This window comes from Bos javanicus, chromosome 8, assembly GCF_032452875.1.
Source record: "Bos javanicus breed banteng chromosome 8, ARS-OSU_banteng_1.0, whole genome shotgun sequence".
Taxonomy (NCBI): Eukaryota; Metazoa; Chordata; class Mammalia; order Artiodactyla; family Bovidae; genus Bos; species Bos javanicus.
In genome coordinates, this window is record NC_083875.1 from 81728954 (window position 1) to 81801042 (window position 72089).

Here is a 72089-nt window from a genome sequence, read left to right on the forward strand (position 1 = left end):
ACCCAGCTCAGTTGCTTGTTGGCTAGAGACCTTGGGCAGATGACTTCATCTATCGGTCCTCTGGGCTTCCCTGATAGCTCAGTTGGTAAAGAATCCACCTGCAATGCAGGAGACAGCAGTTTGATTCCTGGGTCGGGAAGATCTGCTGGAGAAGGGATAGGCTACCCACTCCAGTTTTCTTAGGCTTCCCTTGTGGCTCAGCTGGTAAAGAATCCACCTGCAATGTAGGAGACCTGGGTCAATCCCTGGATTGGGACGATCCCCTGGAGACAGGAAAGGCTACCCACTCCAGTATTCTGACCTGGAGATTTCCACGGACTGTATAGTCCATGGGGTCACAAAGAGTCAGACATGACTGAGCAACTTTCACTTCACTTTACTCAGTCCTCTATCTCGTAATCTGTGAAATGGGTTATTCATAGTACCTAGTTCATAAAGTCATTGTGAAGATTAAATGAGTTATCTAATGTTATAGGCATTAGCTATTATTATTACTATTATTTGGCACAAAACAATGAAGACTTTTTTTTTTTAAGAAAAAGGACAAATATGTTCATTTCTTCTCTATCCACTCAGAATATATCTTGACCCTGTAGCATTATTGATTTAGCATTTTGGTTAGGTAGTGCATTACAGAGCATTTGATGGTGAAAACAGCCATACTTTTTATTTCTATGACTAGGAATGTATGGTGAACAGTTGGAATGTGGTAACACTATGTGATATAAAAGGTCCAGATAAAAGGCAATTCCATTTGGTGTGGGCTGGGCCCACTCTTCATTTGGCAGCATGCTTCTTGTATATCTCCAGGAACTCAGTCACATCTTCAGGAGACCCCAAGATGATGGGCGACTTCTGATGGATGTCAGTGGGAACAATGTCCAGCACAGTTTCCTTCCCGGTGGTAGCCATTCCTCCTGCCTTCTCTATGACATAGGCCATGGGGTTACATTCATACAGTAGTCTCAGCTGGAAAACAAGCACAGCATGCTCACACCAGAACATATTACACAGAAAAGAGATTTGTTCCATAGCAAAGTAGTGCAGAGCCGATCCAAGGTAACTGATACTTTCCTTTACCTTCCGTGAGGTTGTAAAAGCTCCCCCATGAGGTTGTGTCTAAGACTGAATGGTTAATTTAATCATTTGGTTAAGTTAAGCCATCCATCAAGAGCCAGCAACAGACTGCCTGATGCATGTGAGGCAGACCACCTGGATTCAGGACTGAATGACATTTTGGCAGAACCGATGGTTCCCTTCTCTTTATAGCCCGGAGAATGGACCTAATGAGTGATTCTGTGTGTGTTTTGGATGGACCTTTGCCTATTCTAAAAGCATTTAAAGTCCATGGCAGTGTCTGGCTGCAGACATCTGGAAAGCAGACAGGCTCCTCCAAACAGTATAATATTGTTTGCAACTCTGTACACATTGCTTTTACAATTCTCCTAAGGCTCGAGGGTTGGGATTTAGTATGCTATACATCTTGGCATTTACTTTAAAATATTAACTTTTTTATTGTATGCATTTTCATGCAGTCTGCCTACTGAGTAGACAGCTTTTCGCAGGTGTTTCCTGACTCTATTTCCATACAGGTGTCAGGGTCAGATCTGCAAAGCTGAAAATAAAAAGGGGGGGAGGAACCTCAATATTTACATTAAGGAACAATTTTTTGAGGCATTAGAGAAAAGTGCTATAAAGCAGGCTAATCACATAGGTTGGGATGTCAGAGGGGGCTATGACAAGAGTGGTGTTTTAAGTAAGTAAGAACATCCTTAGTGAACTGGATGCCACATGCCATAAACAGAGATCTGATCATATCTGAAATACATCAATTTATAACTATCTTATGGGGATCGTTGTTCCTTCTCTCATATTAAAAAAAGGGGGGGGGTGGTCAAAAGGACACTACTAGAGAAGCAAACACACTGACCCTCTGTGTAGGAGAAAAGTGAGACACCCTTTCACTAGCATGAGCAAGCACAGCCCATCCCGTGGCTTCCAGGAAGCCTGTGGCCATGAGACCAATGCATCAGTAACAGCTCACCTGAAAGCTCTAGGTGTCCCCAGAGATTCTTTCCTTCTATAGAAAGGTATCATTTTCCGAGCAGCATTAACTTATTTCAATTTTCTGCCTTTTGAAAAAGCAATCAAAGAAAACCTCTGTGTGGGATACATATGTGATTTTCTGCCTTGGTAATGAGGTTGGACTGTTTCATTTCACTTTATGAATGGAATTCATTTTGTCCAAGCCAAACCACGTACCCACTGGAAGCACTAAGCACTTTCAGTCCCCTCTGACCATAACATCTTTACTTATCTTTAGCAACAGAAGGGCTCTCGAGAGATCATTTTTACCTGATATCACCTGACATTAACCAGGACAGCCTTTAATCTAGAAAAGAATATGCCATAGACATCCTTTGCTTCCTCCTGCAGAGCATAACAGCTTCCGTGACCCTTCTTTCTTCCTCAGTCAAACCCCCTGGGCTGCAAATGAAATCTACTGCTGCTTCACCACTCATAGGGGATTTATTTACCTTTCCACTGGGGCTTTTCTTGTTAGCTGGATACATAAAGATCCCTCCATAGACTAGGGTGCGGTGTACATCGGCTACCATGGAGCCCACGTACCTGGCGCCATAGGGGGCTGAGTTGTCCTATAACATGAAGACCAGCAATAATTAGGGTTATAGAAAAGAGAGATTTCTTTCTGTCCTCTATGCTTATTCGATTCAGCAATCAAACAGAGCACCTTTTTTGAGATGTGTATTTAGTGATGAAAATCTGTTCCCAAGAAGCAGAAAATGGGAATAATGGAGACAGCCTCTCACATCTCATAGTAGCTCAGCTTACCCAAGGAGGCCCCGAGGAGAATGGGGCAGATTCGGGCTCTGGGGTGGGGCAGGCATTTAGCAAGATCTGGCGGGAAGAAGGATTCTGTGGAGCTGAGAAGCAGGGACAAGGGTGAGGTTTGCATCTCATAGGAGCAGGAACTGCTCAGGCAAAGGAGAAGCTGTCTGCCTTGGGCCCGGGGAGGAGCCTGGTGCCGCTGGGGCAGAGGGCATTTCTAGGGAGAGGTGGAAGGAGAGATGATAAAGCTGGGGACAGAGCCTGGGAGTCGGCTCCGAGGGCCCCAAGTGCCATACTAATAGCATGTGGGCTTTGTCCTTAGAACACAGCAGCCTCTAGTGGTGTCAAGCTAGAATAGGACAAAATTGGATTTTCCCACATAGGACCAGCCATTTCTTCTCTTCGTTTTCAGTGACTTGTAACCTCTTTAGAGAGCTACCACAATGGATGCTAAATCTAGAGACGACACAGAAATCCATCCAGTGCCACGGGACTGGGGCCTGGGGCACAAGAATCACGTTTGTACCAACTGAGATCACGGACCCCAGAAGTGAACATGTTTTATTGCCATGATGTCTTTCACCTGGCTGACATGATCGTCCTGATTTTCTTCGGTCAAGAGAAAGTGACAAAGGGGTGATGTCCCAGGACAGGGTTTCCAGTCCCCAGTACCTGATTGGGAACTTAACCATAGGGGTCAGTGCACAGTGGAGTCCACTTACTTCCACCCCACCCCCCACCTTTCCTCTCCAGGGTAAATCATGAGTCAACACATTTCTGCAAGCTCAGGGGCCATCCCCACCGCCACCACCCCCAGCCCTCACTTACTGGGGGGAACTTCTTCCTCTGGACATACTCGGTGAGGGCAGGATCAAAGTCCTTCGCATAGCCCTCATTGAGGCTGTAGATGCTCCCTTTCTTTTTGATCTTCACATCCCTGTCCACCAAAATGAACTCTCCAATGGCCTGTGAAACAGAAAGGAAAGTGGAAAGGTGAGGACGTCTCCTCTAGGCCTACAGGAGAGGGTCACAGATCGGGTTGGGGATAAGGGGGGGCTCGAGGCCTGAGGTCACACCTGTGCTTCAGTATATGCTTCAGTACAAAGAGCTTGGATTTTGTGTTTTCAATTGAGGTGTAATTGACATAACATTATGTTAGTCTCAGGTATACAACATAATGCTTCCATATTTGTGTATGTTGTGAAATGATTACCAGCAAGGGAAATCCTTGGCCTGAGACAGGTGTGCCTTTGGGAAAAAAAAAAAAAAAGATGAGACTGGAGCTAGGATATCAGGAGAAGGTGTTCATGGTTGCTCTTATCTTAGCTTTCCTGTTTTTGTTTCTGTCTTGATGTCATTTTCCCCGAGTACCCTGAGTTTACTGCATGTATAACTTCCCATGCCTTTGCTCACTGATCTGAAGACTGTTTCTCAGAACTCAAGCTTCCGCAAAGTCCCAGCACTAAGCTGATGCTTTCAGGGCTTAGATTCTTCAATGTTAATGTTAAGTCGCTTCCATCACGTCTGACTCTTTGAGACTCTATGGACTGTAGCCTGCCAGGCTCCTCTGTCCGTAGGATTCTCCAAGCAAGAATACTGGAGTGGGTTGCCATTTTGGATATTTAAACTTGGGAAAACAGTGTCACATCACTACTGGAGCTCTGGACTGTTTGGGGCTTCTCCATGTCCCTGATAAGAGAGTGATTGAGGCTCTACCCATCTGAGAAGGAAGTTGCTCCAGAGACAGGTGAGTTAAGAAGGGAGGCCCTCCCATGGACACATCTCTCCCCAGCCACTTATTCCCATAGCAAAGCTTGGTTCCTGCCAATATGGAGCACATTGGAACTAGAGAGGAAGGGAGGGAGGGAGAGAGGAGTGTAGGGAGAGAAAACAGATGAGAATTAACAGTGGTCACTGAAAGGTACCATTGTGAGTGATTCTTTTTTTTTTCCTTTATGATTTTTTTGGTGAAAGTCTAGAAAATGAAGCCATTGCACAAGTGCTCATGAAGCCATGCTTCACAGACACCTCACCCTGGTACCTGGCCAAAGCATCCTACCCATGGAGGGGGTGAGTCTCTTGTACATGAAGAAAAGAGACTGAAAAGCCTTTCGTACTTTAAAGCTTGCTAGAGAAGCACATAAAGCTGTTGCAGTCTTTTGAGCAGAAACTGTCAGCCAAAATGAAATGAAAGCTGTATCCTGATCAGAAGCTCGCCACCCCCACCCCAACCCCTACTCCACAGGCATGGGGAGCAGAGGCTTTGTCAGCAATGGGGAGGGCAGCCAGCAAGAAGGAGGGCAGCCAGCCTGCATGGTTCTTCCAAACACTGAGTGCCCATTAGGCGTGAGGACAGCAAGAGACTATGAAACACACAGAAACTTACTCCCGGACATAACATCTGCAATCTTGAAACAAGAAGAGATTTAATGTTTCCATCAGTTCAAAGGTAATAGAGAAGTCACCAGAAGAATGTCTGGAGAAGAGGTAAACACCCAGCAAGAGGATAAATTCACAGACATCAGTGATTTGGGAAATCAATCCCTGGGGTCAGTGTGAACTTTGCTCTGGGTCTGCCACTGTTTTCCCTGAAATAATGGCCTTTGGAGGCTTGAACTAGTGCATTTCCTTACCCTTGTTTATTTGTTAAGTACCAGTATGCCAAGGAGCCAAAGTCCAGTTGTGCAACAGTGCAGGGACAAAGGCAGCCTGCGTTCCAATTTCTACGACCTGCCACCCACAAACCCTGAGGCCCCACCACCAGCAGCCTGCTCCTCACAGGACCCCAGTAGGTAATGGTACCTAGTGTTCAGTTTGTCAGCAAAAGGCACCAAATAAATAAAGTGCTTCATTAAATGTTATCTGAGGACATTTCTAAAACTGAAAGGTATTTAAAAACTCAATTCTTTTTCCCTTGGGACACTGGACCAAGGGCATACCTACTGAAGATGATTCTATGGAGTCCATATCAAAGGTGGGTTTAATCGGGCAAAGTATTTACAGAGAGTTCTTTGCCTGGTTTATCTGCTGTGTTAAAACTGTCATCCAACAGAGTAAATAAACAACCCCAATTAATAGACATATGGAAGAAATTATCCTCAAATTAAAATTAATATTCATTAGCAAATGAATATTTTTCATGGTGCCTTGAGCTCCTCTTCATGAGGGAGTTTCCTCTATAAGGTGGACTAAGAAATTATCTTCATTTCCTTATTTCCACTTCCTCGAGCTAGTCTCAGTCTTTCAAAACCACAAGGGTTCACTGAAGGTTTGCATGCACTGAAGCTTGCATTTCATTTGATGTTGCAATGCACATCAAATGAATCTGGGAGCTAATTTTGAAGAAATGAGGCGATCTACTGCTCCAGCTGGGACACCCATTCACCTCAGGAAAATAAACTGGTAATGGAGAGAGTGGGTGGCAAACAGACCATCTATGGGCCCCATCTGGTCTATAAACGTGCTTTAGTTGGCTAGCACAGTGTTTTACACATCCAGAAACCTAACATTTTCTAAAAATCCAGTGTTTCTTGAAACACTGGAAGCCGTAGAAGAGAGCCGCTATTCCCAAGGAGTAACAACCACTGGACCTCCCCAGTTCCCTGCCACCCCCCACTGCCCTTCACAGTGCCTGCCATCTTGCCCCAGCACACTCCACTCATTCGTGTGGCCTGCCCAGCCCAGCAGGCATCTGAGTCAGCTCAGTAATGTCCGCCCTAAAGAATTCATTGTGAAACAAAAACTCCCTCTTGTGCTCTGGACAGACACCATTTGTCACCTCAGTAATCTTCTTATAATGTACACATATGGTCCATCCATCTCTCTACCCTGCTTCCCCACCCCATTGTCTCGGTCCCTCCATGGGTCTCATCTTCCACCTTTAGGAACTGACTCCCACCGCCACACACACAACAGACACTCACAGCCACCAGCCAAGCACCTGACTTTGCCCCCCACTCCGGGATCTCTCACCGGGTCCAGCATGAAGCAGTTGACTCCATTCGCCATGGCCAGGACCAACATAGTGGCACTGCCGTAGAGCGCGTAGCCAGCAGCCACCAGGTTCCGGCCTGGCTGCAGAGCGTCCTTCTCAGAAGGGTCATCTTTCGAAATCTAGGACAAGAAAGAAAACAAAACATCTTTGTTTTGCTGTATTGTGGTTCTTTTTGCAGTTCCTGCCTTAGCAAGATGCATTATCAAGGTGCTCTCCTAATGAAATAGGGCATCTTCTTGGATGGGGAGGGGGGCGGGGGCAGGGAGGAGGGCTTCCTCCACACACCAGTCATATCCTGATTGTATTACCACAGCGACCTTCCCACCAAAACCCAAATTTCCTGCATCTGGATCCATCTTTCCAATCTGAGTTCTCCTTCAATCTTACTAATTTGATATTCCTTCATTTCTCCATTATCACTCTCAAAAAAAGAGCATGCCTCCATGCCAGCGCCCACTAATTTAATCTTATTACAGGCATCAATGTCTTTCCCTTGCCTACTCTATCTTTATTTAAACAAATTAAAACTGGGCTGCATGGCTACCAGTCTGGCGAGGAAATCAATTTCCTGAGTTCCTGCCAGTTGTGGCACATACTCCAGTGAGCAACATGCTCCGTAGTCACACAAAGAAATTCTCAGAAATACAGACACTATCTCTCCAGGGTCATTACCATGCAGGACAATGCTCTCCATGTTTTTAACCATGACCCACAGTAAAAAATACATTTTATATCACAAACCACTACCAATACAACTACAAAAATTTAACAAAACAATACTTAAACTTAGAATATAACATCTACTCTAATCTCCTTTGTTTTTCATTAACAACACAGCCCACTGGGTCAGTGCCTCAGTTTGTTCCCTAATACTAAGGAAAGGAAGAACTTAAGGGCATGGCTCCTAAGCAATGGTCACTAATAATTATCTTCTTAACAACTGGCTTCTATGGTCCTCAAAACAGCCGCAAACAAATCTTTCTGCTTGAAAATTCTCTACTTGAATTTAAACAGAAATGAAAATGAGCAGTTTCTGCAAATTTCATTTATTCTTTCCCAACCACAGATTCTAGGGCCTGAGAATAAATAAGGGAATTCATATCATGATACTGGAGATGGAGGTCACCTCAGCAAACACATTCCTGGTAATTTTCCCTATAACTTTTGAATGTATGACTCAGAGTCCATGTACCTCAGAATCACTTGAGATGTTTATTTAAAATGCAATTCTGGGCCTGCGACCTAAACTTACTAATCAGATTTTCTAAGGTGGGCCCTGGGAATCCGCATTTTACCATGCACCATAGATGACTCTCGCACTGAAGCTTAAGAACTACTCATGTAAAAGGAAGAGTCACAAAAAATCACTTCTTTCCTTTTTTTTCTCGTATCTCCAAGCTTTGTATTTAATAGTTTTCATCTAGACGGTTGGTTGGTTTCTTGGCTGGTTGGGTTGGGCCAAGTTATTTGCTTTAGTTTGGTTTGTATTCCCAGGGTAGTACTTTGCAGCTAAACACAGACTAAACACAGTACCAAATATTTGAGTTGTTTTCTCAAACTCCAAATTTTAAGTGCACAGCCTTGAAACCAGTGATATAAAGGGAAGAAAACAGGCAGGCTCTAAACATCTCCTCTATAATAACCACTTAACACTGCAAGTATAGCACAAAATAGAACAAAGTCAGTATGTAAACAGATGGAAGCCCCTGGAGGCTTGGAGTAGTCAGTTCTCTACCAAGAAAAGTCCCTCAGAGAGTCACCTCATCCAGAATCATCCATGTCTGCCTGTGGCACAAGAAAGAACAAACTTGTTCTTGGTTAAGAATCTATCTGCCAATGGAGGGGCTACGGGTTCAATTCCTGGTTCGGGAAGAGTCCATATGCCTCAGAGCAACTAAGCCCATGTGCAACAACAAAAAAAGTCACTGCAATGAGAAGCAAGAGCACCACAACTGGAGAGTAGCCTCTACTTGATGCAACTAGAGAAAGCCCTCTTGCAACAATGAAGACCCAGCGGAGTCAAAAATTTAAAAAAAAAAATTTTTTTTTTAAAGAATGAACCACTTTTCCCTGAAATACTGTCACCAAATAATCTCAACCCTTCAACTTCCTTGCGTGGAATAAGAAATGGTAACGTTATCTAGTGATGCTTTCTAAGGCCCACTTGACTTCACATTCCAGGATGTCTGGCTCTGGGTGAGTGATCACACCATTGTGATTATCTGGGTCAGGAAGATCTTTTTTGTACAGTTCTTCTGTGTATTCTTACCACCTCTTCTTAATATCTTCTGTGTTTTTTAGGTCCATACAATTTCTGTCCTTTATCAAGCCCATCTTTGCATGAAATGTTGCCTTGGTATAGTGGAGGTGATGGAATTCCAGTTGAGCTATTTCAAATCCTGAAAAATGATGCTGTGAAAGTGCTGCACTCAATATGCCAGCAAATTTGGAAAACTCAGCAGTGGTCAAAGGACTGGAAAAGGTCAGTTTTCATTCCAATCCCAAAGAAAGGAAATGCCAAAGAATGCTCAGACTACCGCACAATTGCACTCATCTCACACGCTAGTAAAGTAATGCTCAAAATTCTCCAAGCCAGGCTTCAGAAGTACATGAACCATGAACTTCCAGATGTTCAAGCTGGTTTTAGAAAAGGCAGAGGAACCAGAGATCAAATTGCCAACATCCACTGGGTTATGGAAAAAGCAAGAGAGTTCCAGAAAAACATCTATTTCTGCTTTATTGACTATGCCAAAGCCTTTGACTGTGTGGATCACAATAAACTGTGGAAAATTCTTCAAGAGATGGGCATACCAGACCACCTGACCTGCCTCTTGAAAAACCTATATGCAGGTCAGGAAGCAACAGTTAGAACTGGACATGGAACAACAGACTGGTTCCAAATAGGAAAAGGAGTACATCAAGGCTGTATATTGTCACCCTGCTTATTTAACTTCTATGCAGAGTACATCATGAGAAACGCTGGGCTGGAAGAAGCACAGGCTGGAATCAAGATTGTGGGGAGAAATATCAATAACCTAAGATATGCAGATGACACCACCCTTATGGCAGAAAGTGAAGAGGAACTCAAAAGCCTCTTGATGAAAGTGAAAGAGGGGAGTGAAAAAGTTGGATTAAAGCTCAACATTCAGAAGATGAAGATCATGGCATCTGGTCCCATCACTTCATGGGAAATAGATGGGGAAACAGTGGAAACAATGTCAGACTTTATTATTGGGGGCTCCAAAATCACTGAAGATGGTGATTGCAGCCACAAAATTAAAAGACACTTACTCCTTGGACGGAAAGTTATGACCAACCTAGATAGCATATTACAAAGCAGAGACATTACTTTGCCAACAAAGGTCCATCTAGTCAAGGCTATGGTTTTTCCAGTGGTCATATATGGATGTGAGAGTTGGACTATAAAGAAAGCTGAGCACCGAAGAATTGATGCTTTTGAACTGTGGTGTTGGAGAAGACTCTTGAGAGTCCCTTGGACTGCAAGGAGATCCAACCAGTCCATCCTAAAGGAAATCAGTCCTGAGTGTTCATTGAAAGGACTGATACTAAAGCTGAAGCTCCAATACTTTGGCTACCTCATGTGAAGAGTTGACTCATTGGAAAAGACCCTGATGCTGGGAGGGATTAGGGGCAGGAGGAGAAGGGGACAGCAGAGGATGAGATGGCTGGATGGCATCACCAACTCGATGGACATGAGTCTGAGTAAACTCCGGGAGTTGGTGATGGACAGGAAGGCCTGGTGTGCTGCGATTCATGGGGTTGCAAAGAGTCGGACATGACTGAGCAACTGAAGTGAACTGAACTCAACATTTTCTATGATCCATATGCTCAAAAGAAATACAAAGTAATTCCATCTAGTCATGGGGTTGGAGGAATTTTTTTCTAGCCCAAACCCCTTTCTAATGCCCAGCCTCCTCCAAACCCCCAACAATGAATGCCTTTGTTCAAAAAGAACCTATTACAGTCTCATGTAGATGCTCACAGACCAATGTGCATAAAGCTTGGCAAAAATTATAAAGCCTCTGGACCCTACCTTTTTCTACTTATCACAGGCCACCACCTGCAGCAGGTATTGATTTGTTTTAACCCATGCTACTCCATATAGAGCATGAAAGACACCATGGATTCTGGAGACTTGAGGTGGTGGAGGAGAAGGTCAGGCAGAATTGGCGTAGGGCTGTCATGTCAATAGACAGTCTTCCCACAGAGGGACAACCCAACCGTCCCTAAAAGTTCTCACAGGACATTTGGCAGCATCTCCAGTAACTCAGCCAATATTACTCACTACTGTACCAACCTAGTGTGCAAAAAAATATATATAAAATGAGGTCCCTGATCTCAAGGGGTATATAATCTGGAGTAAACATCAGCTGATTTTGCCTGGCCAGTATGCTTCACTCTTCTGCTGACAACTGAACTTTAATCTTCCTTAAGATACCGTCCCCCTCACTCTTAGCTCCAATGGTGGACACATGACCCTGACTTGACCAGTCAGATCACTGCATGCCTTAGGCCACAGTGACTGGTTGAGAAATGCACTCATGACTTAAGTCAAGCCAGGCAGGGCTGATGAGGTGAAATCCCTGTTGAAATTGTTGGACAAGAGGTTTCCATCTTCTTTTACTTGTCTATTAACTTTTGGCTGTGATGGGACTTCATTGCTGCATGCGGGCTTTCTCTAGTTGCAACAAGCGGAGGCTACTCTTCCCTTGTGGTGCATGGGCTTCTCATTGCAGTGCTTCTCTCGTTGAGGAGCACAGGCTCTAGGTCCACAGGCTTCAGCAGTTGCTGCATGTAGGTTCAGTGCAGTGGCCTCTAGGGCACCCAGGCTCTAGAGCCCAGGCTTAGTAGTTGTGGCACATGGGCTTAGTTGCCCTGTTCGTGTGGAATCCTCCAGGACCAGGGACAGAACCCATGTCCCCTGTACTGGCAGGTGAATTCTTAACCACCGGACCATCAGGGAAGTCTAAGTTTTGCATCTTCTGTTTGAGTCACTGAAAGGATTGAATATAAGCCCAGACCTACTGGGAGCCATTCTTCTACCAGAAAGGAGGGAGCTATAGAGATAGAAAGTGTCCTGTTATGTGAGTGTCTGAGTCCTCGAAAACGGCTGTACTACCCAGTGGACTTTCTAGTTACATACACCAGTCATTTTCCATTCCCTTCCCTCCTTCCTTTCTCTCCTTAAGTTGGTTTGAGTTGTGAAATTGTGTGGTGAATATTAATAGAAAAAGAAAGTAATATTAATGGCTACTATTTACTGAGCACTTTTTATGTGCCAGGCACTATTTTCATTGCTGTTATGCTTAATTTTCAATATCTTGTCCTTATGGATAACGAAACAAGAGGTTATACTGCCCAAGGTCTCACAAACCTAGTAAGTGTCAATGTCAGGAAGCCATATTCCATATGGCTATTAAGACTCTGTGTGTCCAGTTAAGGGAAGTGAATTGGATTCTGAAGCTGCTAGAACACCTCTGAAACTCTGCTTTTACTTCCGGGCCAGGATATGTTTAACGGATATTAAAAATTAGAATGTATCCAATAGAGGATAAGCACACTAGAGAGAGGTCGAAAAATCATCTCACATGAAAGATATTTAACTTAAGATTTAAAAGAAAGGGCTTTCCACGTGGTGCTAGTGGTAAAGAACCCTCCTGCCAATACAGGAGACTTAAAAGAAAGAGACTTGGGTTTGATCCCTGGGTCAGAAAGATCCCCTGGAGAAGGAAATGGCAACCCACTCCAGTATTCTTGCCTGGAGAATTCTATGGGCAGAGGACCCTGATGGGCTACAGTCCATAGGGTCGCAAAGAGTTGAACATGACTGAAGCGACTTTGCAAGCTTCAAAAGAAAGAGAGAGGAGGGCAAAAAAGCCATTTCCAAGCATGTAAAAGAATCTTATTTTCTAATGATACAAAAAGGCCATTATGAGCAACAGGGAGACAGATTTTGATTCAATATTTGGACAAACACTCATTCAACACCTCAGGAAAATTCTACCCCTTCTGAATATCTCTAGCCAGAGGCAGGGTGACACTTCTGGAGGTGCCATGGTAGGAACTTCATAGAAACACTGGACCACGGGCCCTAAGAGGTCCCTTTGGAGCCTGTTTCCAGGCATCTTGTGGGCAAGACCAGCTCACTGTTGCCAGATTCCAGTTACCAACTGATGTTATGCCTCTGAGTGGGTGCACCAGGAACCTGAATTCCAGCCCAGAACCAGCTCCGCAGAAAGCAGGAGAAGCCTCCTTTAAAACATCAGACATTTCAGTATTTATGCCCTGTAAGCTCTCAAATGGCTTCAAACAATCAATAAGGCTTTTGAAAACTGAAATGACTTAAAGGCAATGTGACACTCGTCACCTCTCTCAGTCTTTAAGAGAGTCACTTCAGGTTTATTGAGAAGAGTGTGGAGATGCATTGTTGAGTTCTTCCAGCATTTGTAATTCAAGCTGCTGCCGCAAGCTGTTATTTTTTTTCAGTTGATAATGTCAGTTTCCCAATTTTTTTTTTTCCCTTAAAAGAGTCTTTATTGGGAGAGGGGGCTTGAGGCAGAAACTGGGGCTGGCAAATGTTAATGCTGCTTTAGCTTTGGTTGAGTCATTAACCAAAAGTCTACCTCTATATGAAGAATTTTGCTACAAAGCTCTCTTGTATACTATAATATTTGGATCTGCTACCTTGCAGGTAAAATTACATGCCTGCATATCTATACCAAGAAGGGAATATTTCATGGTATGACTTGAAAGATAGATTAATTCCCGCCTTTGTCTTTCTGGTATGAGTATTAGAACCTTCAATTACTTAAACTGTCTCCCAGCCAAGACAAATGCAAAATTTATTTCAGTAACGAAAGAAAACTGTCCCATGGTGGTCCTACTTTCCATGTTTGAAAGGAGATTATGTGCAATACTAGACAAGTCACTTTGAAAAGTAATGCACAAATTGCAGTCTCAGTTCTTAAGTTATGGCCTCTATATCCCAGAATGGGGGAGTTGGAGGAACCTCGGAGGTCAGCTGAATTAGCTGCCTCGTCCATTAAGATGAAGGAAAGGGCTCAGCCTCAAAGGCATCTGTAAAGTTTTATTTCTAAAATAAACAAGAGGGCTGAAGACAAGATGACACATTTTAGATTTCATCGTGTTTTATGATGGACCCACAGGTATTTATCTATTTTTCACTTGTCTGTATATTTGAACTCTCTTCCACCCCCCAGCCCTCCACACACAGACTTAAAGAGAGGCTTTAGAGGTAGAGTTCCTGCACAGGTCATGCGGGAAGAAGAGACACAGGGCAGAAATCTGGATCCCCATGCTGTACCAGTATGCTTTCTGTAATTTATAACAAAGGAGTTTAGGGTCAGCAAACTCCTCCTGTAAACCAACAGAGAGTAAATATTCTAGGCTTTACTGTCACAGTCCTTATCACAACCACTTAACCCTGCCTGTGTAGTGCAAAATCAGCCAAAGGCAACATGTAAACAAGCAAGCTGACCATATGCCATTAAAACTTTATTTATGGAGACTGAAAATTAAGTTTCATATAAATGTCACGGGTCATGAAATATTATTCTTTTAATTTTCTTTTTAGCCATTCAAAAATGCCAAAGAGTTATTTTTTGTTCACAGGCCATAGCAATCAGGCAATGTGCTGGATTTGGCCGGGGGAAACCATAGTTTGCAGACTTGATTTAGAAAATTTAAAGGACAGTTTTGATATAATCCCTACTGTTGTCACACTCTCACAATTCTCAATTCACATGGTTATCAGTGCTACAGCTATGCACCAGCTCTTCCCATCTACCTCTTACTACATTTTCTTTTAACAACTTAATAGATTTTCACTATGCAGTTAATGCTGGAAAAGTCATAACTTGAGAAATAAGGGTTTTTTTTTTTTTTTTTCTGGTGGCTCAGGTGGTAGAGAATTTGTCTGTGATGTGGGAGACCTGTGTTTGATCCCTGGGTTGGGAAGATCCCCTGGAGAAGGGAATGGCTACTTACTCCAGTATTCTTGCCCGGAGAATTCCATGGACAGAGGAGTCTGGCAGGCTATAGTCCATGGGGTCACAAAGAGTTGGACACAACTGAGTGACTAACGCTTTCACTTTGGGGCTTCCCTGGTTACTCAGCTGGTAAAGAATCTGCCTGCAATGCAGGAGACCTTGGTTCGATTCCTGGGTCAGAAAGATCCACTGAAGAAGGAATAGGCTACCCCCCTACTTCAAGCCTCGTGGGGTTTCATGATGTACAGTCTGGCTGTGCCATCAACAGTGAAGCAGGACTGGATATTCAACCTTAACTGTACTTTTGATCCCAAACCAGCTGCTTGATCCATTACATTTTACCTTTTTGTAGATGCCAAAGATGGTTCCAATGGACACAAGGCAGTCGATGTTGGATGATCCATCAAGGGGATCAAAACAGACCACATATTTACCCTGAACAAAAAAGAAAGAAAATATTAATACAACTTTGCTTTAAAAATGAATACATTGTAACAAAACAGAGAATATACACTAAGAGGTTAAAAGAAGAAATCTAAGGGAAAATTCAAGAAATGTGTTTATTTATACTCTGTCAGGGAAGGTATGAGATGGTACACAGAGTGAAAACAATAACAAACATATATCAAAAGATCATTAGGAAGAGAAAACACAGAATAGGAGGCATAGATGAAGGTGAGAAATACAAATATTAAATAATAATTTATTATATCATTGATTTGAATGAATCATCATTATGGTTTGAGTTTCCTGGGAGTCAAGGAAGAAGAGAAACAAGATTAGTCACTTCATTCTCTTTATTCATAAGGGACATGTTAGTTGCTCAGTCGTGTCTGACTCTTTGTAACCCCACGGACTGTAGCTTGCCAGGCTCTTCTATTAATCCATGGAATTCTCCAAGAAAGAATACTTGAGTGGGTACCCATTCCTTTCTCCAGGGGATCTTCCCGACCCAGGGATCAAAACCATGTCTCCCACACTGCAGGAAGATTCTTTACTGTTTGAGCCACAAATGTAATAATTTAGGTGAAATAAAGTCAACATTAAGGTCTATAAGAAAATTTTCATGTAGTTCCTACAGATGACACTTGGGGTTACAATGCACAGAGTTCTCACCCATATTCCTATTATAATTTCCAAAGGAAATAACCCTCAATGGTAGTGGAACTACCAAAGATTCAGTCTATGGATAGGATTTTCAGTGGTACTCTGGAGCTGATTGGTACTGGTTCTCAAGAGCCAATTGTGCACATCTCTTCCCAACTCTATTTTCAGTGATGTCATATTGATAACTTAAAATCAATTATGGGACACTATTTCACAGTTTCAAGTGACAAGTGCTACAAATTACAGATTTTTTTTTCTAATAGAGAGACAGTTTACCAGCATACCACTGGAAATTTTCCATCTCCAAGTTAGCCACTTTAATATGTGGTTTTAAATTTTTTGCATCAAATTAAGGCACTTCTCTGATTCCCTGGCTTCTTGCTCCTAACAAATCCTCCTGGCCAATGCAGGAGAAACTGTCATCAGGAAAACAGGAGTATGCTTATCACTACAGTGCATTGTAATCAGAGAAGTTGGGCTGACAGAGAATATTAAACAGCAAATTCAATCCTAAAATGAACATGCCCTAAACTGACAAGTACCTTTAGAAACGCAGCAGAGAACAATATGAACTTCAGTAGTATTTTAGGAATGACACAAAGCAATCAAATCGGATGTGACTCTCCATTCCTCTTATAAAGGTTAGACTGGATATCAGGCAGTGTCTTTAAATTGACCTCCTGTTGCTTTTTTCTCATCATACTCCTTCATGTCCTCAATTTATCTCAAACAGGGAAAGATAGTAAGCCATATAACTGCATTTTTCTACTCAAAAGGTATTATTAGTATTATGATTGTTGTTCAATAAAACCTGGATATACCCTTTCATTCACTTTTTCAACAATAATCTATTGTTGATCCCCTACAATGCACAGGTATTGTGCCAGATGCTGGGATATAGAGAATAGAAATTGTTCTCTGCCCTCAAGAAGCAATCAGATTGGAGTGGAGCAGGAGCCTATAGGGCTTTCTTAGGAAAGATCCTTTCCCCCACCCCTATGTCCTCTGCCTGCCTTCTGTCTGTAGAAAAACACTTTGGCTAAAGAATAAATTCAATCATAGAAGTGACAAAATACAAAAACAAAGGAAAACAATCAAGGAAGACCAAATAATAGTTTAGTTATTAAACAAAGTCAAGAACCTTCATTTCTTTCTTCTGAGCCATATCCCTTGAGCTGTTTTGCAGATACTGAATCCCCCACCCAGGTAGAAGAAGTTAACTACATGAAAACCAGGCTAACCATTAAGCTTACACAATTATTTTTAAGAACTAGCTTCAAGGAGATGGGAACAAACTGACCCTGGAGTTGAAGATTAGCCGTATTTAAAACAATCAAGATGACACCAATCTGACCATTACATGACCAATTTCAAGATGACTGTCAGGGCCGACTGTGCTATTCTGCATACAGCTCCTTCCCTCTGCCTATAACCCCCTGAAACTCCCCTCTAAAAACTCTTGCCCCTAGATCAGCAGCAGAGAGTTTGTTCTTTGGGATATGAGTCCACCTTCTTCCCACCATGACTGGTTTTCTCAATAAAGCTATCTTTCCTTTTACCCAACACTTGTCTCTCAGTGGGATTCCCTTGTGGCTCAGCTGGGAAAGAATCTGCCTGCAATGCAGGAGACCTGGGTTCTATCCCTGGGTTGGGCAGATCTCCTGGAGAAGGGAAAGCCTACCCACTCCCATATTCTGGCCTAGAGAATTCAGACCTAGTTCTCTGGCTCAGAGAACTATACAGCCCATGGGGTTGCAAAGAGTCGGACACAACGGAGCAACTTTCACTTTCCCTTTTTTTTCTCTCAGTATTTGATTCTTGAGCAACCTAAGTTTGGTAACAAGATTAATAAGATTCCAATGGATTCCAATGCATGAATCACTGATAGGAACTGCTAGCAGTTTAGATTGGCAGGAAGGTTGGTTGTGAAGATTGGAAACTAAGTGAATGGAGATGAAGCAAATGATGTAGTTAACAGAAGACAGACTTCGTAGAGCTTTGAACATGACAATTAAAAGAAGTGGAGATAAATATGAATATATTTGAGTCTCTCCCATGAATGAGCACATAGGAGAGATGATAACAGAATGGACTGTGGTGAAAGTGCGGACAGGAGAGGACAGTCTGAGATATGGCAGTGAGGAGGAATCTGTGAAATGATGACCGGTGGTTCAGGAGGGATCCAGGATGAGTCTTAAGAATCCAGCTTGGTTGAACAAGTGGAGTCATTGACGAAGCCAGAAAGAAAAATGATTACATTAAAACCCTCAGTAGCGTAGGAGCAGACCCACCCTTTTCTCAGGTTCTACTATTATGGCATGTTCATCTTCTTCTGACACAAGAACACAGGTAGCAAAAGATGACTTTAACACATTAACAACCAGGTCATTGGAGAGGACATCCAGCTTCTTCACTTGATCTCCCGTCACATTGGTAGTGCCAGCAATTCCATAGCTAGGGGGAAAAAAAAGCCACAAAAATATAAGCCATGAATACCAGAATGTTAGTGCATCTATAAAGTCACTGAAAGAGAGCATTTGGTAAGATTTAGAAGAAATGAAAGGAGACACATGGCTTGAGAGAAACAGAATGAGAAGGATGGCCGTCTCTCTGGAGTGGCTTCTGGAAGGAAGGCAATATTGTCGCTCACCTGTCCAATGCCTAGCATGATAACCAGCACAGCTTTGTGGCTAAATCCGTGTTTCTCAGCCTTTTTCTCATTATGGCCCTAAGGAGGCTTATTTTTTTCCTCTAACACACTCCCCCATGAAAATTTAATATTACAGATAGAGTGTATCTGTTTATGCACTATATGTCCATATGTTTCTTACCTAAAATGACTGTTTTTTTCACCACCACCAATAACGAATTTTTACCCCTGAATGCATGAGTTAATGTACAATGAGTTAGGTGAGAGACAAGGCAAGCAAAGAAACCTTCTGTGTGGGAGGGAGCCTGAGATGGGAACTAAGCCTAGGGATCTCTGGTTTTATAGCTGACAAGATCCTAAAAGAAAATAAATATTGATAGATCCTACCACCTCCTTTTATAGAGGAAGCTCACTCTAAGATACCTTCTCTAAACTGGAGCAGCAGAGCGGAGGTGAGAAGCTCACTTTGACTTCCAGGCCAGGCCCCTCCTGGTGGTACCTCACAACCTCCAGCAGGAGTCCTAGGGGCTGGAGGGAGTGGGAAGTCCGGAGTCCTTACTTTATTTGAAAGGTACCTGCAAATCAGTAATTGTGGAATTCCCAGAAACCAAATAGTTGGTCCAAAGTAGAGCCTAGTTTGTTAGAATGAGGGAAGAAAAGGGTTGTCATAGCCTGGGGTTGAATAGGAACACTGAAAGGAGGGGAAATGTTTTTGAGGAAGGATGCACAGAACATGAGAAGAGGCTGGATGTGGAGAGGGAAAGAGTAAGAGCATTGAAGATAATGCCAAACAGCTGAGAGTGGGTGTTATGGGGCACCTTGGCTGAGATGGCTGGGAGCACTTATCTGGGGACTGACTGTCATGGTATTCACTGCTTCAACTCTCAAAGATGCATTTTCTCTACACATAACTTGGAAGACTCTGGCTGGCCAAAACTGAGCCAGCACCCAAATGGCTCATCTGGCCTGACTCTCTCCAGGAAGTAACCCCAGTTATCACCGAGCCCATTCTCCAGTGTCGTCTCTTTCAGCAGCATTCTCCCGCCCACCTGGAAACATCATCTCATCCCTCCAGCCCTCCTCCAAACCCTTTTCTTTTCATTATGTCACTCCTATTTCATGAATGAAAGACCAAGGGATCTATCAGACTTGCAGCTGAGGTTTTGCTTCTCCTTCCACACAATCTCTTTCTCACTTCAATTGAGAGGCTGATGTTGATGAAGAAGGAAGGCAGCCAAATTCTGGGTTGAACTAGGGCCTGGCTGGACCCAATCACTCACTGGCCTCCATCTCCCTCAACAGCCCTACTGGCATCAATTGGCTCTCCTTCCTAGCCTGACATTTCCACCATTAAAATCATCACTAATTCAAAAGGGCAAACAACATTGATGGAAAAGAATATAGGCTTCCTGAAAGAGACCTGGCTCGGCCCTCAGCTCTACAAATCCTTTGCTTTCTCTGAGCAATCCTTTTCACTCATGAACATGGAGGGCAATGATGCCTCATGGGGCTGTTGGAGGATTACACACATCGCATATACACAAAGGGTTTAGCACAGCTCTTGACTTTCAATGTTAAATCCCCAGTTTTCCCACTAAAAGGAGCACTCATTAAGAATCTGCAGCACTATGGGAGGATTCTCAAGATCCACCTTGCTTCACCCATCATCGTGTTGCCATGATTGTTTAACTTTTAATTCCATGAGGATGAGGACAGAGGGGTATGTTTTTCCCCACTGTGTCCCAGCTTCCATCACATAGTAGGCCCTCAAGCAATACTTGCTAAAAAGTATCCACTGAAGAGAATAGAAACCCAAGCCTGAAGAAATGAGTATAGGACTCAGTAGACTTCAAGGTCACTCCACACCCTGGAGTGTGGAGGAAGCCTCTGGCACAGTCCCCAGAGTGACTGGCCTATGGGGACAGCTCCAGGGAGGCCTGGGGGGCTGGAACAGGTGGATGAGCCACCGAGGCAAGAGTGGGCAATACCTACTATCCATGTTCCACCTGCTCAGGCACCTGGCTCAGTGAGATGGGTGAAGAGCAGTTAGGCCTCAGCCCTCTCACTCAAAATCTTCCCAGAGGCCTGTGTGAGTGATTATTTATTCTGCAAATATTTTTTGTCCCCACTGTACTGAGTGCTGTGCTAAACAAGATGCCATTCAGCATCTAACCCTCATGGAGCTTAGTGAGTGAGGAAAACAAGAAATCAATATGTACTTCCGAATGAATAAGATGATGTCAGAAAGTGACAGGTGCTCTCATTTTAATAAAAGGAAACAAGGTGCTGGGGGACGGCTGGGAAAGGGTCAAGATGGTCAAGGAAGATCTCACTGCAAGGGAGCAGTTCCAGCTGAAGGATACTTTGGATGTTTTCCAAACAAAAATGAAGCTATGACAAAGCCCTAAGAGAGTCCAAATAAGCCAGCCAGTAATGATTCCAAAGAATAGCTCTGGGTTAGTAATTTATCCAAAGGGACAAGGACTTTGTTTTTCACATATTTCCAAATGGGAGGGGTTGCTCTGTGCACATTTATACAAGTAACTTTTTAAACCTCAAAGTCTTTCCCATGCTGTGGGCTACAAGAGGCTGTAGTCAGCCTCAGGGCAGCTGGCTCATCCAGCCGGGTTCCACTCTGCTGTTCTAGGGTTATAAGGCGGCTCCTGTCCTGGGGTCACACCACCTCTCAGGGGGAGTCAGGTGGGGCCATATAACAGCTGCAGAACTGTGGGGGACACTCCACACACCAGAACCCAAATTGCCATCTTGGCCAAACCATGCAGACCTCTGTGATGGCCCTGCCTCCCTGCCTGGACAGGTGGTCACCTCTCCATCCTCCTCTTTACCCCTGTGGAGCCTCCCTCCTCTGTTTTAACCAGAAAGATCCTTCCCCATCTTTCCTCCAGTTGCCTGTGAAGCATAAAAAAAAAATGAAGAGAGATTATTCTGGGCCCCTTAAAGTCAAGATTCAGGCACACTCTAGGATATCTTGTGGGAGGGTTTCCCCTAGTGGGACCTTGTGTTAGGAAGGTCTTCAAGAAGGATCAGGAAAGTGACTCTAAGGTAGAAACAGGCTTCAGAATGAAGAATGCCAATGAATGAAGAATTCCTGCCATCTCACTAGTGACGATATCTGAGTCAATACCCCCATCACCTTGGTTTCTGCATGGTGCACCTTAGCGCGTGAAGTTAGCTTTATCTCACATGGCCCTGCTTCATCCTGCCCAGGAATGACGAGCCAGGACTAAGCAAATGTTCAGTCAGGCTTCCCCCACAACGTCTCACGAGGGTTCCCCAGAAGGGAAGCAAGACCTGGACAGTACATATTCTACGGATCAATGAAAAGTCGGAAGCAGGAAAGGATTCTGCAACTTTTTTTTTTCTTTTTTTACTTTTTGGGTACACCTCCCTGGCATGTGGGATCTTAGTTCCCCAACAGGGATGAAACCCAAATCCCTTGCATTAGGAAGTGCAGAGTCTTCTCAAGTTGATTTTTCTTCCCAAACTCCAGAGAGTTTTTTTCTTCCCAAGCTCGGAGAAGTCATTAGCTGAAGAAAAGAGTTTATTTTCTTCAAAAGTTTTCAGAAAATCCTTTAAAACAATGCCGCTGCTGTTTAGTTGCTAAGTCATGTCTGTGTGACCCCATGGACCATAGCTCACCAGGCTCCTCTGTCCATGGGGATTCTCCAGGCAAGAATACTGGAGTGGGCTGCCATTTCCTTCTCCAGGGAGATCTTCCCTATCTAGGGATCAAACCCAGGTCTCCTGCTTGGCAGGTAGATTCTTTACCACTGAGCCACCTGGGAAGCTCCTTAAAAGCAATACTCTTCTGCATTTTGATCAGTCATCATTCCATCAAAGGTCCCAAAGGATAGAGCCTTCACTGTATAACCTGATGGCCACAGGCAGCAGCAGCAGGGAAAGGCAACAGCATCATGGGCTTTCCTCCATAAGCTGGGACCCTAGACCATGAGGGTTCAAATCCCAGCTCTGCCACATGCTGAACAATTCTGTGTCAATCTCTTAGCATCTCTGATCTTTGGTAAAATCGGAATTTAGTGTATCTATGGCACAGTATGTAGAGAAGGAGTGTAAATGGGTTGACAAGAGTAAAGGACTTAGAACAGAGACTGGCACCAAGGAAGTCGGCAGGAAACAGAATCCCACCCTCAACACCCCTCAGCAGGAATACAACCCTGCTGAGAAGCACCAGAGGGACCTGGGCTCAAATTCTGCCTTTTTCTCTTGCTGATTGCATGATTTCCATCAAGTTGTCTCAGCTCCCTGATGGTTCATTTCTAGGCTTTGTAAGGACAAGGACTAATCCACCTGATGCACCTGGTTCATAGAGGCCAATGGCAGCCATCACCATTCTTAATGGAGCCCCACATGTGGTGCTGTGTGCCTGTCCCACAGGAACCCACTAAGTACCGGTTGGCTGATGAGGGGGAGGGGAACTACTTCTGAACCAGTTTTTCAGGCAGCTCCTGGGAAGACAGCCAGCGCAGAACAGTGTCACAGATAGCTAAGCAAAAGAAAGTGCTCAAAGTTCACATTTGACTAACCGGTCATTTTGAAATGAAATGTATTATTTCATTTCAGACGCTTATGACATGTCACCTCAATTTTATTCATATTAGTTGGCCCTGCAGCCCAAGTTGTTCAGGGTGGCACAGCATTCTGTCAAGGTTTATGTCTCTGTGACTGTTCAATTTTAAATCCCTGGAGACACAAAAGTCCTCCGAGCTTGGGAAGAAAAAACTCTCTGGAGTTTGGGAAGAAAAAATCAACTTAAATTTTGCTGTCTGTAATTTCTCTTTCTCTCTCTCTCTCTCTCTTTGGCTACACCACGCAGCAAGTAATCTCTCTTCCTTTATACTTACTATATAAACTTCACTGAAACTGTGAAACAGCTATAAGTCACTTTAATTCACATGGTGGGAAACTCTTTAGAAGGATAGGTTCATTTGACCAGTGTTTTTAAATCCTTAGAAATTTGGACTAAATATTAGCATGTTTTTCTTTTTTCAAATTTGCATACAGTTTCTAGAGCTGTTTTAAAGCCATAAAGTCTATGATTACTGATAGTCTGGGAAAGTCTCCTTTAACATTCCTGAAGCACCTCTCTAGATACAAGGACTGGAGTCAGGGCCACACTTAGAAAACTTTCGATGACTTCCTTGATTTGCTAACTAACTAGATCTTTTCCTTCTGAGGTCAGCATGACCATGTAAAGTTCTTGAATTAGCATGCACCAGAGCCAAGGAGGAAGAGCTCATCTTCACAAGAAAAAGGGAGGCAGATTGTTATTTAATCCTTATTGCTAAAGCAGACTTGTTGATTGATTCTGAAGTAAATGACCAACCATTCATCCAACCCAGAACATCCAAAGGTCAGATCAGAAATACAGTCCACCCTGGGTATCCTGGGGTTTGCATCCACGAATTTCCACCTGTGGTTAATTGAACCCAAGATTACTCAGGGCAGATGTACTCAGACATTTTATCTAAGGGACTTGAGCATCCGTGTCTTTTGGTAGGTGAGGGGTGTCATGGAACCAATCCTCATGGACATCTAGGGACAACTATATTTTGAAGAAGAGATGCCAACCAGAGCAGCTTCAAAGGCTGCAAACCCCAATGTTGGCTTAAGTTCATGCCAGCCCAAAGTGTGCTCATAGGATGGTATCAAATCCTCACAGAAATTAAACAGCAGAGCCACCAATCTGAGCCCAGCTCCATCTCTCCAAAATATGTTCTTAAAGCCAGATGGTCGACATCAAAATCAGATTGATTATATTCTTTGCAGCCAAAGATGGAGAAGCTCTACACAGTCAGCAAAAACAAGACTGGGAGCTGACTGTGGCTCGGATCATGAACTCCTTATTGCCAAATTCAGACTGAAATTGAAGAAAGTGGAGAAAACCACTAGACCATTCAGTTCAGTACAGTTCAGTTCAGTCGCTCAGTTGTGTCCGACTCTTTGCGAGACCATTCAGGTATGACCTAAATCAAATCCCTTAGGACTATACAGTGGGAGTGAGAAATAGATTTAAGGGACTAGATCTGATAGATAGAGTGCCTGATGAACTACGGATGGAGGTTTGTGACACTGTTCAGGAAACAGGAATCAAGACCATCCCCAAGAAAAAGAAATGCAAAAAAGCAAAATGGCTGTCTGAGGAGTCCTTACAAATAGCTGTGAAAAGACGGGAAGCGAAAAGCAAAGGAGAAAAGGAAAGATATAAGCATTTGAATGCAGAGTTCCAAAGAATAGCAAGGAGAGATAAGAAAGCCTTCATCAGTGATCAATGCAAAGAAATAGAGGAAAACAATAGAATGGGAAAAACTAGAGATCTCTTCAAGAAAATTAGAGATACCAAGGGAACATTTCATGCAAAGATGGGCTTGATAAAGGACAGAAATGGTAGGGACCCAACAGAAGCAGAAGATATTAAGAAGAGGTGGCAAGAATACACAGAAGAACTGTACAAAAAAGATCTTCGCGACCCAATCACGATGGTGTGATCACTCACCTAGAGCCAGACATTCTGGAATGTGAAGTCAAGTGGGTCTTAGGAAGCATCACTGCGAACAAAGCTAGTGGAGGTGATGGAATTCCAGTTGAGCTATTTCAAATCCTGAAAGATAATGCTGTGAAAGTGCTGCACTCAATATGCCAGCAAATTTGGAAAACTCAGCAGTGGCCACAGGACTGGAAAAGGTCAGTTTTCATTCCAATCCCAAAGAAAGGCAATGCTAAAGAATGCTCAAACTACCACACAATTGCACTCATCTCACATGCTAGTAAAGTAATGCTTAAAATTCTCCAAGCCAGGCTTCAGCAATACGTGAACCATGAACTTCCAGATGTTCAAGCTGGTTTTAGAAAAGGCAGAAGAACCAGAGATCAAATTGCCAATATTTGAAGGATCATGGAAAAAGCAAGAGAGCTCCAGAAAAACATCTATTTCTGCTTTATTGACTATGCCAAAGCCTTTGACTGTGTGGATCACAATTAACTGTGGAAAATTCTGAAAGAGATGGGAATACCAGACCACCTGACCTGCCTCTTAAGAAACCTATATGCAGGTCAGGAAGCAACAGTTAGAACTGGACATGGAACAACAGACTGGTTCCAAATAGGAAAAGGAGTACATCAGGCTGTACATTGTCACCCTGCTTATGTAACTTATATGCAGAGTACATCATTAGAAATGCTGGGCTGGAGGAAGCACAAGCTGGAATCAAGATTGCCAGGAGAAATATCAATAACCTCAGATATGCAGATGATACCACCCTTATGGCAGAAAGTGCAGAAGAACTAAAGAGCCTCTTGATGAAAGTGAAAGAGGAGAATGAAAAAGTTGGTTTAAAGCTCAACATTCAGAAAACTAAAATCATGGCATCCAGTCCCATCACTTTATGGTAGATGGATGGGGAAATGGTGGAAACAGTGGCTGACTTTATTTTTCTGGGCTACAAAATCACTGCAGATGGTGATTGTAGCCATGAAATTAAAAGACGGTTAGTCCTTGGAAGGAAAGTTATGACCAACCTAGATAGCATATTAAAAAGCAGAGACATTACTTTGTCAACAAAGGTCCATCTAGTCAAGGCTATGGTTTTTCCAGTGGTCATGTATGGATGTGAGAGTTGGACTATAAAGAAAGCTGAGCACCGAAGAATTGATGCTTTTGAACTGTGATGTTGGAGAAGATTCTTAAGAGTCCCTTGGACTGCAAGGAGATCCAACCAGTCCATCCTGAAGGAGATCAGCCCTGAGTGTTCATTGGAAGGAATGATTCTGAAGCTGAAACTCCAATACTTTGGCCACCTGATGCGAAGAGCTGACTCATGTGAAAAGACCCTCATGCTGGGAAAGATTGGGGGCAGGAGGAGAAGGGGACGACAGAGGATGAGATGGTTGGATGGCATCATCGACTCAATGGACATGGGTTTGGGTAAACTCCAGGAGTTGGTGATGGACAGGGAGGCCTGGTGTGCTGCAGTTCATGGGATCGCAAAGAGTCGGACATGACTGAGCGACTGAACTGAACTGAACTGAACTGATCTGAAAGCCCCCCATGTTTCTGTTCTGCTAAATCAGGTCCTGGTTTTCTTCTCTGCCTATCTCGGGTGCATGTGTCAAAACCCAGAGGCCTAATCTTAAGTCACTTCTTCATACCCAAATTCCAGACTGTCGCCACTAACTGAAGGCTGCACAACATCTTCAATAGGATGCCCCTCTCACACCTCAAGTTCAGCATCTCCATAATGTTGGAATCATCTTCCCAGCCTTCTCTAGCCTCTAAAACTCAGCCCCTCCTTTGGAATTGTGGTTTTATTTTCACTGTTTTGTTTTTTAACATTACAGCCCTGATCTCAGTTGCTAGGATCTGCTCTTTGAGAACCTCCCTCACTGTCATTCTCCCCCAGCCCCCACCCAGACTTCTCCCATGTTCCCCCATCTCCTCTAATCCTGCAGTTCTGAATCCTGATGGGTTTCCACATCTTCCACTTTCCCTCTTCTAACTCTGTACTTCCAGTCATAGCTGCCCCAGATGAATCTCCAATCGTGCCACTGCCCCACTCAAAAACCTGTACCTCTCCCCTTTGGTCACCCCCTCAAAAATAAAGTATTCACCCTTGCCACATAATGTTCCCCCAATGCGCCCACAATTTAACATCCACAAATGCTCCATCACTACATTACATGAAGGGTTCCAGGTTTCAGTCAAACCAAATAAGCACCTTTTCCAGAAACATCTTCCTAGCTTGTACCTCTCCTCACATGGCAGCCCAGCCATCAGGCCTTATGACCAGCTATGCCTGCCCACTACAAACAACCATCTTGATGGGCCACCATCTTTCGCATCCACATATTTTTGCCAACTATACAAAAGTATCTTTCAGAATCTCTATTGCTGAGACTTTCCTCTTGGTTCAGGGGTTAAGACTCCATGCTCCCAATGCAAAGGGCCCAGGTTTGATCCTGGTCAGGGACCTAGATCCCTCATTCTCAAAGGAAGACCCCTGCAGGTAGGAACCAAGATCCCGAGTGCTGCAGCTAAGCCTGGAATCATCCTACCTTTCTCCAGCCTCTAAAACTCAGCTTATGTGGCCAAATAAATCTCTTTTGAAAAGATTCTCTATTGTATTCTAACTCTATACATGTAATATTTTCCCTAAAGCATAACCTCTGTATCTTTCTCATCTCTCAGTAACTTCTAAAATTTAAGAGAGAGAGAGTGAGCTCCAGGCTCTATGTTTAAACTCCTGATCTGCCTGATGAGGAGTCAGGGCTGATGTCCATAAACTGGTCCCACAAGGTTCCTGCAAGTCTGCAATCATCTTGTCCCTCTGGCTAGATGCCCTACTAGGGCAAGTCAGCAGCACTAACAAGTTATTTGCAGGTACACTAGCCTTTTCATCCAGAATATCAAAGCCGATAATAAGCATAATTTGGAGCCCAAGTTGAGATCTTATCTTATTGCCCCCTCCCCAACTACATATGATACAGAGACAGTCAAACTTACTTTCCCACGGGCATACAGAATGTTCAGGTTCTACTCTTTCTCTGTCAGCCATCCACATGACCATGTGAAATGCCCATTTCATGGGTACAATGCTCTTTGAAATAGTGAAAGACCAGTGACATGCCCAAACATACGGGAAATGTCAAATAGCTCATGATATGGCTGTACAGTGGAACACTGTGTGTGCTAAGTCACTTCAGTTGTGTCCAACTCTTTTCAAACTTATGAACTACAGCCTGCTGGGCTCCTCTGTCCATGGGATCCTTCAGGCAAAAATACTGAAGTGGGTTGCCATGCCCTCCTCCAGGGAATCTTCCTGACCCAGGGATCGAACCTGGTTCTCTAATGTCTCCTGCATTGACAGGCAAGTTCTTGATCACTAGTGCCACCTGGGAAGCCCTAGTGAACACTATGCAGCAGTTAAAAAGGAGGAGGTGAATTTACATGTCCTGACATTGGAGGAGGCTCATTAGGTAGAGTTGAATAATGAAAGCAAACTGCAGAAAGGCATGTCAAGTGTGATTCCATTTTGTTTGCTGTTTACAAATAGTCACATGGAAGTGCTTATCCATGTATAAATTTATATTAATATAGAGAAGTATCTAGTAAAAAAAGAAACCCAGTAGATTATGAACAGTGGATACCCCGGGGAATGGATAAAGGTGGGTCTCACTTTTCCCTTTGTGTTCTTCTGAGTGGTTTGAATTTTTGTTAAGTAACATATACAGGGTTTCCTTGGTGACTCAGATGGAAAGGATATGCCTGCAATGAAAGAGACCTAAGTTCAATAACTGGGTCAGGAAGATCCCTTGGAGGAAGGCACAGCAACCCACTCCAGTATTCTTGCCTCGAGAATTCCACGGACAGTAGAGTCCATGGAGTTGCAAAGAGTTGGACACAACTGAATGACTAACACACACACACGTGCGCGCAACATATGAAGGAATTTATAATTATAGCAAAAACTATTTTTTAACCTAGTGCTTACAGGTGTCTAGTTTAAAAAATATGCACAATTCATACAGCCAGAATTGGCACCCTTTGTCCGGTTTCTACTAATATCCCACTACCTACGGTCCCACTATCTGAGGTTACTTATAAGGTGGGAAAAAAGAAGTGAAGTCATTCAGTCGTGACTGACTCTTTGCAACCCCATGGACTGTAGCCTGCCAGGCTCCTCCGTCCATGGAGTTTTTCAGGCAAGAGTACTGGAGTGGGTGGCCATTTCCTTCTCCAGAGGATCTTCCTGACCCAGGGATCGAACCTGGGTCTCCCTCATTGCAGGCAGACGTTATACCATCTGAGCCACCAGGGAAGCCCTAAGGTAGGAAAGATGCACCTCAAAGCAGATCTTGTGTTTCTGAGTCTCTTTGGGGTTGTGAGAGGTGCTGACACATTTTTAAATAATACAAAAATGACAAGCACTCTTTTTTAAAACAGTAGGAAATCCTATGGATAGAGGAGCCTGGTGGGCTACAGTGCATGGGGTGGCAAAGAATCAGACATGACTGAGTTACTTTTACTTACCTTCACTTTTTAAATAAGCCCCCTGGTTTTCAAAGTCAGGTAAAGCTGTGAGGACACTTTTACTTGTTGTACATTACGTTTAAAGTAAGAATTTAATTGAATGTTTCCTAAAGCAAAGTCTCCTTAGACATGTATTAAGAAGGTCATAGGTGAAATAGTAATGGAGTCACCACCTTCTAACATATTTCCCAATCCCTCTCCCATCAGGGCCCAACTTTGCTTGACATCTACAAATAAATGATGATACACTCTTTCCTTAAGAGTCAGCTCGGATAGATTGGGAGTTTGGGATTGACATGTACACACTGTTATATTTAAAACAGATAACCAATAAGGACCTACTGTATAGCACAGGGGACTCTGCCAATACTCTGTAATAACCTAAATGGAAAAAGGTTTGAAAAAGATACATGTGTATGTATAACTGAATCTCTTTATTGTATAACTGAAACTAGCAGAACATTGTTAACCAACTATACTCCAATATAAGATTAAAAAAAATTTTTTTTAAGTTAGCTCTACCAAGCCATACTGTAAAACCAAAGGCGAAGAACTGACAAGATAAGGAATCCAGGTTTCAGGGGCTGGGCTTTTTCAGCTGCAGTGAGCACTGTGTACAATGCTTATGAAGTGCTCCTGAGTATGAGAAATACTAGGAAGGAGTATGAGCAATCTGAAAACCCAAGTATCCTTCAGCTAAAGTGAGGACCAGTCTAAACATAAAATCCTTGTGCACACCAGAATAAAGCAAAGGGTATTTGTCTTAGTAACGTAAAAGCCTCACAAGAAGGTACCCTTTGAATCCCTGTGTCTGTTCATTCCTTTACTACGCACAATGTGATCTGCAGACCAGCAGCCCTACCACCACAGAACTTAGAAATCCAGCATCTCAGTCCCCACCCCAGACCTTCTGCAGCCCCGTGTACACCAGCACTGAAGCCCTGAAGGCGCTAAATACTGCAGGCTTCCTCCCAGCCTCCTCCCAGCCCGGCTTACCTGCTGCTTCTTAACAAGACTTGTTCAGGGTCAAGGAGATACTCAATTAGAAACCTGACTTGGGACCCCAATTTCAAAGGGAATGAAAGCAAAAGGAGAGAAAAACGGAAAGGGAGGCACGGGGACCAGCACTTTCCCATTTGAGGCTAGGGTGGGTGTGGTGGGCAGGCCAGGTGTCCATGGGGCCAGTCAGTTTCACCAGGAGGAGGCCGAGAGAGGTGCCAAGGCTGCTCAGCCCAGGGGCGCCGGTTGCAGGGTGGAGGCAGGTATGGACTGTGAGACAGGCCCCCCAAGTGGGCACCCACAAGCTTAAGGGAGGGGGGAACTAGGGCTTGAGTGTGGTTTGAGCTTCTGCAGAGGAGCTACCGGAGACAGTGTGTAGGTATCTCAGCTATCAGAGAGACAGACTGACAGGAGGGGCAGAGCACCGACAGCACACTGCCTGGTAGATCCCCAGCCAGAGAGAAAGAGGACTCGGCCAGGGTGGGGGCTGGGGGGTACAGAAGCCTGACTCACAGGTGCGCGATGCCCGCCTTGCGCACGGCCGTGGAGATGGCTTTGACCGCGGTGCAAAGCGAGTTGAGCAGTTGGGTCATCTCGCCCGTGCCACGGGCCTTCCTGCCCTCTTCCATGACGAAGCGGGTCACGGTGACGATATTGGTGTCGAAGGCTGCCTGGTCCGTCATGCTGGGGCCCGGTTGCGGCTCGCTGGGCGACAGGTGCGGGCGGCGGGAAGCGGTGGGAAGCGGCCGCAGCACAGAGTGTCAGCGCGGCGGCTCCGGAGCGGGCCAGGTTCCAGTCCGGGGGCCGGGTAGCCTATAGGCGCGGGTCACCGCCCTCCGCCCCCGGGAACACCTCCGCGCCCCGGACCCCGCCCCCCCGACTGCGGCCCCGCCCTCTCCGACCCTCTATGACGTCCGGGATCCTCGTCCAGTCTCAGTTCCCCCAGCCGCTGGGTTTCCCCCCGCCTCGTGCCCCGCCCCCACCCCACCTCCGCTTCCTCGCAGTCGCCGCGACGCGCCTCTGCCCAACTGCCTCCAGCGTGGTAGAGCGCTACTCTGAGCCATGGTCCTTTTCAGTTCGCACGACGACCTTGCCACGCAGGTGCAATCCTGATTGCCGCCCTACCCCGCTAAGATAGAAAACGGAAGTTGGGAAGGTTAAGCGCAGTGCTCAGTGCAGCCTGGCTAGTGAGTGAGAAGCCCGCGCTGCAGCCCAGCTGCTCCGGGGTTCAGGCTCTAACCGCTGTGCTTCCCACCGCCACCGTCGTCACCTGCCATCTGCTCCCTGCCCTCTGTCCACCCCTGCTTGTCCTGTCGTCTGATTCTTCTGACCAACTTCAAGAGACTGGATTCCTCTGTTCCTTACTGTCCGATGGCTTGGTTTTGGATCCTTAATTCAGATCTGTTCTCAAGATTTCTGTAGTCTGAGAGCTATTAAAGGGACCTGTTAATGCGAGTTCCTGTGCCAAACCCACAGTAAGGCCAAACAAAGTCAAACAGTCTGAGTTTGGAGCAGAGAAAGGTTTATTGCAAGGCCATGCAAGGAAACAAGGTGGCTCATACCCGGAAAAGTTTCCAGCTCCTCAAAGGATTTTGGCAAAGTATTTTTAAGGGCAGATTTGCCGGGGGCGGGGGTGGGGGGGGGCGGCGCAGGGGGCAGTGGCAGGGGCTATGTGCTCATTGTCATCAAGCAGTTTCTTCATTTGGTGGAGGGGTGGAGGGAGGCGGATTCACGTCTACAAAGTAACTCAGGAAACTTGTATCAAATACTGTTATCTGTATTATCTAGGTACTTCGAAGAGGAGCTGATATGGGGGAAGGCCTCAGAGAGTCCTGCTGGTGCTGGGTTAGAGACCTTCCTTTCCAATAACTGCACTTTGCAGAGAAAATGTTCACAGACCCAGGAAAGGGTGTCCTGGATACCACACTGAGATCAGAGGCTCCAAGGCCACATCCTGAGGGTTTTGTAGGCACATTGCTTCTGTCCTAAGGCAGTTCATGCACTTATTCATGGAACAATATTTATTGAGCATCTGCTATTAGCAAGACCATGCTTTGAGAGCTAGCCCCTGTCTTCTTACAAGCACCCCAAACGATGGGCCTGTTGAGTTCTGTACAATTTCTGGCAATTCTGGTAGGACATGTGCCCTGGCCAGGGACAAAGGGATCTGGCCACACTGGAGTGAAGTGGATTAATTTGCTTCTGATTTTGGTCAGATAATCCAGGTCCTCTTGGTCAGACATTGTTCTGTTGGGTGTCTACTGGTTCAGACTGTTCGCTGGCTCAGTCTCTGTGAGCCAAGTGGCCACCTGCACAACTCTGTTCAATGCCAGTAGACTTCAGAGGGTGAGTAGAATTCAGAACTGGTGCTACAATGGGTGGGGATGTCAGGATAGCCTCACTTTTTAGACCAGAATTTGAGAAGCACTCAGTTGGGCTTGGGTTTCTGATTTCACCCTGGGTTCCAGACCGGGTCCTGATTTCTATCACTGGGAGGTTGCATTCCTGCCACCAAGGAACCAGAGGTCTGTGTGAATGAGAACTCCCTTCCTACTACTTTGGAAGGTTGCATTCCTTCCAGTGGGAAACTGCAGACCTCTGGTTTAGAAGCCACCTTTTCTGTGATGGGGGTGGGGGGCAATTTGAGTCCCTTTTCAATAAGAAACAAGAGACTTTTGAGTGCAGGGAACACATGGGTGGATAGGGTTCTTGAACTCACCCTTTCAGGTGGCAGAAGCTGACGACTAAACTGGGGTTCGAGTTCTGAGGCTTTGGCTGCTGGTCTGGGTTCACCCTGGTTTTGAGTCATAGGGTTCTAGTTTATGTTTTTGCCTTGTTTGTCTCGTCTTCAATGTCTGATTGTCTTATCTGTTAATAAATTAATTGAAATTGAGTTCCTTAGCAACCATAGGAAAATCTACTTTCAGGCTCAGGACAAGCAAACTCGGGTATCTATAACTCACATTAGTCAGCCCTTGAGAATGGCTGACTGTGGTACATCAGAATGGAAAACAACTTTTCTGTTCCCAATTGTTCTTCATCGGAATGTATTGTAAGTTGGAAATCTTTTGGGTGTAACCCATGCAAAATACCAGATGGCATTTCTCAGGAATGTTGCCTGGCCCCAAGACTCAATAGAAAATCAAGAAAAGTGGCCAGAAGATAAATTATAACACCATCCTGCAGTTGGATCTTTATTGCAAAAGGTTAGAAAAGTGGAACAAGATCCCATTAGTACAGTACCTTATGGGGCTGCAGCAACACCAAACTCAGCCCAGTCACCAGACCTGGAGACCAGCTACAGGAGTAGTGCCCACCACTGACCCACATGGGATCCCATAGAGACTGGGCAGGGCCTGACTTGAGCATCATCGAAGTCTCCTACTTAAAGGGATGAAGGCTGCTGCCTGGAGACCTATAAATGGGAAAAGTCAGAAACATTCAACAGGAGGCAATGAAAACCCATCAACATTCTTAGAGAAGGTAGAGAATGCCTCTGACAACTCTTAATGGAGATGCCCCTGAAAGCGACCCAGTGGTTATACTTTATACCTCAGAGTGGCCCCCAACATCTAAGGGGAGTTGCAGAAAGTAGCGGTGGGTCCAAATGCCCCCAAACTCTCATGTGGTGGGTATTTCTGTTGGGAGTGTTCAATAACCCAGGTATTGGCTGAGGAAGAAAAGGAGGACAAGCAGCTAAAGAGACAAACCAGTCTCCTGGCTGTCGCCCCCTAGGGCACACTGAGTAACCCATGGCACTGATGGATGAACGCAGGTGAATATGCTGAGGGACCAAGGTGCGGGCCCAACCAATGTGCTTCCAGCAAGAAAGAAGACAGTAAGTAAAAGGGAATGCTCCGATCATCCTCTGTGAAGGGGGACCATGGAGAGTGCAAGGTGCCACAAGCAGAGGAACACTGACAGGGACTAGGAGCTCCCTAGTTGGCTCCTTGGGGTATAATCCCCATCTCCCCAGAGGAGCCCTGGGTTGTCTAAGAAGTGGAAGAAGAAAAAGTAGAATTTTTAATAGTTCTTGAAGCCATTTCTGCTCAGTCTTGACCACCTTGAAGGGAAGAATGTTCCAACAGGAGTGTGCTGTTAAAGGGGAATTGGGCAGATCTAACAGGAGGTTCTCTTTTAGAACCATTGGCATGTGATATGGGACCTTTCAAGTAAAAGTCTCTATAAGTTTTGACCTAATTGAAACCATGCAACATTGATTGGTACTTGAACCCATGTGCCAGGACTCAAACCCAGCTGAAGCCAGATTGGGACTTCAACCTACAGGCTGAGACTTGAGCCTGGCTTCTTTTAAACTGAGATCACACACTTGATCTCAGGACTTAATGAAGCTCAGGTTCTTGATGTCTATTGCAGAAAGAATTCAGTAAAAGACAAAGTGAGAGGTAAGAAGTGGATTTATTTAGAGAAAAAAACACTCCACAGACAGAATGTGGGCCATCTCAGAAGGCAAAACATGCCAGAATATGGCATGGTTAATTTTTATGGGCTGGGTAATTTCAAAGGCTAATGAATGGGAGAATTATTCTAACTAATCCTGGGGAAGGAGTTGGGGATTTCCAGGAATTGGGCCACTGTACACTTTTTGGGCTTCTGTGATTAGCCTCTGAACAGTCATGGCACTGGTCAGTATGTCATTTAGCATGCTGCTGCTGCTGCTGCTAAGTCGCTTCAGTCATGTCTGACTCTGTGCGACCCCATAAATGGCAGCCCACCAGGCTCCCCCGTCCCTGGGATTCTCCAGGCAAGAACACTGGAGTGGGTTGCCATTTCCTTCTCCAATGCATGAAAGTGAAAAGTGAAAGTGAAGCCGCTCAGTCGTGTCCGACTCTTAGTGATCCCAAGGACTGCAGCCTACCAGCTCCTCCGTCCATGGGATTTTCCAGGCAAGAGTACTGGAGTGGGGTGCCATTGCCTTCTCCGATTTAGCATGCTAATGTATTACAATAAGCGTATAACGAGTCTCAGGCTCTACTGGAAGTCAAATCTTCCACCATCTTGGACCTATTTGGTTCTAACCAGTTTATTTATTTTCATGTCCTGTGGCTATGTCAGGCTTTTAAAAGTTGTGCCTTGCCCCCTTCCCTCTTGTTTCATTATGAATGGGCATATATCTCAGGAGAGGAACACAGATTTCACTAGCCCTGGAAGAGGATATAATAGAACCTGAAAACTTAGTGGCCCGTATCTTGAGAGTCCTTTGGACAGCAAGGAGATGAAACCTGTCAATCCTAAAGGAAATCAACCCTGAATATTCACTGGAAGGATAGATGCTGAAGTTGAAGCTCCAATACTTTGGCCACCTGATGTGAAGAGCCGACTCATTGGAAAAGATCCTGATACTGGGAAAGATTGAGGGCAAGAGGAGAAGGGGGAAACAGAGGATGAGATGGTTGGATGGCATCACTGACTAATGGACATGAATCTGAACAAACTCCAGGAGATAGTGAAGGGGTCACAAAGCATCGGGCATGACTTAGTGACGAAACAACAAAAATTTTAGAGAAAGTAAACCCAGCTCTATGGGCTCTAGGTCCAGTAGAAAGAGCTAAAACAAACAAACAAAAAAATGGCTTTAGGAGTCCTACTTAAGACTTTGGGGCCCCTTAAGAGACTATTCGACTATTTCCAAACAATTGGATTCTGGGGGGAGGTAGGGCGGGAAATGGCCTCCATGCCTTAGAGCTGAGGTTAAGGAATTTCTTAAACCTAAGGAGGATGCTTAAAAGTTTTTGTAAATAGATTATCAAGATAGGAGGCCACCTCCCTGTTGCGCTAGCTGCCTTGAGGTGTGGGGCAACAAGCAGAAGTACCTTCATTTCAGGGGGTGGGTGGCAGGGGTGGTGAGTGATCACCCAGATTGTTACTTCTCAACGTCCTGCCTCTGACACAAAGCTGAGTGAGGAAATTGGTGATCACTGCTTGTTCACAGGACAAAGAACTGTAACAAAGTTGGTAATGCCATACACATGCCATTTACATCTACAGTGTTGTGTGAGGTCAGTGTGTTTTGTGATGATCGAGGAGGAGAAATCATTGCAGCCAGCAAGGAGCAGCTCTGCCGGGCACAGGTGGAGGCAGGAGGGAGAAATCCTGTTTGTGGAGGTGCCCACTGTCCTCCGGTCGTGCACCTTCCTGATTCTGGCTAATACCCAGGTAATAAGTTTATGTACTCTGACTCAGAAAAGAACTAGTCACAATCATTAACATGATGGATGGAACATAACTGTGCAATAGGCAAGTACAGTCTGAATCTCCATTTCCATGTCCTTTTAGCCCCTTACTGATAACAAGGGAACTTTCTTCTGCTTTTGTATAAAAGCAACAGTTGTTGAAACAGAACAGGACCCTGTAGGGCCCTCCTGGATACACATCCTTTCCGTGTCCTCCATTTCTTGTTGGTAGGAAGAAAGCTTCAGTCAGTCTCCTTGACCTTCCCTGAATTCCAAAGGGCAGATTCAAATAGTTGTTAATCGAATAAGGGAGGGAATGCAGAAACAAAGGAGAAGTAGTCAAGAAACAATAGTTATGACAAACCTAGAAAGCAGAGGCACTATTTTGCTGACAAAGGTCTGTACAGTCAAAGTTATGTTTTTTCCAGTAGTCATGGATGTGAGAGTTGGACCATAAAGAAGGCTGAGCACTGAAGAATTGATGCTTTCGAACTGTGGGGCTAGAGAAGACTCTTGAGAGTCCCTTAGGCAGCAAGGAGATCAAACCAGTCAATCTGAAAGGAAATCAACCCTGGATAGTAATTGAGAGGACTGATGATGAAGTTGAAGCTCCAATACTTTGGCCACCTGATGTAAAGAGCCGACTCATTGGAAAAAACCCTGGTGCTCGGAAAGATTGAGGGCAAGAGGAGAAGGGGGCGAGAGAGGATGAGATGGTTGGATGGCATCACTGACTCAGTGGGCATGAATCTGGGCAAACTCCAGGGGATAGTGAAGGATAGGGAAGCCTGGCGCGCTGTGGTTCATGGGGTCACAATGAGCCGGACACGATTGAGTAACTGAACAACAACAAAGGGAGGGAACACAGAAATGAAAAGGAACAGTCAAGAAACAGTAGTGCAGCCATGGGGCAAGGTCCTGGATCCACCTCAAGTAAAACACAAAGAATATCTTGGCGTTCTTCTGTAGGAATTAAGGCCCCTACCCAGGTGGAGGATGGTAACTTCAGGCTAAGCCCAAGATTCCAGAAATACCACCCTGTTAACTCACCACCAACCAATCAGAAGGGAGCCTGTACGCAGTGTTGATAATGAAGGCTCTGGTCACCTCCCTAAATGATTCTTCCTTTAAAAACTTTCATGGTAGAGCAGAATCTTTGGATTTGTTCCTTGGATACGAGTTTGCCTTTTCCCCAGGTTGCTGGCCTCCTGAATAAACCAAACTGTCCTTTGCAACCAACACACTCTTGAGTATTGTCTTCCTCAGTTCAGTAGTGCTGTCACTATTCACATAACAAAGCTTACATAGCACGTGTTGATACTTACTGCAGGGTGAGCAGGGAGGTTCTTAAACACTGCACCTGCATCATGGTACAATCTTATAAGGCAGCTACAATCATTAGCCCCAGTTAACAGATGAACAAAATATTGCTCAGTGAGATAAGTAGACATGTAGACCCAGGCCATCTAGCTCCAGAGTCTGTGTAGCTGACCACCATGCAAAGTGGCCTATATCTAAGGGGATGGTTACCTTTGTAAGTGGTGGGCTTCCCTTCACTGTGGGTGACAGGAAGCAACACATGAGCTAGACGGATGCGCTTTTGTGTACTTAGTGTGTCCTGTCTGCCCAGCTGGGAGTTGAGCACTCTGCCATCATGACACCCCTCTGAACTGAAACAACCATCCTACTTTACAGACAAATAACGTGTGTTTAGTGAGATAGGGGAACTGGTTAAGGTCTCCAGGCTGGGGAGAGCTGGCACTCAGAATCCAGCAGGCCTGCCCCACCCCAATCCTGACCATTTCACCTCTTATTAGAGATGGTTTCCAAGGGAATAAACTTCAGGAGGGCTGGGCTGGGCTGGACTAGATGCCTTTTATGTCCCACCAAATCTGAGATCCCAAGGGACTAAATGTCTGGCACATAAGGGGACAAACACTTAAACAGAGCTGCTATTACCCATTGCTAGGCCCAAAATATTAGTCTTTATACTTCAAGTTTTTATATCTAAGGAAATATTTCTTTTCCAAGTCCCTTCCCCCTGCTTTTAGCATTCTGCAGTATTTCTCCTGAAAAGTTGCCCAAGGAGCAAAGAGTTAACTGGTGTTTGTCCTTTTATATGAAATGCTCTTCTCCAGACTTGCTGACTATTCTTCTCCCATCAAAACCCTCCACCTTGGGGACTTCCCTGGTGATCCAGTGGTTAAAAATCTGCCTTGTGAGCAGGGAACACAGGTTCAATCCCCAGTGGAGGAGTTACGATCCCACAAGCTGCAGAGCAACTCAGCCCACATATCACAACTAGAAAAGCCTATGTGACACGACTAAGACCTGATGCAGCCAAATGAACAAATACTATTTAAAAAAAATCATCCACCTTGTGAATGTGATTGACTCACTGTCCCTCAAATTCAGTTCAGCTCTCTTATGCTATTTCTTGTTCCTTTTGGCTCCAGAATATTCAATCCTGATACCAACCCTTGATAACTATCTAAATCCTAACAATAGCAGTAGATTGACCATCTATTAATTTTCATGTGCTTTGCTTTTATTGATGTATTTCACTTGACCTGTAAACAGGCAAAGTGCTAATGTTCATAATTATTTGCATTTTCAAAATAAATTAGAGGGCTTCCCAGATGGCTCAGTGGTTCAGAATCTGCCTGTCAGTGAAGGAGACATGGATTTGATCCCTGGTCTGGGAAGAGTCCACATGCCACAGAGCAACTAAGCCAGTGTGCCACAACTAATGAGCCTGTGCTCGAGGTCCCAGAAGCTGTAACTACTGAGCCCATGTGCCCTAGAACCTGTGCTCTGCAACAAGAGAAGCCACGACAATGAGAAGCCTGTGTACCACAACAAAGAGTAGCCCCCGCTCGCAACTGGAGAAAGCCCACATGCAGCAACAAAGACCCAGCACAATCAAAGATAAAAAACAAATAAAATTATTAAAGTAAATAAATAAATTAGAGCAGGTCCAGTGTTATCCCTATAATGACAATCATTGGCTGAGGAATGATCACTTATCTGGACCAGTAGGAGTTCAACATTGGGTTTTTGTTGGAACCAGTGAGTGAAGTCGCTCAGTCGTGTCCAACTCTTTGTGACCCCATGGACTGTAGCCTACCAGGCTTCTCTGTCCATGGGATTTTCCGGGCAAGAGTACTGGAGTGGGTTGCCATTTCCTTCTCCAGGGGATCTTCCCGACCCAGGGATCGAACCTGGGTCTCCCACATTGTAGGCAGACACTTTACCCTCCGAGCCACTAGGGAAGCCCAGAGCCACCAGGGAAGCCACTGGTTTTGTTGGAACCAGTGGGTAAATCTAAGCTGGTAGAACATAAGTCTGGAAATATCGTTGGTCATACACTTTCTTCCAAGGGAAGAGAGGATCTGCGAGATGACACAGAGAGGAAAGGGAAGCTGAGAGATACAGAGAGATCCTTGCCTCACCTCAGTTCCTAGTCATCTTGGTTATCATAGTGGATGCTGTAATATGTCACCAGTTCCTCACCGAGGATAAAGAACTTGTTCTCCAGCTCCTGGAACTATTTCCTGGACACAAGAGAGCCACTTCCTCTGTGCCATGACCTTTCCCATAGCAGCCTAGAGCCAATGACAGGTTGACAGGGGGATAGAAGTTCTGGCCCCCCTGCCCTACCTTCAGACTATTCTGATGGGTCAGCCCAGCTTCAGAGGTCCCTGCAGGGCTGGCTGAGCCCTCTCCTCCACTTTGAGTTCGATCCTGCTGTTGCAATCATTAGCCTAGTTACTATCAGTGGGGGTAAGAAAAGTAGGCTAATTTTGAAGTAGGAGAATGGATCCCTAGGGTATGGGATGGACAGGAGAGGAGGAGCAATTGTAGAATGGAGCATGGTGTGGGAGGAGTTTCATGGAGCCAGAAGGTCAGAGAAGGACATGAAGAGCTACAGGGCTTTGCCATATGAGGAGCCATTGGAGGAACTGAAAATATAATATGAGGAACAATAGAAGGAGCTAAAAATATGTGGTGGAAAAGTAAAAATTTATGAGGAATATGACAGAATCTTCACACATTTGACAGGCAATCAAGCAGAGGTTGAATCAACTTCCTTCAGCTCGCCTCCTGACTTTCGACTTGACCCGCTACAGTTTATTCTCAGGCCTTTCATCATCTGGCTGTTGCTTCTCTTTCTAACCTTATCTCCTATGGCTCTTCCTCATCCCTCCCCGCCACCCCCTTCTAGCCACCCTGGCCTCCTTACTGTTCCTTGAATGTGTGAGTGTCTGTGCTGTGTTGCTTCAGTCATGTCTGACTCCTTGAGACCCTATGGACTGTACCCCGCCAGGCTCCTCTGTCTTTGGAATTCTCCAAGCAAGAATACTGGAGTGGGTTGCCTTGCTTTCCTCCAGGGGATCTCCTCTACCCAGGGACTGAACTCATGTCTCCTACATCTCCTGCATTGGCAGGTGGGTTCTTTACCACTATTGCCACCTAGGAAGCCCTGTTCCTTGAATACTCCAACCCATTTCCACCTTGACCTTTACACCTGCTGCCCTCTTTGCTTATTCTCCTATACATTTTTCTATAAGCTCTTCATTTGCCCCATTTCTTTTGTTGTTCAGCCTTGAATCAAAGGGGCTTCCCTGGTGGCTCAATGGCAAAAAATCCACCTGCCAAAGCAGGAGGCATACATTCAATCCCTGGATCAGAAAGATCCCCTGGAGAAGGAAATGGCAACCCACTCCAGTATTCTTGCTTGGAAAAATCTGTCGACAGAGGAAAAATCTGGCGGGCTACAGTCCATGAGATCACAAAAAGTCAGGCATGGCTGAGCGCATGCAGCACAGCCCTTGAATCAAAGGTCATTTCCTAAGAAATCTTCCTATGATCAGTTTGTACCTCATGGCCCTGTTTCATGTGCTTCTTGGCATTCTTTGCTCCCTGAAATGGTTTTGTATCATTTATTCTGTAATTTTGTTTCCTGAGAATGCAAACCCCTTCTACTTCCAGGGTCTTGACTGTATAACGGCTCCCAAGGGGATATGTAATAAATTAGGTACATAGGTCCTGAGCTACTCAGAGGTCCCCACACTTCAGACACCATGGGGAATAAATCCGGGACCCTGAGCACAATTTAAGCAAGATGCCACTGCCAGCTCTCTGACCATGCAAGCCTGTGATCTCGGGGTGACCATGGGCCAGTAATCCAAATTCCTGGGGATAATCTTGGCACTCCTGGGCCCTCACACCCAGTCATTCTGCTTCTGAAACAGCTCTCCCATCTCCCCACTTTTTGCCAGTTCCCATCCTCTCATTCTCTGCCCTTAATGCTTTACTGCTCTTGAAGATACTCAGATCTTGTCACTCCTTCACTCTTGAATCTCTCAAGGCTCCCACTGGCAGTGGGAAAATGTCAGCTCTTGAGCAGGACGTCTAAAACCACCACTGCACAGTACTAAACCCCACGCCTCAACTCCCGCCTTCACTCTCTCCAGCGCTCCAGCTGCCTCACTCCCCAAAACAGCCCCCTGCCCTTGTTTGCGCATTTGGTCCTGGAACTCCCTCTGTGACAATGACTTTGCACCTACTAAACCTGACAAGCTCTTCAAGGCCACTGCCCTGGACCAAAGACTGCACAGGGAGGTCTTGACCATTTCACCATCCAGCGGGGCACTCATCTATGCCCCAGCTAGTGATACCATCATCATTTTAGCAAAATAGCAGAAAGGTCAGAAAAGGGGCATAATGAAACATCCATGGGCTGGGTTTCTTGGATGTGTCCCCACAGCCTGTCTCTAATTAATCCCTATGACAATCTCCTGAGATTCTTAACCCATTTACATAAAGCTTAGACAGATTTACTGTTCTGCCTAATGCCATACAGTAATAAGTAGCAGAGTTGGAATTTGAACGCTAGCACTAAACATGATTCTATCTCATGGGATGAGACCATGAAAGAGAACACTCAGATTCCAGGACCAACTCTGCTAAAAACCAGCTCATCTTAATTAAGAATGTCAATCTCTTTGGGCCAAGCTTCCTTATTCTTAAAATAAGGAGGTGAAACTAAAAGTTTTTCCAAAATTTCTTCCTTCTCTTACATTCTTTGACTCAGAGTAGTAATAATAGCTAATGTTTGTTAAGTGCTCATTCTATGCCTAGCATTGTGCAAAGTATGGTTTTAAACAAATTGTCTCACTTGATCCCACACACCCTTATGAATAAATGCAGCTATGATTTCACTCATTTCACTTTAATGAGGAAACTGGTTTGGAGATGTTAAATAGTTCCCCCAGGTCACACAGCTAAGCAGCAGGGGAAGCACCTTAGGAATCTACTGTCTTCTGTCTGGCTTCCAGGATCTGTAGAGTTCAGGTCTTGCCCGAGGCCCATCTCTTTCCAGTCTCAATGCTGGTCCATCTGCTATTTTCCTGCCTGAAACAGTCCACCCCTCTCTCACTTGCCGTGGTAATCCTTGGCCACCAGAGAGGTCTCTGAGGTCCGGCTCCCTAGGGGCTGGGTCCGCTACCCTCCTGTGGGCCCGCACTGCCCTTTGGACCCCCTCCATCATCCACTTATTACTGTGCTCTGTCCCTTTTCTGCCCTCCACCCTGGGCTCCAAGCTCCAAGGAGGCCAGGAACTGCCTCTGTTAATCCAGGACACAGAAAAACACATCGTGCTGTAAAAGGATAATGTTTTCACTTAGAGCAGCACTTGCTGAGGAGAGATGACAATGGAATGCTGCTTCACCTCAACTGGTTCTAACTAACTCAGGATGCTAGACCCATAGTAGAACTCACTGGAGCCTCTTTTGGGACCAATACACAGGGGATTGTATTGTATTTTTTTGTGTTGATTGTATTTTGTATTATTGTATTGTATTGTATTTTTCTAAGATGTCCTATCCGGGGTACATGCATCCATCTTTATTTAGCATAGCCACCATGAAACCTATTTTTCCTAATTCCTAAGGTGAAAAATCTGAATTTTCTCCTCCCAGAAAACATATCAGTGAATTTCTTCACTTCCCTTGCAAGAAAAAAAAAACTCAGCATTTTTTTCTTGTTGTTGTTGTTATTATTATATTTGTGTATGGTTCTGATGGTCTTTGCTTTATTCTTTGACAGCAGATAGTAGGTGCAATAAATGTTTATTGAGTGTCATAAATACAAATAACTTGTTATATCAGGTGAGGGACGATACACCCATCGATGCCTCAGGAACCAGGAGGAAGCCAGACTCATTTCTCCATGAGGTAACTGGGGAAGCGTTCACAGAGGAAGGGAGGGGTGAACTTGGGTTTGCTCATCATCCTCTGCTTTTTCCTACTCCACCAGCATTTTTGTTCCAGGCTTCCTTTTCCAGCGTCGATCCTACAAGGCATCATTTCAATGGCATTCTTGGCAATGCTCACGTCTCCTTGCCCTCCAGTCTTTTCACCACCTCTGCCAGGATAAACCCAGCTACTTGCTTTCTCTCTCCTCTGGGCACTCTGCTGGAGAGAGTCATGCCAACTGTCCCACCACAGGTTCATAAACACACACATGGTTGGACATTTCTCCAATCAACTCACTCACCTTTTCTCAAATGTCCAGCCCTTCACCTCCAACTTCAATGATTAAATAAAAGCTTCAGGTAGGAGCTCTTCAACTGCTTCTGCCCAAATGAGAAATCTAACTACATCTGCCTCTGATCTGACCTTCTTTCCTTCCTCCTAAAGCCCAATCCTGCCTCTGAGCCTTGAAGCCCACCTGCCTGCCTTCTCAGTAAACCCTGCCCCGCTGTGGAGTGTCTCCTTCTTGCATATTCAGCTACCTCCTCACAAAAGGATCTGTCTTGTTATCCACGAACATATACAAACCCTACATCTTAAAAGAAAAACAAGCAAATCCTTCCCTTGACCCCCTTACTTCTCTCCAGCTGCCATTTCACAGTCAAGTCTCGAGAAAATGTAAAAAAGGTCAATGAGTATAAAAACTTGCTCCATTTTCACATCCTACTATGGGTTAACTTTGACGCCTACTTGTTCATACTTGCTCATTGAATGAACCCTTGCCAGGGTCACTGATAAATTCCATGCTGCTAAATTCGGAGTACGTTTTCAGTTCTCCTCTTGACTTCTCAGGAATATTAGACATTGTTGACTGCACCCTTTTTCTTGCAACACTCCCTTGGCTCCTTGCAACACACCCTTCTGCTTTGTCTTCTGGCCCTCTGGAGCTCTTCATGGATCTTCTCAGGTATCTCCCACGGCCAGTCTGTGGCTTTAATTACCATCTATTTTCTAATAGCTGCTAATTCCAATCTCCATCCCAGATCACCCCTTGAAGCTCCAGATTCCTATGCCCAATCACTTCATATATTCAAGAAGACTCTATTTGGAGGGACTTCCCTGATGGTCCAGGGGCTAAAACTCTGTGCTCCCAATCCCTGGTCAGGGAACTACACTCAACATGGCACAACTAAAGGTCCCACATAGCACGACAAAGATCAAAGATCTCATGCTGCAACTAAGACCTAGTATAGCCACATAAAAAATGTTAGAAAAAAAAATTTTTAGACAGATGTTTTAAGTTTACAACAAAATTGAGAGGAAGGTATAGAGATTTTTCCAAATACCTTCTGTCCCACACATGCATAGCCTCATTTACTAGAATGGTGCATTTTTTTTTTCCCAAAATGAAGCTACACCGACACATCATCATTCAAAATCCATAGTTCACACTTAGGGTGTGAATTAGGGTTCACACTTAGTGCTGTCCATTCAATGGGTTTGGACAAATGTATAATGACATGTATTCATCATTATAATGTCATTCAGAATATTTTCTTTTTTTTTTCTTTTTTTTTTTCATTCAGAATATTTTCATTGCCCTAAAAATCCTCTGTTCTTCTGATTCATTTCTCCCCACAACCTTGCCACTGGCAACCACTGATCTTTCTAGTGTCTCCATAGTCTTGCCCTTTCCCAAATGTCATAATTGGAATCATACACAGTGTGGCTTTCTCAGATGAGTTTTTTTCACTTAATAATATTCATTCAAGTTTTTTCCGTGTCTTTTTGTGGCTTGATAGCTCTTTTCTTTTTAGTGCTGAGTAATATCCCATTATCTGGAGGAACCACAGTTTATTTAACCATTCATCTACTGAAGGATATCTTGGTTGCTTCCAAGTTTTGGCAATAATGACTGAAGTGGCTCTAAACATCATTCTGCAGGTTTTTGTGTGGACATAACTTTTCAACTCCTTTAAATAAATATCAAAGACCATGATTGCTGGTTTGTATGACAAGAGTATGTTAATTTTGTAAGAAACCTGCAAACTGCATTCCAGAGAAGCTGTACAATTTTGCATTCCTGCCAGCAATATATGAGAGTTCCATTATGAAGATGGAGGCAGAGGCTAGAGTGATTTAGCCAGAAGCCAAGAAGCACTTGGGACCACCCCCCTCCGCCCCGCCCACAAGTGCTAAGTGTCAAGGAGGGTTTCTCCCCTAGAGCCATCAAAGGAAATACAGCCCTGCCAACACCCTGATTTCAGATTTAACCTCCAAAAATGTGTGGGAATACATTTCTGTATTTTTAAGTTACCCAATTTATGGTACTTTGTTATGGTGGACACAGGGAATTAATACAGGGACTGTTCAAATCCTCTGATTAAATTCCTTCATTTTACAGGTGACAAAAAGAAAATTTTTAACAAGTACAAAATGTTTTCACATAGCTGATCATGTTCAGTAATAATAGCAACTCTCTGAAGCAGCAGTTATTGCTCAAGAGGAGGGAATGAAAGCAATACAATGATTTGCCTGCTAATAAGCCACTGAGCACTGGAGCAGCAGGTGAATAGTTCTTCCCACCAGTTCTCTCTGCCTGTGTCTCAGAGGGGTCCAATCACATGTCCACATCACACAGCTGATGAGAAATGGTCTAAAATAGAGGTCTTCTTTTCCACTCATTTCTGCTCCAGCAGCCTCCCCAGGTATAACTGGCTACACCTCAAAACTATTGAACAATCAAGATACTGATTCCATGGGACAACCTCAGAGCTCGTAACCTAGATCCCTGGGCTAAGTAAAAACTGATGTTTCCAAACACAAGGATAGTAGGTTGGAGGTTATTTGAGTGAGTGGCACAGGCTGTTCATTTCTTCAACAAATGGGCTTTGTTGTTGTTGTTATTATTTAGTTGCTAAGTCATGTCTGATTCCTTTTGTAACCCCATGGACTGTAGCCTGTCAGGCTCCTCTTTCCTTGAGATTTCTTAGGCGTGAATATGGAGTGGGTTGCAATTTCCTTCTCCAGAGGATCTTCCCATCCCAGGGATTGAACCTATCTCCTGCAGTTCCTGCATTGCAGGTGGATCCTTTACCACTGAGCTACCAGGGAAGCCTGAAATAGGCTTTAAGATTTTCCAAATATTCGGAAAATCAAGATAAATCAAGATAATTCATAAAATCAGCTGTTTTGGGCCAATCTGCTGTGGGAAACTCTCTATTCCAGTAGGTCTTATAAAATATTTTACGTGCTGTAAGGGCCTCTGCCTCAGAGTCCCAGGGGTTCTAATGGTAACGAGCAAATAATCCAATTGTGCAAGTAATCAAGGAACAATAACAGTTGTTCTTGTGATGAAGCCCCCCAGTTTGCAATTACTTAGCAGTTTAAAGTCACTTCATTTGGAAAATTTTGCCTCTGAGAAAGGCTGAAGCTCTCATTCAGAGACCAATTAGATTAAATTAGGAGTGACACATTAGCTGGAAAGTCTTTATTCATTTTGGATTATTTGCAACTTTAATTATAATTCAAATACAGACAGAGCTATCCTTTGGAACATTTTCTTGCCTTAGCAGGCACTGGAGGGTACTGGGTCCCTGGGAGGTGCTCCCAGGGGTGTGTGTGCCACCAGCCAAATGTCCCAGGGCTGCTTTGTCACCAGATTCTGCTCTAGACTCCTTCTTCCTGCTGCTATTGGAGACCCACAGGAAGTAAGAACCCCTAATGAGATCTTCCTTTTGTAAAAACAGTTTGTTGAGGTATATTTAATAATAAATTGCATACATTTAAAACACACAATTTGATAAAATTTGACATGTGTAGAAATAACTTCACAATCAAAATAATAAATATATCATTGCCCCCTCAGTTTCATCATGACCTTTACAATCTACCCCCTCAACTGACTCTCCCTTGCCCTCTGCATGCATACAGAACACACACATATTTAGGCAACCACTTTGCTTTTCATTGTTCTAGATTAATTAGTTTGTATTTTCTGGGATCTCATGTGAATGGGATCATACAGTATGCACCCTTCTTCTATTCTGTTACATGTAATAATTATTTTGAGATTCATCTACGTTGTTGCTAGTTATCAATAGTCTCTTTGTATTGCTAAGTAGCATTCCATTGTACTGATATACCATAATCAAGCTATTTAGCTGTTGAGAAATATGGGCTTTTCCCAGTTTGAGTCTGTTACAGATAAAACTGCTACGACATTTGTGGATACAAATGTTTTCATTTCTCTTGGGAAGATATCTAGGGGTGGGATGGCTGGACCATATGGTAGGTGTATATTTAATTTTTCAGAAATCGCCACCCTGTTTTCCAAAGCCATTGTACCATTTTATCCCCATTAGAAATATATGAAAGTTGCATTCATCTACTTCCTTATCAACATTTGGTATGGTTGGTTAATAATTTTAATTTTAGTCATTCTAACTGGTTGCATTAAATATATTGTAATTTTAACTAGCCTTTCTGTAATGACAATGACATTGAGCATCCTTTTATGTGTTTACTTGCTAACTGTATGCCTTTCTCAGTAAAGTGTTTATTCACATTTTTTGCCCATTTTCAAAAATTGGGTTGATTGTCATTCTCTGAGTTTTGACTATTTTTTGAATATTCCATATACAAGCCTTTTATCAAGTATGTGATCTGCAAATACTTTCTCCCAGGTTGTGGTTTCTCTTTTCATTCTCTCAACAGTGTCTTTTTGTTGCAGAAAGGGATACCCTTTACAAGGCCTGAGAGTAGGCTCTTGTCTAACACTCAGAAATGAATTGTCTGAAGAGACACAGGCTGCTGACAGAGCAAGAGACTTCACTGGGAAGAGGTGCCTGGGTAGAGAACAGGAGGGTAAGGGAACCCAGGAGGACTGCTCTGTCTTACAGCCTCTGATTTTATGGCGATGGGACTAGTTTGCAAGCTGTCTCTGGCCAATCACTGTGACTCAGGGTCCTTCCTGGTGGCACTCACATCACTCGGCCAAGGTGGATTCCAGCAAGGGTTCCGGGGGGTTGGCGGGATGTGTGGCATCTCCTTTGCACCTTTCCCAGATTCTCCCAGTTGCCGTTGGCTTGTCAGTTCCATGTTCCTTACCAGGACCTCCGGTCATAAAATAACTCATACAAATGGCTACTGTGGTGCCTGGCCAGGGTGGGCAGTTCCAGTCAGTGTTTCCCCTAACATTTTGAAGAGCTGAAGTTTTTAGTTTTGATAAAGTCCTATTATCAATTTTATGTATTAAGGACTATATTTTACTGTTATATCTAAATCAAATCTTTTACTAGCCCAATACCACAAAATTATCTTCTATGTTTGCTTCCAGAAATTTTATACTTTTCAGTTTATCTTTAGGTCTATGATACATTTTGAATTAATTTTTATATGTGGTGCAAAGCATGGATCCAAGTTCAATTGGTTGCCTATGGATACCCAAAAAGCATCATCTTTTCTCCACTAAATTGCCTTTGGACCTTTGTGAAAAATCTGTTGTCTATGTATGTGTACATCTAATTTCTGGACTCTCTATTCTGTCCCATTGATCGGTTTGTCTATCTTACATCGATACCCTATATTTTTATTTTTGTAGCTTTAAAATAAGTCCTCAAATCAAGTAGTGTTAGTAGATCAACTTTGTTCTTTTTAAAGCTGTTTTGGAAACCAACACAATATGGTAAAGCAATTTTCCTCCAATTAGAAAATAAATCTAAAAAAGAAAGTTGTTTTGGCTAGGCTAAGTTTCTGTACTTCTATGTGAATTTTCAATTCAGTTTGTCAGTTCCTACAAATCCTGCAAGAATCGTGATAGGCATTTTGACCTACAATTACAGTATAACTCTCAATTTAGTAGAGATTGTTTAATTTCTCTCAGCAATGTTTTATATTTTTTGAATTCACCTGTTTTGCTTATCCTTTGTCAGATTTTATCCTTAGTATTTCATAATTTTTGACACTATAGTAAATAGCATTGTTTTGTTTTGTTTTAATTTCAACCTCTTATTGTTTATAGTTAGTAAAAACAAAAGACTGGGGTTTTATATTAATCTTGTTATTGATCAATATATGTGATTGATCTTACCACCTTGTTATTAACTTGTCCAGATTTTTCCCATGTGTTTCAGGTGACTTCCTGTTGGCTTGGAAGTCCCAACATTCTGTGAAAATTCCTGATTAGAATTCAGATTCCTTTCTTCTCCTACATAATTGTATCCTTTCCTGTCATAGCACCTGACTGCCTCTTTAGTATATTATTATTATTATTACAATTATCATTATTAAACTTTAAAATGCATTCTAATTTCTCATTTGCTGTAATTACCCCCTAGAGCCACTGCAGATGGCAGGCTGCTGAGAAGGAATTATCAGACCAAGAATGAGGTTTGATTTTCTATTGCTTTAATTCTCCTCTTACTAAAAATTCCCATAGTGTAGTTTTTTTTTTTTTTTTTTTATCAAATTCTGGGTATATCAGGATCATCAGAGGAGTATATTTTTTAAATACAGATTCTCAACACCCTTTTCCTCCCACCCAATGAAATCTGCAGAGTGTTTCAAGCCTCTATACAGGAGATTCTGATGTGTACCAAAATTTAGAAGTCTCCACTGTAGAGAATTCTTGTGGACCACCCAGCTCAGCACTTGAAAAATTATGAAGTTGTAAAACTTCTCTCCTCAGTATTCCTGTTCTTTGTGTTTTCTCTAGTCAGGCTCTTAGGTGTCTCAGTTCTCTCCCCAGCAAAGCAGACTTTTGCAAATTATGTCCAAGTGTTGTTTTAGGGATATCACCTTGGCATGCTTTCTAATGCTTACTTCCAAAAGAAACACAGTCAACAGCCCCTCCTGCCTAGGAGGCCCGGCGACCCTGCCTCCCACCCACCCAGCCAGTTTTTTGGTTCTGGGTGCACATAACTAAAAGTCAACCTCGGACTGACTCAAGTAAACTGAGCAAGTTATGGTCTCCTACAAAAGCAGTGTCGAAGCTGGGCCAGTGCAGTTCCTGTGCTCTTGTGAAAAGTCCAGAGGAGGGTAATCCATAGAGACAGAAATCAGATTGGTGGTTGCCAGGGGCTGTGGGGAGAGGGGAGGGGGAGTGACTGCTTAGGGTTACAGGATCTCTTATGAATGATGAAAATGCTTTGAAACTAGATAGAAGAGATTGCACAACATCATGAATGAGCTAAATTCTACTGAATTGTTTACTTTAAAATTTCCACTAAAAGGCAGGGAAGGCGGGTGCTAGAGTGATTATGAGGCCCTGAGAGCCCCTAGCAGCAGATCCTGGGCGGCACACCCTTCAGAGCAGGAAGAGGCTGGAGAGGGGACTCCAGCATCACTAAGTCGTTGCACATAGTCACCTTTGCAGGCAGGGTGGAGGGTAGGACAGGAAGTCACAGAATCAGGCTGGATGAGCACAGTGGGGATGACAGGGTCTCGAACCAAAAGAGACCAGGTGTTGGCACTTAACTATCAGATTTGAAGGGAGAGTTTCCATAATTACTGTGAGAACCGGCCTCGTGCCCAAGGGGCACCTGAAGGGCTTGGTTTGAAGGGAGCTGTGCAGATGGGGATACTTAATATGCATAACAAAAGAGGTAGTAAAACACCAAAAACCAACAGGTTCTGTAGAAAGTTGGACTAAGCCTCAGGTATTCAGACCTTGCTGGGGGGAGCTGAGTGCGCTGGGCTGTGCTTTGTCATATGCTGGCGCAGTTGCACTGCTGAGCCCATCACCTACTGGCCACGTTGTGGGTGGGGAGGAGGTCTCTCCTGAAGATGAGTCCGTATCTACTGAATGTTGGGTAAAGAGACAATCCTGAGACAGGAAGCAGAAAGTCAAATGGCAGACTCCAGGGAAACTGGAGAGGGAATCCAATCTTCCGTCAGTCTGGAGTTTCAGCAGTTGTCGGCCCAGTTGTCAGCATTCCTGGATGATGGGGGATGGCAGGATGGTGAGGGGATGATGGGGGATGCCACGTGGTGGCAGGCCAGCAGCTAGGACTTCCCTATGAGGCAGAAGTCCTAAATATGGGTGTGTACCAGAATCCCAGGGAAGTTTCAAAATATTATACCTGCTCTTGGATCCTACCCCCACAAAAGTTCTCTTTCAGAAGGTGGAGGAGGGGAAGGGCAGGGTGGAATCAGATTTTCAGACATGAGTCCAGGTGATTTTAAGGCACAGTCCTAAACAGCCTTAGGGAAACCTATGATGCCGCTGAAGGTGAGTGAGATGTAGACCAGGGTGAACAAGTCCTGGGTGGTGAAGAGGTACAAATGTTAGAGCCACAATAAGGGTTTGGATGGAAAAGGAGATTTGCAAGCAGAAGGCTCTGGAGCATTATAAATGGGGAGTAACAGGATCTGATTCACACTTCAAAAATTATGACCTCAGAGCTATTAAAATAACATGATACTCAAGGGGTAGTCTTATCCACTTGTGAAAGAAAGTCTGATTGTAAGCATTTAGGGTCACAGGGTAACTTCCTTTCATATCTCCATCGTTCTCTGACTTTATTTTAAAGTAAGTGTGAATTAGTCATTCTAACATTTTACCATGAATTATAAAACCATATGGTTGGCAAAGGCCTCAAGAGAGCATTTAGTCCAACCTGCAGCTTCCTGGCAAGTCTATACCTAAATCATTTCAGAGAGAAAAAATCTAAATTATATGTCAGTGCTGACCCAAAGGATCAGTTTCCCTCCCATCTACCCTGCTGTGATGAGAACACTCACCACCACTCTGATGAGAGGTTTGAAAATAATTCTGGTTGTTCTAAAGAAATAAAGCAACAGGAAGAATGAGACTCTGAAAAAACCTTGCAAGCCTTTGGATGCTTAGAATCTAGTCCTTCTAAACCCCGCCTCTGACTACTCAAATCTATTATTTACCTCTCTGCATAAAATGCATCAGTTCAAGTCCAGTCGATAGATAGTTATGGAGCACCTAGCAACTACAGAAGGGGAGTTACTGATACTCAAGATAGGATCCTAAAATGGAAAATTAGGAACATCAGGTTAAAGTAGACATTTTTAAGCAAGGAAACAGGATCACTATATATTGCTAAGGGAAAATGGTAATGCACTATCTGATATTATTTTTTTGCAAAACAAAAGAAGAGGGGAAGGATTGGAATAATCTTCAAGTTAAAGGTTTAAGTGAAAAAAGAAAGATGTACAACAGTATGTACAGCATTTTTCAATTTGTGTGTAAAAACCAGTGTGTATGAGTGATTGGCAAATCCTATTACAGAGCCTCTAGTTTAAATCACTTGCTATTATAAGAAATAGCGATAAGGACAGAGAGCAGAAAGTAAATAAAAAGTAAAATAAGGAAATCTGTTTGGGGGTATGGCAGGAGGGCAAAGAAACACTGGGAAAAAATCTGCCACGATTCATATCAATCTGGTCTTTTCTCCCATTTTCAAATATCCTCCCCATAGCTTTGCTGTCTCAGTCCCATATTGACAAATGCCAGTAATGGAAATGTATTAGAGCAATAGTACTCTGAGGAAGCTGTCCGGCTTTTAAGTGTGGTTCCATTATGGGATTACCCGGCGCCTCCAAGTCCAATACCTGCATCCCAAGGACGGGGGATGTAGCCCAGGGAGCACAAGCAAAATGACAAAGGAGCTGGCAGTTAGGCTCGATGGCAGCAGATAACATTCTCTTATTCCAAAGAACCACAAAGCCTTTTAAAAAGCAAATGAAATAAAGATGTGAGTGAGAAGTCCTCCCCCGGAGACAAACAGATCTGAGAGAAAGAAAGTAGAAAGCAGGTGAATTGCCAAGGAGAAGGCAGTGAGTAATGTGAAAACCATCAAAATTTCAGAATTAATTACATACCACTCTTCAAGACATGAGAGATAAGAAGCCAGAAAAATACTAATTTAGTGAAGGCTGAACAAACAATTCTTTTCCCAGTGGCAAAGAAAGGGAGAAGCGAGGTTCTTTAAACACTGGCAATTATGCAGATGGCAGAGAGAATAAAGACTAAATTTCATAGGCACTGCAAGCCCACATAATAAGGGAGAGCATTAGGGAGACAAAAAGCAGTCTGAAGTGTTTACAGTTTCCAGTGCACCAACAGCTCAGCGAACATTTAGAACACATTATCTCACTTGTGAAAAACTGCCCTTAGAAATCAAGGAAATTAATCAAGAAGTTAAACATTGATTAAAAACAAGCTTAGCAATTATAGGAGAAAGGTCGAGACTGAAGAGTCACCGAAAGCTGAATCAGCTCTTTCTACGCTGTGGCGTGGGTGGTATTTGATTTGGAGCACAAGGTCCAGATCTAAGGGGAGCTTGTGGAGGCGCTGTGGGCTTTGGGGGCCTTGAGCCTGCGCTCAGGGAGATAGCTGTTAGTGTCAGCTATTCTTGAGAAAAGCCACTGATGCAACCACTGAACCACTGGGACCTGACCCCGCTTGACGTCTGTGCTCAGGGAAGGGCAGCCAGCGTTTGTTTGCAGCCACGTAACTGCTGGATCTTCCAGCACCCAGTCGCCAAAATCTGCACTCCAACATCCAGGTGAATAAAGTGCTGTGTTGTGGGTGGCAGTCTTGTTTCCCCATGCTCCTGTTGTCATAAATGTTGAGCAAACAGGAAAGGTCATTTCTCTACAGATAAGGGCCTGCTTCTTAGCACAGCACCAAGAACAAGGGATGTTGCAGGCATATGTTCAGAGCTACTTTGGGGAGAAGTGGTGAGGAGGAGGGCTTTTCCTGATGACTAATGAATTTGCACCTTACACTTCTGTGTATATGTCCTTTTCACACCAGAATTGAGATCCAGCCAGCATCAGCTCCTTACAAACCTTTGCCAAAATGTAAATGACACAGAACCCTCGAGTATAAAGGGGGAGAAACAAAAAGGAAAATTTCCTGCCCTCCCACCTGATCCAGTTTACCTCTTGTGACTACACACCACTAATCCCTTTCCCTAGAACTCCATGAATTAAGACATATATAAATTTTTTACATGACCAAAATTTTCACCAGGAAAGAGAATAAGTTTTTTTAAAGTCATTCCCTTAACATCCTTTAGTTACATTAGAACTTACAGCAGATATCCTGAACTTCTTAAAGCTATATGAAACGTTACATGTCCTATTCTCTTCAGTTCAGTTCAGTTCAGTTCAGTCGCTCAATCTTGTCCGACTCTTTGCAACCCCATGAATCGCAGCACGCCAGGCCTCCCTGTCCATCACCAACTCCAGGAGTTCACTCAAACTCACGTCCATGATGAATCGGTGATGCCATCCAGCCATCTCATCCTCTGTCATCCCCTTCTCCTCCTGCCCCCAATCCCTCCCACCATCAGAGTCTTTTCCAATGAGTCAACTCTTCGCATGAGGTGGCCAAAGTACTGGAGTTTCAGCTTTAATATCATTCCTTCCAGTGAACACCCAGGACTGATCTCCTTTAGAAAGGACTGGTTAGATCTCCTTGCAGTCCAAGGGACTCTCAAGAGTCTTCTCCAACACCACAGTTCAAAAGCAACAATTCTTCAGCGCTCAGCTTTCTTCACAGTCCAACTCTCACATCCATACATGAGCACAGGAAAAACCATAGCCTTGACTAGATGGACCTTTGTTGGCAAAGTAATGTCTCTGCTTTTGAATATGCTATTCTCTTAGGCAGGTACTGTTTGGGGAGATGATGGTAGAATGGTTATGAGCTTTTGAGTCAAAAAAAGACTAGGTTCAAATGCCAGCTGTGTCAATTACAAGTTGAGTATCTTTGAGCAAGATGCTTAATCTCACTGAATCTCAGTTTCATCATCTGTAAAATAGAAATAATAACATCTACTTTGTGGGAGGTCTTCTCTGGTGGCTCAGTGGTAAAGAAGCCACCTGCCAATGCACAAGACCAAAGTTTGATCCCTAGGTTGGGAAGATTCCCTGGAGAACGAAATGGCAACCCACTCTAATATTCTTGCCTGGGAAATCTCATGGACAGAGGATCCTGGTGGGTTAGAGTCCACAGGATGGCAAAAGAGTCAGACATGACTTAGTGACTAAATGATAAAAAACAACTTTATGAGACCATTCAATGCAATGGCCCACAAGATAGAATGCACATAGCACAGTGATTAGAGCACAGAAAGATCTCAGAAATTAAGTTATTATTATTATTATTAAAATAAGCTAGAATTTTGAAATGAATGTTTTCTCTAAATGATGCATTTCCAACTTTGTATGGTCTTTACTATGGACCACCTTCTGAGCCAAATGTGTGCTCTAGGAATGAATGCAAGCTGTACACTGACAAAACAAGAAAGTCTCAGCATGAGAAATGTTGCATACACATGTTCAGAAGAAAAATTAAAATTTTCCTATCCTCCAGTAACTCTTTTTTTAATTCTATTTTTGTTTGTGCTGTGTCTTCATTGTTGCACCAGGAGTTTCTCTAATTGCCGTGAGCAGGGGCTACTCTATAATTGTGGTGCGCAGGTCCTCACTGTGGTGGCTTCTCCTGTCGCCGAGCACAGGCTCTAGGTGCACGGGCTTCAGTAGTTGCAACATATGGACTCAGCAGTTGTGGCTCGCGGGCTTAGTTGCTCTGTGGCATGCAGAATCTTCCCAGATCAGGGATCGAACCTGTGTCCTCTGCATTGGCAGGCAGATTCTTATCCACTGTACCGCCAGGGAAGTTCTCCAGTAACTCTTGTTAAGTTTGTTTGTTCTGTCAGCAAGCACTACCATTGCAAATTAAATGATACCTCTGACATTTTTCCTGATACCTAGAGTTTTGATGTATGACAAAGTTTATATTTAAATATCCTACCATTCTAGGAAGTTTGGGTGATGATACAACATAAATTCCAAAAAGAGTACATTGTGAAAGACATTTGTGTTTCAAATACTGTGCGTGAGTAATCAGAGAGAGAAGGAAAAAATGGGTCTTTGCAGAGCTCCTTCCTAATATAATTTACTGTGAATTTATACCTCACACTTAAGAGAGTACATACTTCAGTTAGGATTCAGCAGCAGAAAATAGAAAAGCCCTAGGCACTTTAAGCAAAAAGGGATTTAATACTGTGCTTACAAAACTGTGGGAGGGATTGGAGGAACACCCCTCCAGGAGCCGATGCCTCACCATTGTCAGAAAGATGGGGAATCAAGAAGCTACCTGGGACTATTGCCCTGGGAGTACTTTTGATGCAAGTCAGGGATCAGAAAGCCTTTGGTCTCAGTTGTTCCCTCAGAGTCACATCTCTTGTCCTAGATCTGCGCTGGCTAAAGCAAGTATCCTTCCATGTCTCCTGACCCCCAGGCAGCTGTGCTGCAAATAATCCACCTCCATTGCTGAGTGTGCTGGCAGAAAGAACAGAAAGATGTGCTAATTCACCTTCAGACGGCTTGGGAGTGCATGTAATCCAAGGAACCCAAATCATATCCACAATCCAACCATAGAAGAGTCTAGAAAGGAGGTTTCTTACTTCTGAAAGGAGCTATGCTAGAAGGTGCTGGAAATGGAGGCTAAGTACCAACCCATTCCAGCACCACCCATGCTGCGGGGCAGGACTGGGCCTGGAAGCCAAGGAACCAAAGGGGAACACCAACTCTGCCCCTTGCTAGTACCTATGTGATCACAGTAAAAGCTCTTGGTTCTTTCACGTGTAAAACAATGAGGTTGGAAGACGCCATCTCTAACCACCTTGTCAGTGCTTTTCACTTCTGTAAAAAGCATAAGGAGAGATCATTCCACCGCCCCTTACCTCCCAGAAGTAGCATTGTTTTGTCTTTGTGGTGATTGTCCTTCCTGGGAAGTTTATCCTAATAGCAGCTGGGTCTCAGTTGTTTTCTGTTGGTAGGACTCTGCCAGATGCCCTCCAGCCCATTCCACCTTGGAGCTTTAGTGCACAATGCAATTAATTGCAGTTAGAGTTCCAAAGAATAGCAAGGAGATAGAAGAAAGCCTTCCTCAGCGATCAATGCAAAGAAATAGAGGAAAACAACAGAATGGAAAGACTAGAGATCTCTTCAAGAAAATTAGAGATACCAAGGGAACATTTCATGCAAAGATGGGCTCAATAAAGGACAGAAATTGTATGGACCTAACAGAAGCAAAAGATATTAAGAAGAGGTGGCAAGAATACACAGAAGAACTGTACAAAAAATATCTTCATGACCCAGATAATCATGATGGTGTAATCACTCACCTAGAGCCAGACATCCTGGAATGTGAAGTCAAGTGGGCCTTAGAAAGCATCACTACAAACAAAGCTAGTGGGGGTGATGGAATTCCAATTGAGCTATTTCAAATCCTGAAAGATGATGCTGTGAAAGTGCTGCACTCAATATGCCAGCAAATTTGGAAAACTCAGCAGTGACCATAAGACTGGAAAAAGGGCAGTTTTCATTCCAATCCCAAAGAAAGGCAATGCCAAAGAATACTCAAACTACCACACAATTGCACTCATCGTACACGCTAGTAAAGTAATGCTCAAAATTCTCCAAGCCAGGCTTCAGCAATACGCGAACCGTGAACTTCCAGATGTTCAAGCTGGTTTTAGAAAAGGCAAAGGAACCAGAGATCAAATTGCCAACATTCAATGGATCATCAGAAAAGGAAGAGAGTTCCAGAAAAACATCTATTTCTGCTTTATCGACTATGCCAAAGCCTTTGACTGTGTGGATCACAATAAACTGTGGAAAATTCTTTAAGAGATAGGAATACCAGACCACCTGACCTGCCTCTTAAGAAACCTGTATGCAGGTCAGGAAGCAACAGTTAGAACTGGACATGGAACAACAGACTGGTTCCAAATAGGAAAAGGAGTATGTCAAGGCTGTATATTGTCACCCTGCTTATTTAACTTCTATGCAGAGTCCATCATGAGAAACGCTGGGCTGGAAGAAGCACAAGCTGGAATCAAGATTGCCGGGAGAAATCTCAATAACCTCAGATATGCAGATGACACCACCCTTATGGCAGAAAGTGAAGAGGAACTCAAAAGCCTCTTGATGAAAGTGAAAGAGGAGAGTGACAAAGTTGGCTTAAAGCTTAACATTCAGAAAACTAAGATCATGGCATCTGGTCCCATCACTTCATGGGAAATAGATGGGGAAACAGTGGAAACAGTGTCACACTTTATTTTTCTGGGCTCCAAAATCCCTGCAGATGGTGATTGCAGCCATGAAATTAAAACACATGTACTCCTTGGAAGGAAAGTTATGACCAACCTAGATACCATATTCAAAAGCAGAGACATTACCTTGCCAATAAAGGTCCATCTAGTCAAGGCTATGGTTTTTCCAGTAGTCATGTATGGATGTGAGAGTTGGACTATAAAGAAAGATGAGTGCCGAAGAATTGATGCTTTTGAACTGTGGTGTTGGAGAAGACTCTTGAGAGTCCCTTGGACTGCAAGGAGATCCAACCAGTCCATCCTGAAGGAGATCAGCCCTGGGATTTCTTTGAAAGGAATGATGCTAAAGCTGAAACTCCAGTACTTTGGCCACCTCATGAGAAGAGTTGACTCATTGGAAAAGACTCTGATGGTGGAAGGGATTGGGGGCAGGAGGAGAAGGGGGGGACAAAGGATGAGATGGCTGGATGGCATCACCGACTCAATGGACATGAGTTTGAGTAAACTCTGGGAGTTGGTGATGGACAGGGAGGCCTGGCATGCTGCGATTCATGCGGTTGCAAAGAGTCGGACACGACTGAGCAACTGAACTGAACTAAACTGAAAAGTAGGAAGAGGGCAGAAGACAGTTGGCAGAGCTGCAGTTCTGTGATCCCACAACTGCATTTCCAAGATTCCCTAGACAGCCTCTGATGTCAGTCAGCATTCCTTGAGCCTCTTGGTAAACATACCGAGAAAACGTGTTTCATGGCTTGTACATCGGGCTCAAAGACATCTGAAGGAAATCCTTCCTAATAAACTCTTACAGCAGTGCTTCTCAGACTTAGATGTGCACACAGATCTTGTGAAAATGCAGTCCTGAGTCAGTGGGTCTGACATGGGTTCTGAGATTCCATGTGTCTAACGAACCCAGGTGCTAGGTTTCCATGTACCACACTCCGACCCCAGACTCACCCCAAGTAGATTGAATTAAGGCAAATATTTGTGTTAGAATGTCCTAAATTGAAGATTCCAAACCTGATGGGATTTGTGTGTGTGTGTGTGTGTTTTCCTGTAAATATTCAATACAAATCTGACATAACTGCTTAGAGACACGTATCCCAAGGGGATCTGGTCTGCAGTTTCTCCTCCTCCCATATCATCCCTATTTCCATGCTCACTCCTTCTGAAGCTAGCTCTCTGGGTTTGGGCCTGAGTTTCCTCATCTGTAAAGTGCAGATAGTAATGTCTCAGTATGGAACTGGTTAGGGGAGTAAGAGCCACAGCATACCACAAGAGCACTTGCTACATCAGCAGAAGCTTGGAGCCGTTACGTGCATCCTCATCCTTAGTGACTGCCGTCCTTGCCTCCATCTCATTTCACTTTGGAAACTTCTATCAGGTGTGAAGAAAGACATTACTCATCTCATTTCTGAAGCATGGAAAATCTGCCATTCACTCTTGAATGGCAAGGAGGAATACTGAATGGTATAAGATAGAGAATTTTTAAAACTTGTAAATATTTATATTAATACTAAAATGGTAACCTGTGCATTTATAGAATTACTTGTATAGTAAGTTATGGTAAGAAAAGCAGAGAAAAAAGTTAAGTGACAAAAAAGTAGAAATTAAACAAATACTCAGAAAGGAAACATGAATTAAGAATGAAGATATTCATGTCAGCTTTATATATAATAGCAAAGAAATTGGAAACATCTAAACACACAGCATTCTAGATACAGGTATGCAAAGTGTAGCAACTCTATACACAAAATATCATGTAGCCTTTAATGCTTTGTTTAGATTTTTAGTGGCATGAAAAATGCATATGACATGATGTTTAGAGTCAAAAGAAAATCTGGCTACAAATTCGTGTCTACCAAATTAAAACACACAGAGGAAAAAAGGCTGGAAGGGAACATGCTACAATAAAAAAATAGTAGTTGCATCTGACTGGCTTTTTGTTTCTGTGTCTTCATACTTTTCTGTACTTCCCAAACTCTCAGTAATGACAATATATTATGAGCACAGACTGTGGAGCCAGACGGTTGCCACTCCCTGCCACCTGCCAGCTAGGCTAGTCATCACACACAGCTCTCTGTGTCTCTATTTCACCAACAGTAAAATGGGGATAGTAATCACCTCTAGCCCTTGGAATTCTGTTAGGATGAAATGAGTGCATAGTTATTAAGCACTTAGAGCAGTGCCTTGCACAAAATAAGTGCATTGCAAGTATTATCTGTGATTATTTCCATAGATGTTGCTCATATTAGCAAAAAAGAAAAACAAGTAAAAATTTAGAAAAAGGTGAAAGGTTGGAAAAAACGTGTATAAATGTTAGGATGGTATTTGTCTTAAGTAAATATTTTATTTTGAACTAATTTCACACTTTGAGGAAAATTGCAAAGTTCAGAGAGGCCCCATGTATCCTTCACCTAGTTTCCTTGATTGTTAACAGCTTCCATATCTTAGAACATGCATCGAAACTATGAGATTAACACTGGTACGTTATCAACCACACCTCAGATCTTATTTGAAATTCACCTATTTTTTTCTATGTATGTACTTTATTTGTTTCAAGAGGGTAAAATTTTTGAATTTTGACTACTGTGTTTTTTTAATTTTTTTATTGTGAAGCATATGAAGAAGTTTATAAAACATAAATGTACTGGTTAAAGGAAGCAAGAAGTAGAACACCACCAGTACCTTGGAATGTAATCTTGTGTCCTTTTTTCATCGTAATTTCCCTCCACCTGCCTATTCCAGAGATAATGGAGTAAAAGATAATGACTTTTATGGCAATTACATCCTTGCTTTTCTTTATAGTGTTACCATCCAGTCCAGCTGTGGATATCTCAATAAAGTAGCTTTGCGTGTTTTGGGACTTTCTATACATGGAATCATAGTGTATATATATATTTGACCATGCTGAGGCTTATGGGATCTCAGTTCCCCAACTAGAGATTGAATAAGTACCCCTGTAGTGAAAGTATGGAGTCTGAACCACTGGACTGCCAGGGAAGTCCTTGTATATATTCTTTTATTCAACATTATTTTGTTGTTGTGTTTCCTGTGTATCTATGGCTCATTCATTTTCATTGCTCTGTGGTATCCAACTAACATTTCGTTATTGTTGTTACTTCCTCCTGCTCCCTATCTTTCCTGATCAAATAGACCTTCTGTCTCCAATGCCCCAGGGATGGCAATGCAGCAGCAGAAAATCAGATTAAAATGCTTTATTATTATTATTTCAAAGCGCAGATCCTCAAGGATGAGGATGAACAATAGATTCATCACAAGATGTCTCTGCCTCGACTCTGTTGACCTTTTGGTCCAGATAATTCTTTGATGTGAGAACTGTCCTGTGCATTGTAAGATGTTTCACAGCATCATTGGCCTCTATCTGCTGGATGCCAGTAGCACCCACTCCGTCCCTTGTTGTAACAATTCAGAATGTTATTGAAACTCTATCACAGGCTCCATAGAAGACACCTAGTCCATGATCAAACCCTGGGGTTCAGAGTCAAATGAGCAAAGCTCCATGTTGGTTGAGTATTCCAAGCAGAAGAAACCCATGTTCCCCGTGCTTGGGAAGAGCCCAGAGTACATGAATTCCTGCCCATCAAGCCAGGAGAATGATACTATATTCAGGCAGACAGATCCAAGACAGCCCCAACAGAGTTTCCTGCAACCAGGAGAAATCTGGGAGCTACTAAATGTTTTGTGAGCACCCGAGAGCTGTGACAACACAGCCTAGAGAACTAGAGATCTGAGGGGTCCATCAGCTTGGGGCAAAAAGGACATAGCAGTAGTCTGCATGCATAAATGGCTGAAATAAATGAAAACAAGAATGATGATGGCACCAAGGACCCAGACAGTGCCGCCTCCCACTGATGACTTGGTTCTGTATGAACCCCCTACGAAATTACATAGGAGCCCAGAAAATGAAGGGCAGATCTGAACTGACTGATAATTATGATTCCAAGGCTTGGTGGAGCAAGAACTTAAGGGGAAATTATTTCAAAACAAAGTGAATTCAGGACAATTAAACAAGTAAAAGAAATAAAAGGCATCCAGACTGGAAAACAAGAAGTTAAACTATCTATATTCACAGATGATATGATTTTGTATGTAAAAAATGCTAAGGAACACACACAACTAAAAAAAAAAGGGAAAAACAAAACTTATTAGAACTAATAAACAAGTACAGCAAGTTTACAGGAATAGGATCAATGAACAAAAATCAAACACTATTTTTAGTGTATGTATAAACATTAGTAATGAACAATCCAAAAATGAAATTAAGAAAATGATTAAATTTATATCAACCTCACAAAGAATAAAATATTTGGGAATAAATTTAACAAAACAAGTGCAAAATTTATGTACTGAAAACTATAAAATACTATTGGAAAAAACTAAAAAAGACCTAAATAAATAGGACATTCTGCATTCATGAATTAAAAGACTTAATTGTTAAGATGGCAATTCTCCTCAAATTATTCTACAGTTGCAATACAATTCCTTTCAAAACCTCAGTTACACTTTTGCAGAAATTGATAAGTTGATCCTAAAAGTCATATAAAAATGTGAAAGATCTAGAATAGCCAAAACAAGCCTGAAAAAAAAGTAGAGGAACTCACACTTCCACTATGAAGCTACAGTAGTCAAGACAGTATGGTACTGGTATAAGGACAGACTTACAGATCAATGGAATAAAATTGAGAGTCCAGAAATAAACCACTGTATTTATGGCCAATTGATTTTTGACAAGAGACAATCAAATAGGTTAAGAAAGAATAGTCTTTTCAATAAGCAATGTTGGAGCAATGAGAGATCTGCATGGAAAAGAATGAAGTTGGACTCCTACTTCACAGCACATATGACAACTAATTCAAAATGGATCAAAGATCTGAATGCAAGAGCTAAAGCTATAAAGCCCTTAGAAAATACAGGTGTACATTTTCATGATTTTAAATTGGGCAATGATTTCTTAGCTATTACACCAAAGCACAAGACATTTTTAAAGAAAGGATAAATTGTTTTTGTTGTTCAGTCTCTAAGTCGTATCCAGCTCTTTGCAACCCCATGGACTGCAGCAGAAAAGACTTCATCAAAAATCTTAAACTTTTTCTACTGTAATGACATTATTTAAAAGTGAAAAAACAATGCACAAAATGAGAGAAAATATTTGCAAGTCAAATATTGAATAAGGGACTTGTCTCAGAGTATTAAAAAAAAAAACCTTTAAAATCCAGTAGAAAAATCTGCTCCTTCTGCTGCTAAGTCACTTCAGTCATGTCCGACTCTGTGTGACCCCTTAGATAGCAGCCCACCAGGCTCCCCCATCCCTGGGATTCTCCAGGCAAGAACACCGGAGTGGGATGCCATTTCCTTCTCCAATGCATGAAAGTGAAAAGTGAAAGTGAAGTCACTCAGTCATGTCCGACCCTCAGCGACCCCATGGACTGCAGCCTACCAGGCTCCTCCATCCTTGGGATTTTCCAGGCAGGAGTACCAGAGTGGGTTGCCATTGCCTTCTCCAGAAAAAGCAAAAAACCCCAATCAAAAATAGACAAAGGATTTGAAAGACACTTCACCAAAAGATATACAAATGACCAATATGCACAAGAAAAAATTCTCAACATCATTCCTTACTAGGGAAATGGCAAATTGTAATTACAGTGAGATACCATGTCATTTGTATTAGAATAAATATAATTTTTAAAGGACTGACAATAGTAAGTGTTGACAAAGATGTTAAGAATTTGGAGTCCTCATACACTTCTGATGAGTATGTAAGATGGTATGAGTAAAAGCCCTGTTGGGCTCCTGGACACAGAAGTCTTTCTGTCCCCCATTTACTATTCATGGGGAGCAGACTCCAAGAAGAGTCAAGGGAGGAGCAGCTAAGAAACTGCCTGAGACAAGATTAAAGAAGTACAAGCCCTACTCACACCCTAATCCTTATCAGCAATCCTGCCCTTGAACTATTGCTATAAAACTCCCCACTAAATCCTCCCAAGTTGGAAAACACAGTTTTGAGAGGCACAAACCTACTGTGTTCCCCTTTGCCTGGCAAAGCAATTAAGCTATTCTTTTCTGCTTCACACAAACTGGGTCTCTGAGATTCAGTTCAGCACTGGTACAGAGAGACCCAGTTTTCAGCACCAGAGTTAGCTATCTTTACCACTCATACTGCCTTATGACATCTTTTTCACTCCTGTTTTAGTTAATTGTCACATATTTTTAACTAAATTGTAGACAGCTCATATAAAATGCAATGTTTGCTTGTTAATGGGGGTTTCCCACGTGGTGCTAGTGGTAAAGATCCCGCCTGCCACTGCAAGAGACGTAAGAGACTTGGGTTCCATCTCTGGGTGGGGAAGATCCCCTGGAGGAGGGCATGGCAATCCACTCCAGTATTCTTGACTGGAGAATCCCATGGGCAGAAGAGCTTGGTGGGCTACAGCCCAAGGGGTCACAAAGACACAGACACAACTGAAGTGACTAAGCATGCACGCATACATGGTAATGTCCGTGGCCCTACACCAAAGCTCAAGGAGTATTTGCTGAATGAAAAGTCATGTCCTTAACAAAACTCAACATAAAATTAAGGTATTCAGTTGGATGCCATGTAAAGAAGTAACAAGCAACATGAGAATACTGATTCTAAATGTCTTGACTTCAGTGTTTAATTTGGCTGTGTTAGCACTGGATCTGTTTTCAGCAGAGCTTGGAATATTTTTTCTAAGCATGAGTTTCTTGGCTGAAATGCAGTGGGGTTGCCACTCTGTAGTGAAACCTGTAACTATGCCATTCAAAATAAATGAATTCTGTGTGGGGAATAGAGCCAACTCTGGGAACTTTGATTTGTTACCCCCCAGATTTAAAGGAACAACTCTGACCCAGTGAGATAACAGATGGAGAGGTAAACTTTTGCTCTTGTTCTACATGATATTTACAAAAAAAGATAAGGGCGAAAAAAAAAGGCAGAAGGTAGAAACAGGGCAAAATAAATGATTTCCAGCATTCTCTGAATTCCTGGAACAGTGTTGAAATAGACATTTTTCTTAGGAAGCCATTATAAGGTATTGTGTTTGGCCACTACAGAGCAGGTCTTTTCCTTCCAAAGTTATATAATTTTTGCTTATTATTATTCTTGCTGAAACATTGCTGGAACCCATCCTTTCCCTCTACTCTCATGAATATGGTCAAAACAGCTGCACATCCCTGTTGGACCAAGTTTCAAGTCTGTCACCACACCCAGCTGTCTCTGCTGTTCCTTTATGTCTGGCTGATTGCAAGTTCCTTATCATTTAACAGATGAATAGGAACTCTGATCAATGGCTGAGCATCCAGGAGTTCCTGTCATCTTTTCCTTAGCGGTCATTTGTTTGAATGCCTATAGTTGTTCAGGTTTTAAATTCTTTACCCTGTTTAATCCTCAAAACATCTCATAAGGAGGTGATATAATTGTCTTCATTTGACAGAGGACAGAAATGAGACTTAGAAGCTGCCAACGGGCTGGATGGCACAAGCCAGAGTGACAGGCATTGAGCCATCAGGAGGTAAACCCTGACCACTGGGATGGGAAGGAGTTGGGCAAATAGATTCCCTCTCCTCCATTGACTTGGAACACTTCCAGAGAAGCCCTAGGGAGGTGGGCGAGCCTGCTGTGCAGTCTGGTGTCTCTGTGGCTCATTGTGCTGCCATGGCCAATGCAGTCACGTGTTACATCACATTCATTCACACCTTTCTTTGCTTCACAGACCCCCTTTTCCCTCACCTGGACTGCCCTAAGTTTGCACATTCCAAATAAATTATCAGCACTCTAATCTGTGTCTCAGGCTCTGCTTTCCTGAGGACCTTGGTTAAGCAATTATTTTAAATTCTCAATTTACAAAATTGGGTTACTGGTTTTACAATGGTTCACTGAGGCATGAAAAGAGTAATGAGCATAGTAACATAAACTACAGTTCAGAAAAGCATCCCAAATGTAACAGTGGATAGGAATTTCTTATACATAAGGAATATGAGTCCGTGTAGATCAAACAAGCGATTATTTCACATGAGAAACAGAAAAAGAAAAATCAAACTGAAGATACACTTTCTTTGAAACTTTGTCAAATCTCGCTTTATTTTCACACAAAATGTCCTGAATTGTCTATTAGAAGAGTTAAGTTTTTCTAAGACAAACAAAAAGTAATATTTTAAGGTATTCAATTTTGTTGCTAAGGCCAAAGAACAGACCCAAAATATAAAGACATCATTCAACGTCTACTTCTTTTAGTAAGAACAAGTAGTTTACTTTGCTGCTAAGAATCTTACAAAATCAGTCCCAAATTTGTAAATGTTGTGCCCAGAGAAGAAGCAGAGTAATTTATTCACAAAATTCCTGTATAAAATATCTCTGTAGATGTCACATAAAATTCAATGGCATAAAAATGTGGAAAAGTCATTGCTATCATATGTGTAGAGCAGATAGTTTACTTTACAGCTGGATAAATAAGTTCGTGTCCAAAGAATGAATCAACTGTCAGCCTATGTAAAGCTAAGTCAGGCTAGATGACATGGAACAACAAATAAACCCTGAAACTGTGCCTCTCTAAAGTCTGATGCAGCTGGGAACCCCCTTGTGTACTGTAGGTGGGCCATGTAGAACAAGGGTCTTCCAAGATGGCTGTGGCAGGAAAGAGATGGAGGAGGCAGATCAGCTCCTGGATAGCATAGCCTGGAATGCTACCCTGGGAAAAGTAAGGAGGAAGCAGTGCAGGGACGAAAAGCCCACGGTCCCTGCCATAGTGTTTGTATGAGGGGGAAGAATAAATGAAGAAGCTGTCATTGCTGATAACCAGTGAGAACCCAAGCTATGGGGAAATGATGCAGAGGGCTGTTTGGTTAAATAACCTGGGAGCTGTGATGTGACCTGGAAAAGCTGTCATGAGGTTGCTGCTGAGGGGGTATCAGCCTTTGTTCAGGAGAAGGGGTGTTGCCAGGTAAAGAGGTTACATCTGAATGTGGATCCACACTCAGGGTTATCCCCAGAGAATAGCCAATGGTCAATATCATGCTTCTGATCCTGAGTTAGTATTTAAGAAAACGGAGAAAATCGCACCTGTAATCCAAATGCAGGTACTGAAAAAAAAAAAAAAGTTGTGGCAAGAAATGACAATAAAACATGAGACACTGCTTTTCTGAAGTGTCACTTTTCTGAAGTGAATAACAGCCGTCAAAGTAAAGAATGCTCACATAAGGTTTTGAAGTGAAGTGTGATCATTTTAGTTAAAGATTGTTTCTGTGATTTCAGGAAGTTTGTTCAAGTGACACCTGGCAGTGAAATTTTCAGTATCCTGAAATACCTGAGTCAGTCAGCCCAAATTATAGAAGTTCTTAGATTTGAAAACAGGCTAGCCAGACTCCGTAAGCTGTATTGCAAGTGGCTCAGTCCCTGAGAGCTGGACTCTCCCTCACTGGAGGTGATTTCCTTCACTCATTGGTGAAATAGATCAATGGCATAAGTTTGGACATGCTTAAAAACTCAAATGTTGCAACAGAATATGAAGGAATTATTTCCCGGAATCTATGCAACCCAAGAATAGATTAGGCACCAACTATTCATCACTGTCTCCCAAGCAGAAACATTCTTTCAGCTTTTAGGCAGGACAGCCTATCTACATCACAATTGCCAGGCGCAAAGAGGCATCCTACAAAAAACCACTCCTTAGTTTCTGAATGTGTTTGACAAAGACACCAAACACGTGCCATTTGCAATGACCTAGGCCTTTGAAGTAGCAAGCTCGAATTCTTTGTGGGGATTAAGTGGGGAACTTCACCCATACGTGAGTGCTAAGTCCCTTCAGTCATGTCTAACTCTTTGTGACCCCATGGACTGCAGCCTTCCAGGCTCTTCTGTCCATGGGATTCTCCAGGCAAGAATTCTGGAGTGGGTTGTCATGCCACATCAATCCATTTACTTTCTAGCCAGTTATATATATATTTGTGTGTGTGTGTGTGTGTGGAATATTATCCCTATCAATAATATGAAGTATATTATTTAAAAGGTTAACACATATTTTTATTTAAAATTGTGATGAACCTTTTAAGTTTTCCTAAAATTGCCTGAGTATGAATCACACATCACAAATTGGCTTATAAGTGGAAAAAAAAAAGTTTCAGGAACTCCCTTAGCTGCTCTTTTGAACTGTCTTCTGGAGTCTATAGAGTTGAGGAGCTTATCTTCTGGCTTCTGTTATCTTCTAGGCCCTAAGGGAGGCTGGGCTGGGGGCGGGGATATTGGGGTGAGGGGGGAAGCCTGGAACGCGCATGGTCCTTGAGCCCCTCATGGTCAATTACCTGTCTCTGATTCATTTTGTCTCCTGGTCTACAGGTCTAAGCAAAAATATCCAAACACTTAAGGTCCAGATGGTGGATTTCCATCCAAATGTGAAGCAGCAGTGATCAGCCAACAGAAAAGGTCACTGTGATCTCAGCAGGCAGGAAGCATTTGCTGATGATGCAACCTGTCTAATATCACAGCATTTCTCAATCTTTTTTTTCTTGTTCACAACTCTCCATAAGATCTGTATTTTCTAACACAGCCCAACACATACATATATACATGTAACAGAAGTGACAGGTTCCCAAATCAACGCTTGCCCCTCCCCTTTGAAATGCCCTCAGCTATTTTCTCTTCTCTTATTTTCCATTTTCTTCTGTTATTTTCCATTTCTTCCATTCTATTTTGTTTTTTAAAATATTGTTCAAATGGAGAACAGATCAGTAGTTTCCAGGGATTATGGCTAGGAGATAGGGTGACTATAAAGGGGTGACATCAACTTTTAGATGAGAAAGAGTTCTGTATCTTGATTACAGTGGTGGTGGTTATACAAATCAATACGTGAGACACAAAGGTGTACATGTGAAAAATGGTGAAATCTGAGTGAGGTCAGTAATCTACAATAGTGAATGTATTATGCCAATGTTGATTTCCTGCTTTTGATGAGGTGCTATGGATGATAAGACATTGCCTTTACAGAGGCTGAATGATGGGCACATGGGACCTCTCTGAACTATTTTTTCAACTTCTTGTGTTCCTCTAATTATTTCAAAGTAAAAGTTTCTAAAATATTGCTCAAGACCCACAACATTAATGTCATGAGATCACAACCCATATAAGCCCTGTTTCTCCAAGGGTGGACGTTGAATTAGCAAGCAGCTATACCTACACTCGGAGAAGGTGATGGCACCCCACTCCAGTACTCTTACCTGGAAAATCCCATGGATGGAGGAGCCTGGTGGGCTACAGTCCATGGGGTCGATAAGAGTCGGATACAACTAAGCGACTTCACTTTCACTTTTCACTTTCATGCATTGGAGAAGGAAATGGCAACCCACTCCAGTGTTCTTGCCTGGAGAATCCCAGGGACGGGGGAACCTGGTGGGCTGCCATCTACGGGGTCGCACAGAGTCAGACACAACTGAAGTGACTTAGCAGCAGCAGCATACCTACACTAGCTGATTTATCTGAAGAGGGGAATCAGCCTGTGCAGACTTGTGTTTGAGCAGCTGGAAACCTACAACTTTAACTCATATTAGCCACCCAGTGGAGTTGGTTTCATTATTTTATTGAGTCGACAGACTTTTGTTCCATTTTTTTTTTTTTTGAACATCATCTTCTAAATAAATGCTCCTACCTACCCACCTCCTATTACAAAAAAAGAATTGTTCATCATTCCACCACTCAGAAATTAGAGCCATGTTTCTCAAAGCATGGTCACCAGTCCACTGCCTCATATGCTAAGAATGCAGAGTCCTGGTACTGTATGTGTGTGTGTGTGTGTGTGTGTGTGTGTGTGTGTGTGCTCAGTCACTTAATCATGTATGACTCTTTGTGACCCTTTGGACTCTAGCCCACAAGGCTCCTCTGTCCATGAGATTTTCCAGGCAAGAATACTGGAGTGGGTTGCCATTTCCTTCTCCAGGGGATCTTCTTGGATCAGGGATTGAACCCAAGTCCTGTGTCTCCTGTGCTGAAGACAGATTCTTTACCCTGGTACTGCTAAGTCGCGTCAGTCGTGTCCAACTCTGTGCAACCCCATAGATGGCAGCCCAAGAGGCTCCCCCATCCCTGGGATTCTCCAGGCAAGAATACTGGAGGGGGTTGCCATTTCCTTCTCCAATCATGAAAGTGAAGAGTGAAAGTGAAGTCGCTCAGTCATGTCTGACTCTTAGCGACCCCATAGACTGCAGCCTACCAGGCTCCTCTGTCCATGGGATTTTCCAGGCGAGAGTACTGGAGTGGGTTGCCATTGCCTTCTCCACCCCCTGGTACTACTGAGGCTTAATTAGATTTTTTGGAAGTATGGTTCAGAAATATGCATTTTATTTTTCTTAATAAATTAATGTCATTTTCCTTCTAGTTTTATTAAGATATAATTAACCTTCGGCACAGTATGATTTTAAGGTGCACATCATAATTATTTGACTTACATACATCATGAAATGATTATCCCAAAACTTTTAGTGAACATCCAACGTTTCATGTAGCTACAAAATAAAACAAACAAAAATATTTTTTTCCTTGTGATGAAAACTCTTAGGATTTACTCTGTTAACAACTTTCATATATAATATGGGTGATGGTGGTTTATTGCTAAATCGTGTTCGATTCTTGCAACTCATGGACTGTATCCTGTCAGGCTCTTCTGTCCATGGGATTTCCCAGGCAAGAATACTAGAGTGGGTTTCCATTTCCTTCTCCAGGGGATCTTCCTAATCCAAGGATTGAATCTGAGTCTCCTGAATTTCAGGTAGTCTCCTGCATTGTAGATGAATTCTTTACTGACTGAGCCACCAGGG

The 72089-nt window shown here is 43.3% G+C and overlaps 1 protein-coding gene and 1 long non-coding RNA gene across 2 annotated transcripts in view; both read right to left on the minus strand.

The window, feature by feature from the left end:
* Nucleotides 1–640: 640 nt before the first annotated feature.
* FBP1 (fructose-bisphosphatase 1) lies at nt 641–31574 on the minus strand. Its single transcript, XM_061426100.1, has 7 exons — nt 31209–31574; nt 18273–18435; nt 15217–15309; nt 6823–6963; nt 3679–3816; nt 2538–2657; nt 641–969 (listed from the first exon to the last, which is right to left on the minus strand). Exons 1-7 carry the CDS (start codon nt 31376–31378, stop codon nt 778–780), a joined length of 1017 nt encoding a protein of 338 aa, XP_061282084.1. The 5' UTR covers nt 31379–31574; the 3' UTR covers nt 641–777.
* Nucleotides 31575–57137: 25563 nt separating this feature from the next.
* Nucleotides 57138–72089, minus strand: part of LOC133252999 (uncharacterized) — a 16702-nt gene continuing 1750 nt past the window's right edge. Inside the window, exons 2-4 of the long non-coding RNA XR_009738144.1 lie at nt 60520–60623; nt 57739–57834; nt 57138–57471 (exon numbers count right to left, since the gene is read on the minus strand). This is a non-coding gene — a long non-coding RNA (uncharacterized LOC133252999). The remainder of the gene's footprint in view (nt 57472–57738; nt 57835–60519; nt 60624–72089) is intronic.

Coding starts and splice junctions, on each gene's coding strand:
- FBP1 (XM_061426100.1), bottom strand. CDS start 31,378: ATGACGGACCAGGCAGCCTTCGACACCAATATCGTCACCGTGACCCGC. Junction 15,310..18,272: donor TAGTAGAACCTGAGAAAAGG/GTGGGTCTGCTC, acceptor TTTTTTGTTCAG/GGTAAATATGTGGTCTGTTT. Junction 3,817..6,822: donor ACTGCTTCATGCTGGACCCG/GTGAGAGATCCC, acceptor TCTGTTTCACAG/GCCATTGGAGAGTTCATTTT.